General features: G+C 38.6%; 1 protein-coding gene across 5 annotated transcripts; it reads left to right on the forward strand.

Annotated features, from left to right (window-relative positions):
- Positions 1 to 8,114: 8,114 nt before the first annotated feature.
- LOC125268444 (cytochrome c oxidase assembly protein COX19) lies at positions 8,115 to 48,327 on the forward strand. Of its 5 annotated transcripts, XM_048190639.1 has the most exons (6): positions 8,116 to 8,367; positions 11,758 to 11,811; positions 15,906 to 17,011; positions 17,333 to 17,914; positions 18,174 to 18,317; positions 22,919 to 24,265. In XM_048190639.1, exons 4-6 carry the CDS (start codon positions 17,366 to 17,368, stop codon positions 23,147 to 23,149), a joined length of 924 nt encoding a protein of 307 aa, XP_048046596.1. In that variant the 5' UTR covers positions 8,116 to 8,367; positions 11,758 to 11,811; positions 15,906 to 17,011; positions 17,333 to 17,365; the 3' UTR covers positions 23,150 to 24,265. The 5 variants fall into 5 exon arrangements, with proteins under 5 accessions (XP_048046595.1, XP_048046596.1, XP_048046594.1 ...); XM_048190637.1 differs by lacking the exon at positions 11,758 to 11,811; XM_048190640.1 differs by lacking the exon at positions 11,758 to 11,811 and having other exon boundaries at positions 8,119 to 8,367; positions 23,523 to 24,261.
- The last annotated feature ends 23,762 nt before the right edge of the window (positions 48,328 to 72,089 follow it).

Raw genomic sequence — 72,089 nt, forward strand, 5'->3', positions numbered from 1 at the left:
AAGAAGAAGAAGAATAATAATAAATATAGCTGCGAGCAGCGATGGCGGGCCCAAGCCCAGTGGCACCGCCACCCCGGTGGCTTCAGGGCAACTGTGCACAGCGGGCAATAGGCATTTAAAACGGTTAAACATCAAAGGACTATGTCAAATTCACTCCACATTTACTGTACTACAAGGTGCCGCTATAGAGCCCCTCCTCCCTGCCCATTTTCAAAGGATTACATGTGCCAAGTTAACATTATTCTGATGAATTTTGAAGCAAATCAGGTAAAAATAAGAGGGTGATCTCAATGTATGCTGAAAGTGACACATTTTCTGCTTCCAGTTGGTGGCGCTATGACTTTGAATCACAATAGTCACATCCATGTGATCAGCCTTGTACAACGAAGACTAAGCCAAAGTTTCATCAAAATCAATTAATGTATGCAGAAGTTATAACACTTTGTTTCCCTTTTCTTGCCATAAATTCGTTGCCTCGCCACGGCCAAACCGTTTGAGATATCCAAAATCCGTTTGCAATTAAACAACTTCAATGTGTTAGCAACAAGTTAAAAAAAGCTTGGTGTAAATTGGATAAACCCTGTAGGAGTAGTAGTATAAAATTCATAGCCTGTTTTTTCAAAAAATTAACATTCAAACCAAAATAGCTGACTTCCTGTTGGTCGGAGCTAATGAATGTAAATTAGAAAATTGTCCGGCTTGATGAGAACAATATGTGTACCGAGTTTGGTGACTGTAGGAAAAACAAACCCCCCCACTTTTGTCAAAAGGTGGCGCTACTGAGCCCCTCCACCACGCCCATTTCTATGGCTTTGTCCATGTCTACTGGTTGACAATATTGATGTGTGTGTCGAGTTTCATGCAATTTGAAGCATGTTAAGAGCCTCAAAAACACTCAAGAATATTATTACAGTTTGACCTGTTGCCATGGCAACAATATTTCAAATATCAAAAATCCTGTCATAGGTCTACATCTGCTGTGTATTGACATTACACTGATGAAGTTTGAAGCAAATCAGGTAAAAATAAGAGGGTGATCTCAAAACATTTCAAAAAGTGATACACTTCCTGCTGCCAGTTGGTGGCGCTATAACTTTGACTCACAATAGTCACATACCATGTGATCAGACTCCTATAACGAACACACTTGTGAAGTTTCATAAAGATCAATATATGTATGCAGACGTTATAACACATTTCCTGTTTCCTTTTTCTCGCCATAAATTCGTTGCCTCGCCACGGACCAAACCGTTCGAGATATCAAAAATCCCCTGGCAATTTTTAATCATCAGTGTCTTGACTTCATGCTGACCGAGTTTGGTGGCGATCGGATTAATCGTCTAGGAGGAGTATATCAAATTCCAGAGCATGCGTTTTTCAAACAACCCTTAATAGCTGACTTCCTGTTGGCGTGACGTTTAACTTAGAGCACGAAAGTTGTTTGGCCCGATGAGGTCTATATGTGTACCGAGTTTCAGACTAATACGTGCAAGCGTGTTTAATATATGGACCAAATTTTCAGACCTTTTTCAAGGGGGCGCTGTTGAGCCCCCTGCCACGCCCGGGTACCAGCTTCTGCCCGGCGTCCTGTTGGCCGCGGATTCCAATGTGTGTGCCAATTTTCAAGAGTTTTTGAGCATGTTAAGGCCCCCAAAATGCCCCGGAAGACGGAAAAAAAATAAAAATAATAATAATAAAAAAAAAAAAAAATAATAATAAATATAGCTGCGAGCAGCGATGCTCAAGCCCGGTGGCACCGCCACCCCGGTGGCTTCAGGGCAACTGTGCACAGCGGGCAATAGGCACTTAAAACGGTTAAACATCAAAGGACTATGTCAAATTCACTCCACATTTACTGCACTACAAGGTGCCACTATAGAGCCCCTCCTCCCTGCCCATTTTCAAAGGATTACATGTGCCAAGTTTTAACATTATTCTGATGAATTTTGAAGCAAATCAGGTAAAAATAAGAGAGTGATCTCAATGTATGCTGAAAGTGACACATTTTCTGCTTCCAGTTGGTGGCGCTATGACTTTGAATCACAATAGTCACATCCATGTGATCAGCCTTGTACAACGAAGACTAAGCCGAAGTTTCATCAAAATCAATTAATGTATGCAGAAGTTATAACACTTTGTTTCCCTTTTCTTGCCATAAATTCGTTGCCTCGCCACGGCCAAACCGTTTGAGATATCCAAAATCCGTTTGCAATTAAACAACTTCAATGTGTTAGCAACAAGTTAAAAAAAGCTTGGTGTAAATTGGATAAACCCTGTAGGAGTAGTAGTATAAAATTCATAGCCTGTTTTTTCAAAAAATTAACATTCAAACCAAAATAGCTGACTTCCTGTTGGTCGGAGCTAATGAATGTAAATTAGAAAATTGTCCGGCTTGATGAGAACAATATGTGTACCAAGTTTGGTGACTGTAGGAAAAACAAACCCCCCCACTTTTGTCAAAAGGTGGCGCTACTGAGCCCCTCCACCACGCCCATTTCTATGGCTTTGTCCATGTCTACTGGTTGACAATATTGATGTGTGTGTCGAGTTTCATGCAATTTGAAGCATGTTAAGAGCCTCAAAAACACTCAAGAATATTATTACAGTTTGACCTGTTGCCATGGCAACAATATTTCAAATATCAAAAATCCTGTCATAGGTCTACATCTGCTGTGTATTGACATTACACTGATGAAGTTTGAAGCAAATCAGGTAAAAATAAGAGGGTGATCTCAAAACATTTCAAAAAGTGATACACTTCCTGCTGCCAGTTGGTGGCGCTATAACTTTGACTCACAATAGTCACATACATGTGATCAGACTCCTATAACGAACACACTTGTGAAGTTTCATAAAGATCAATATATGTATGCAGACGTTATAACACATTTCCTGTTTCCTTTTTCTCGCCATAAATTCGTTGCCTCGCCACGGACAAACCGTTCGAGATATCAAAAATCCCCTGGCAATTTTTAATCATCAGTGTCTTGACTTCATGCTGACCGAGTTTGGTGGCGATCGGATTAATCGTCTAGGAGGAGTATATCAAATTCCAGAGCATGCGTTTTTCAAACAACCCTTAATAGCTGACTTCCTGTTGGCGTGACGTTTAACTTAGAGCACGAAAGTTGTTCGGCCCGATGAGGTCTATATGTGTACCGAGTTTCAGACTAATACGTGCAAGCGTGTTTAATATATGGACCAAATTTTCAGACCTTTTTCAAGGGGGCGCTGTTGAGCCCCCCTGCCACGCCCGGGTACCAGCTTCTGCCCGGCCCTGTTGGCCGCGGATTCCAATGTGTGTGCCAATTTTCAAGAGTTTTTGAGCATGTTAAGGCCCCCAAAAAGCCCCGGAAGACGGAAAAAAAAAAAAAAAAAAAAAAAAAATAAAAAAAAAAAATAAATATAGCTGCGAGCAGCGATGGCGGGCCCAAGCCCGGTGGCACCGCCACCCCGGTGGCTTCAGGGCAACTGTGCACAGCGGGCAATAGGCACTTAAAACGGTTAAACATCAAAGGACTATGTCAAATTCACTCCACATTTACTGCACTACAAGGTGCCACTATAGAGCCCCTCCTCCCTGCCCATTTTCAAAGGATTACATGTGCCAAGTTTTAACATTATTCTGATGAATTTTGAAGCAAATCAGGTAAAAATAAGAGGGTGATCTCAATGTATGCTGAAAGTGACACATTTTCTGCTTCCAGTTGGTGGCGCTATTACTTTGAATCACAATAGTCACATCCATGTGATCAGCCTTGTACAACGAAGACTAAGCCGAAGTTTCATCAAAATCAATTAATGTATGCAGAAGTTATAACACTTTGTTTCCCTTTTCTTGCCATAAATTCGTTGCCTCGCCACGGCCAAACCGTTTGAGATATCCAAAATCCGTTTGCAATTAAACAACTTCAATGTGTTAGCAACAAGTTAAAAAAAGTTTGGTGTAAATTGGATAAACCCTGTAGGAGCAGTAGTATAAAATTCATAGCCTGTTTTTTCAAAAAATTAACATTCAAACCAAAATAGCTGACTTCCTGTTGGTCGGAGCTAATGAATGTAAATTAGAAAATTGTCCGGCTTGATGAGAACAATATGTGTACCGAGTTTGGTGATTGTAGGAAAAACTAACCCCCCCACTTTTGTCAAAAGGTGGCGCTACTGAGCCCCTCCACCACGCCCATTTCTATGGCTTTGTCCATGTCTACTGGTTGACAATATTGATGTGTGTGTCGAGTTTCATGCAATTTGAAGCATGTTAAGAGCCTCAAAAACACTCAAGAATATTATTACAGTTTGACCTGTTGCCATGGCAACAATATTTCAAATATCAAAAATCCTGTCATAGGTCTACATCTGCTGTGTATTGACATTACACTGATGAAGTTTGAAGCAAATCAGGTAAAAATAAGAGGGTGATCTCAAAACATTTCAAAAAGTGATACACTTCCTGCTGCCAGTTGGTGGCGCTATAACTTTGACTCACAATAGTCACATCCATGTGATCAGACTCCTATAACGAACACACTCGTGAAGTTTCATAAAGATCAATATATGTATGCAGACGTTATAACACATTTCCTGTTTCCTTTTTCTCGCCATAAATTCGTTGCCTCGCCACGGCCAAACCGTTCGAGATATCAAAAATCCCCTGGCAATTTTTAATCATCAGTGTCTTGACTTCATGCTGACCGAGTTTGGTGGCGATCGGATTAATCGTCTAGGAGGAGTATATCAAATTCCAGAGCATGCGTTTTTCAAACAACCCTTAATAGCTGACTTCCTGTTGGCGTGGTGTTTAACTTAGAGCACGAAAGTTGTTCGGCCCGATGAGGTCTATATGTGTACTGAGTTTCATACTAATACGTGCAAGCGTGTTTAATATATGGACCAAATTTTCAGACTTTTTTCAAGGGGGCGCTGTCGAGCCCCCTGCCACGCCCGGGTACCAGCCTCTCCGGCGTCCTAATGGCCGCGGATTCCAATGTGTGTGCCAATTTTCAAGAGTTTTTGAGCATGTTAAGGCCCCCAAAAAGCCCCGGAAGACGGAAAAAAAATAAAAAAAAAAAAAAAAAAAAAAATAATAATAATCCTTAGAAGAACAAGAGGGCCCTGCGCGAATTTTCGCTTGGGCCCTAATAATCCTTAGAAAAACAAGAGGGCCCTGCGCGAATTTTCGCTTGGGCCCTAAAAAAAAAAAAAAAAATAATAATAATCCTTAGAAGAACAAGAGGGCCCTGCGCGAATTTTCGCTTGGGCCCTAATAATAATAATAATAAACGGAGCAATTCCAATAGGGTCCTCACACCATCGGTGCTCGGGCCCTAATAATAATAATAATAATAATAAACGGAGCAATTCCAATAGGGTCCTCACACCATCGGTGCTCGGGCCCTAATAATAATAATAATAATAATAATAATAATAATAAACGGAGCAATTCCAATAGGGTCCTCACACCATCGGTGCTCGGGCCCTAATAATAATAATAATAAACGGAGCAATTCCAATAGGGTTCTCACACCATCGGTGCTCGGGCCCTAATAATAATAATAATAATAATAAACGGAGCAATTCCAATAGGGTCCTCACACCATCGGTGCTCGGGCCCTAATAATAATAATAATAATAATAATAATAATAATAAATGGAGCAATTCCAATAGGGTCCTCACACCATCGGTGCTCGGGCCCTAATAATAATAATAATAATAATAATAATAATAATAATAATAAACGGAGCAATTCCAATAGGGTCCTCACACCATCGGTGCTCGGGCCCTAATAATAATAATAATAATAATAATAATAATAATAAACGGAGCAATTCCAATAGGGTCCTCACACCATCGGTGCTCGGGCCCTAATAATAATAATAATAATAATAATACTAATAATAAACGGAGCAATTCCAATAGGGTCCTCACACCATCGGTGCTCGGGCCCTAATAATAAAGAAAACAATAGGGCCTTCAGCCCCTTGGGCTTTGGCCCTAATAATCCTTAAAGAACAAGAGGGCCCTGCGCGCTAATTCGCTTGGGCCCTAATAATCCTAAAGAAAACAATAGGGCCTTCAGCCCCTTGGGCTTTGGCCCTAATAATAATAATCCAATAGAAAACAAAAGGGCCTTCAGGGCCCTAATAATAATAATAATAATAATAATAATAATAATAAACGGAGCAATTCCAATAGGGTCCTCACACCATCGGTGCTCGGGCCCTAATAATAATAATAATAATAATAATAATAATACGGAGCAATTCCAATAGGGTCCTCACACCATCGGTGCTCGGGCCCTAATAATAATAATAATAATAATAATAATAATAATAATAATAAACGGAGCAATTCCAATAGGGTCCTCACACCATCGGTGCTCGGGCCCTAATAATAATAATAATAATAATAATAATAATAAAAACGGAGCAATTCCAATAGGGTCCTCACACCATCGGTGCTCGGGCCCTAATAATAATAATAATAATAATAATAATAAACGGAGCAATTCCAATAGGGTCCTCACACCATCGGTGCTCGGGCCCTAATAACGGAGCAATTCCAATAGGGTCCTCACACCATCGGTGCTCGGGCCCTAATAATCCTAAAGAAAACAATAGGGCCTTCAGCCCCTTGGGCTTTGGCCCTAATAATCCTTAGAAGAACAAGAGGGCCCTGCGCGCTAATTCGCTTGGGCCCTAATAATCCTAAAGAAAACAATAGGGCCTTCAGCCCCTTGGGCTTTGGCCCTAATAATAATAATCCTAAAGAAAACAAAAGGGCCTTCAGCCCCTTACAGGGCTTTGGCCCTAATAATAATAATAATAATAAATGGAGCAATTCCAATAGGGTCCTCACACCATCGGTGCTCGGGCCCTAATAATAATAATAATAATAATAATAATAATAAACGGAGCAATTCCAATAGGGTCCTCACACCATCGGTGCTCGGGCCCTAATAATCCTTAGAAGAACAAGAGGGCCCTGCGCGCTAATTCGCTTGGGCCCTAATAATAATCCTAAAGAAAACAAAAGGGCCTTCAGCCCCTTACAGGGCTTTGGCCCTAATAAAAAGAAACGGAGCAATTCCAATAGGGTCCTCACACCATCGGTGCTCAGGCCCTAATAATAATAATAATAATAAACGGAGCAATTCCAATAGGGTCTTCACACCATCGGTGCTCGGGCCCTAATAATAATAATAAACGGAGCAATTCCAATAGGGTCCTCACACAATCGGTGCTCGGGCCCTAATAATCCTAAAGAAAACAATAGGGCCTTCAGCCCCTTGGGCTTTGGCCCTAATAATCCTAAAGAAAACAATAGGGCCTTCAGCCCCTTGGGCTTTGGCCCTAATAATAATAATAATCCTAAAGAAAACAATAGGGCCTTCAGCCCCTTGGGCTTTGGCCCTAATAATAATCCTAAAGAAAACAAAAGGGCCTTCAGCCCCTTACAGGTCTTTGGCCCTAATAATAATAATCCTAAAGAAAACAATAGGGCCTTCAGCCCCTTACAGGGCTTTGGCCCTAATAATCCTAAAGAAAACAATAGGGCCTTCAGCCCCTTACAGGGCTTTGGCCCTAATAATTCTAAAGAAAACAATAGGGCCTTCAGCCCCTTACAGGGCTTTGGCCCTAATAATAATAATAAACGGAGCAATTCCAATAGGGTCCTCACACCATCGGTGCTTGGGCCCTAATAATAATAATAAACGGAGCAATTCCAATAGGGTCCTCACACCATCGGTGCTCGGGCCCTAATAAATAAAGTAAAATAAAATAATAATGTGCACAGATAAATCATTTTTAATAAATACTGCAATATTCCATAAAAAACAAGAATGGACAATTTTGATTTCATGGTGACTTTAAAGCAAAAACACAAAATAAATCATGATATAAACCAACATATTATATAAACCAAAATATTTATATAAATTTATAAATATTTATAATATTAATATTTATATAATATGTATATAAACCAACATATAAAACCACAGAAAACTAGCAATTTTGTAATCGGATGTTTGATTAAAAACCTACTAGTGTAATCTTATAGGCTACATATAAACATCTTTGAAGTTGCTAAATATATGTAGCCTAAAAGATTAAGTCCGTTTGTTCCGCGTACCTTTATTTTGAAAACAAAGTCTAGTATTACAGAGGAAGTAAACTGTCAGGTTGTTGCGTAATTCACAGCTTCACGTGAGCGCCCATTAAAACCAAACAGTGCGCCCTCCTTTACCACTAAATGTTGCAGTGAGACCTTATATTAAGAAACAATGTCAACAGCGATGAACTTCGGAACCAAGACGTTCCGACCCCGTCCACCGGACAAAGGAGCATTTCCTTTGGATCATTTCGGTAAGTGATTGTGCGCATGCACCGTTGAGCAACAGCAGTCACAATTGTTGCGTCCCAATTCTACTTATACTATGCCGTAAAAGTACTGTTTTTGTGAAGAAAAAGTACGAGCTTTGGATACTTAGTAGTACTTCATAATTGCGTCTTTAACGGACCACTCGTTAACGTCCTTGCTGTCACCGTTTAAACTACCCCGTCATTGCCACAGTTAAAATCTGCCACATTAAATTTGATTTAATTTCATACCGTACCCACCTTTTTCCTAACGAGCCTATTGCGTTTGAGCATGAGAGGCACTTCCGATTTGGGGAAGTTCCACTCAAAAAGAACAATTTCAAATCATAAGGTAGCGCTACAAATAATCTTTATCTGTCAGATTGACTGAATGGGCTGTAAAATTCTCTTCGTGATCTATTTGTTAGACGTCAGGAGAACGTTACGTTTTTTTTGTTGTTGTTGTTTTTTTTTTTTTATGTTACGTATACAACAGCATCTGGTGAGGGCTCTTTTCAATCGCTATCTTTTCATCCTGTTAAATTTTAAAATAAAAAAAAATCCTTTGTATTCATGTAAATAATATATTTATTGGCTGTTATTAATGACAATAGATAAATGACAAAGATTATTTTTAAATATCACAATGTTCCAGTTAATGAACATTTTTATTAAAGGCACAGTATGTATGTTTCGCTGCTAGAGATCACTTATTCAAAACGATAACAAAGGCAATAACAATAACAAATAATAAACAAATAATAAAGGCATAGATTGATGACCCAGTGAATGAGTGTGGAATCATGGGAGTTGTTGTCTTCACCTCCTCAGCCGATCTAGAAAGCAATTCGAAAGGAGTCAGGCAGAAATCTTTTTCATGGATGAGCTAATGTTTTAAAGACCCCCTGTGGTGAAAATCAAGTTTTTAATGTTATGTCTATGTGGTGTTTTTAATATGCTTTAAGACAAACCATGTGCAAATTCATCAGTCAATAACATTGAGTATTTTCTCCTTCTAACTACAGTTCACCAGTCTCAAAAAATGCATTTTGAAATCGCCTCTGGGGCCTCATTTATAAAACTTTGTTCCTACGCATAAGTTGTGATTTATAAAAACAAACTTGACGGGAAAATTTGCGCACCTCCATGCAAACTCTGACCCATGCGTATGAACATTTTGGAGACAGAGCAGTTTGGCGACACCAATGGTGAGCTGAGGGACTGACAGCATATGAAGGAAATCCACTTTAAATCCTCATTATGAGTCATAATCATAAATACAGTGCATGTTCACAATAACAGTTTAAATAAATAAAAGAATGATTTAAACTCGCTTGGAAACTCATGTTTTAATTTTGATATATACATTTACATTAATATTACACTTTCACTATTGGTGATTAGCACTAAAATTACATTACGCAGTCATTACACAGAAGTTAAACAAAAATTATATGAGTTTAGATAGGTGATTGAAAGTAGCACATCTACTATCTGTTTCCACTAAAATAGCCTTAAAAATAACAAAATAACTTCCTAAAAGATATGTTCACCTTATCAGCAAAACTGCAGAAATTTGAATAGAATTGTTTTAAACTATTTGGCCAGTGGAAATGAATGAATCAAATCTATTCTAAAACCTTTATCTGAAGTATTTTATACAATTTTGTTTTAATGGATATTTTGATATATTTATTCTTCTAAAACATTTTTAAAAGAGGATATTGGATGATTTTTATCAATGTAGTGTATTGCACAAATGGCATTTATAGTCCATATCTAATATTTTTCAATGTCTTGTACCTTTGACAGTGTTAACCATGGTGTCACGTGGATGGGAACATGCATGGAAATGATATGCAGATGAGGATATGCATAGTAAAACTAGGCGTCATAAGCTCCATATATGGTGATTTCAGGGAGGAGACAGGGTTGAGATGCACGTACGCATAATCTTCCGCTGACTGGGATTTATAAAGGGATTTGTGCACAGGTTCTGGCGTACACATGGTTTTATAAATCTGAATTTTTTTGTGCGTACGCAGAATCTAGCTTTTGCATGTACGTACACTTTTATGATGAAATCTTTATAAATGAGGCCCCTGATCTCTCAGCTGCTGAATATATCCGTGTGAGCAATTTCTTTTCTATAGGAAAATATATCTAGATATATAGACAAAATTCCCACCTACCTCAATAAAAAAGCTGCAAATTTTAGTGCGAGCACATACATCACATCTGCTTCATAATACATTAAAATTATATATTTTTATAGGCAAACGTGTTGCCTTCAGCAGTGTAAATGCAGCCTCTGTCCCTCCATTGACAGCTATACAACTACCACTTTGACTTCAAAAAGTTAATAAAGAGATTGTAAGACTCATCCATATGAATTGAGCGGTTTAGTAAACAGAACCTCAAGCATGTTCACTTGATGTGTGAGAACAAATAAGGTTCATTCTTGTGTGTTAGGCAGCATGTTTGAGCCAGAGGGTTTAAGCTTCCACAAGAACCAATGAGGTTTGTTCTTGCTTGTCAAGCAGGTTCGGTTGAGCTTTTGTTTATGTTTGCTGATTAATGTTTGTATGTAAATAAAAGCCTAAATTAAATCTGTTCACCATATAAAGCAATCAAGTTTCTTCAGAAAATTTGAACTAAACCACTCAATTCTTATGGATTAACTAATAATTAAATAATAATATATAATTAATTTAACTTACAGTTGAATGTTTTCCTTGACATCTCGTGATTTCGGGGCATGTGAGTTCCTGAACATAATGCATGATGGGATACGCTTAACCGTGAGATAGTGTGGGTTTAGTGTGCATTAAGGGCACTGCACTTGGGTATTTTTAAGACATGGGACAGTCTTGCGCACTTACTTCCTGTCGCATACACGCACTCACAAGTGGCCAAGACCGCAAGTGTGGGTATTTGGACAAGGCAAAAAACATTATAGTAGAGGTTCTCCTCTAACGAAATCTCAATGTTCAGCATTTTCTCTGTACCAATCTTTTTTATGAACTGTTGAACATGGAATATAAAACATTGCATACATTGTAGTATATGTATTCCTTAAATGGCATAAAAATTTGCAGCACTTTTTACTGTACAAATTTTATTTATTGGCCTTTGAACTTGGCATAAATGTAAAATGCACTTTGAGCTGTATTGAGTTTTCAGCCCATTTTGCGATGCTGTTTCTCACCCGTCACAGAGGGTGCATTAATGTGGACATAAGGACGTTGTAGTAGAGGTGCTCTTCTAACAAAATCTCAATTTTCTGCACTTTTTATTGTACCAATCTTTTTTTTTTTTTTTTTATGAACCATTGAACTTGGCATATAAAACAAAAAATCACTTTGAGCCGTATTGTGCTTTCTGCCCAATTCCCAGCTATGTTTTTTGGCCATCACAGAGGGTTCATTAAAGTGGACATATGGACATAAGGTATTGTTCTAATGAAATCCAAATTTTGAGCATTATCCGCTGATAATCGCTTCAATTACATCAAAAGAAATTAGATCAAATATGTTGTGCACTGCCACAACCTACTGAACTCCTGAACATACATTCAACATTTTGGTAAACTACATTCAACATATTCAAATTCATTTCAAGGAATTTAAAGACTGGCTGAGTATCATGGTCGAGAAGTAACAAAGTACAGTTGAGTTCAAAAGTTTACCCCTTGCACAGTCTGCAAAAATGTAGAAGGATCATGAAAATTGCATGTTATTTTTTTTTATTTAGTTTTGTCCTGAATAAACTATTTCACATAACAGATGTTTACATAAAGCCCGCAAGACAAAAAAAAAAAAAAGCTGAATTTATAAAAATGACCCTGTTCAAAAGTTTACATACCCTTGATTCTTAATACTGTGACGTTACCTGGATGATCCATGACTGTTTGTTTTGTGATGGTTGTTCATGAGTCATGAGTCCCTTGTTTGTCCTGAGCAGTTACACTGAGCTCTGTTCTTCAGAAAAATCCTCCATGTCCTGCAAATTCTTTGACTTTCCAGTAGGGCTGGGTGATATGGCAAAAATGTAATCTCGATAATTTTTTCCCATATCGATTGATAACAATATATATTTCGATATACAAACTGTTAATGCTGCCAGCTTTAAAAGAGTATCCCAACTATGACTGAAGCCACAAAAATTTGAGGGTTCATTAATTACATTTTAATGTATAGTTTATTAACAAAAACAGATTACACATTTGGCCTTAAAAAATTAAGACAACTTACTAACTTGGCGTGTGACTTTTAATTATAAACAAGCCCGAAATACACCAGCACTCTTATTTTGAAATGTCTACACAATTGCGGGCTAATCCTTTGGATTCTTACAAGCGTCTAAAACATTTTATATAAAGGCCATAAAGTAGACACTGTCATAATTCATTAACTCGAGTTCATTAGCATTCGCTTGGCATAAATCTGCGCTTTTCATTAATTGAGAATCACTTTGAAGCAGCCTGAAGCACTGTTGCGTGAGCATGTAGAATGCACAACGGCGCCGCCTTGTGACATTGCAACATGCAGCGCTTTTTGTGAAATTCTGCAGTGCACATGGGAATGTCAGCGGGAGTAAACAGTTCTGACACACACATAACGAGCAGGTATGAAACATGTAGGGCGGGGGAGATTTTCCACTAGTTAATCGATTGTGGATGGTTTCATTATCTTGGGCGGATACAAAAGTATGAGAGGATAAAAATAATAAAAGCACAAATGTGTCTCCAAATATACTTGCGGCCCGCCCAAGTAAAGTCTATGTGTGGGTTGGTTGTGTTGCCAGTCTTGTTTTTCACCGTCCGACGACATATTTTACAGATCGTTTTAATCTGCACCTGGTCGCTTTTCAAATAACCAAACCACTTCCATATAAAAATTCGTGCTACCTTTTTTGTTGACAATTTCATCATTTTTGGATAATAACTCGAGGTTAGTTTCACTTTTGTCACTGCATCCACTCATTTTTGTCGTCCTTGTGTCGAGTTTGCTTTGCAAAGTGCTGTAGGAAATTGACTTTGTTCTTTGACGTGAACGTTTAAAGCTGCACGCTGATTGGTTGTTGTTGCATATTTCTGCTGTATGATTGGCTCTCTTATTAATCCATATCGAGTAAAAATGCCTAGAGCTTATCATCTTTATCGATGTATATTTTATCGCGATTCGATGTGATATCGTTTATCGGCACTACCCTACTTTCCAGCATCTTTTGCATATTTGAACCCTTTTCAGCAGTGACTGTATGATTTTGAGATCCATCTTTTCACACTGAGGACAACTGAGGGACTCAAACACAACTATTAAAAAAGCTGCAAACATTCACTGATGCTCCAGAAGAAAACACAATGCATTAAAAGCCAGGGATGTAAACTTTTTAAACTGGATGAAAAGGATAAATTCTACTTTTTTTTTTTTTTTTTTTTTTTGTCTTCTGGGAAACATGTAAGTATCTTTTGTAGCTTCCAATGGCCAGTACTAAATGGAAAAATATGATCTTTAAACTAAATAAGAAAAACTTACACATCATCTTCTTGTTCAAAAGTTTTCACCCCTGACTCTTATGCATTGTGTTTCCTTTTGGACCATCAGTGAATGTTTGCAGCTTTTTTGTCCTCCGTGTTAAAAGATGGATCTCAAAATCATAGTGTCATTGTTGGAAAGGGTTTAAATATGCAGAAGATGCTGGAAAATCAAAGAATTTGCTGAACATAGAGGTTTTTTCTGAAGAACAGAAGTTTAACTGCTCAGGACAAACAAGGGACTCATGAACATCCATCACAAAAACAAAAAACAGTCATGGATCATCCATGTAATGACACACAGTATTAAGAATCAAGGGTATGTAAACTTTTGAACTTGGTCATTTTTATAAATTCAGCTATTATTTTTGTCTTGTGGACAATTCTCATTTTTGCAGATTCTGCAAGGGGTATGTACACTTTTGAGCTCAACTGTATGTATCCAACTACAACATAAAATTAAAGCTGCAAGTAGCGATGAGGGCCCTCGCACCCGGGCTCACCGCCACCCATTGGCCTTAGGAAAACAGTGAAGAGTGGGCGACATGTAAGCGAGTAAATACAGGAGAAATATGGCAAAGTCATTTCAAAGTGCCACACTTCCTGCTGCCAACAGGTGGCGCTTTGACTGTAGCCATGAAGATGTCCTTAGGCCAGGGGCATATTCTTCGTACGTCGCTAACTCACTTAGCTGGATTTGACTGATGGCGATTTGGCATGATCTTGGATTGTTCGGTTCTTCGACGCTCATCCTGGACTTGCTGTCATAGCAACAGGTCCGTAAGCTCAAACCTGCTCGGGAGCAGGCTTATTTCATGTAAACAGGATTAGATTGCATCTTTTTAAGCGGAGGTAATGCTTAAAGTCTGTCCCAGCCACTGCTACTTTCCCACAAGAGTACCCTAATGTAAACCAGGGACAATAATAATGATTTAAAAATAAATTTGCAAATAATACTATAATGCCGTGTAGTGTCATAATATAGACACCGACAGTTTTACTCTTTGAGAGATTCATTCGTGAGGGAATAATTACGTAATAATTTTTATTGGAGTCTTACACACATGATGTACAGATGTCTATGCCGTACATGCATTTGTGAATTTGAACCGCGACAGATATTATGGGAGTGGCTTGATGAAGCACAGGAGATGCAGATAACTTGATCTTGACCCTTAAGAAACTTTAATTAATGCTGTCAAATATGCTTCAAAGGTAAATTAGTTGCTAATTACAACATTGAAATAAAAAATTGCCTGTACAAATACTAGAAATTGTGAATATAGCCTAAATAATTGGGTAATCATGTAAAAAAAAAAATAGTGCACATTTCATTTATCTATTATAACATTTATGTCGTTCTTCTGTCATTTATTCGCTTGGCTGTTTCCTTATAAATGTCTAGAAATTCGTCAAGTTTTTAGTCAGGTGTGTTTTCTCATTCTATGATGTCATTACGGTGCCATCTTGACTCCAGCCAATCGCTGCATTGCTGATCGTGGTTTCGTTTATCGATACATCTGCCCTTTTCATGGAACATGAGAACACGCAGTAATCTTAGACAACTTAATCCAGATATTTTAATCCAATCTGCAAATTCGTTTGAAGAACCAAATTAGCCAGAGTTCAGTTATCACGATTAGAAGATCTGGCATCTGTCAAATCATCTCAGATGTATTAAGCGAGGTATGAAGAATATGCCCCAGGACTCTAATAAATCATGTGAATTTTGGGGCAGATCGGACATGAGTTACAACAACTTCCTGTTTCATGGCAAAACATCAAAATTTGTCAGGCTGCCACAGACACGCCGTTCAGTGAAAACTCTAGATCTTCGCAATTTAACGTTGCAAAGGCCTTAAGATTACACTGACCAAATATGATGTTGATCTGATTAAAGCTGTAGGAGAAGTGTGTTAAAAGTACAATGTGTGGAAATGGAAAAAACTGCAAAAAATTTGAAGAGAAAACTCAAAATATATCACTTCCTGTTGTTTTTTTTCAGATTTTGGACCCAGGGACTTTTTTTGTAGGTATTGGGCTGTTACACATATACTTCTGCACTTCTGACAGTGTGCAGAGTTCTCTGAGTTTTCAGGCATGTTTAGGCCCTCAAAAAATTGATTCAATTCAGAAAAGAAGAATCAGGGTTTCCGTGGGGTCTTAAAGAGTCTAAAATTCTGAACTTTAAATTTAAGGCCTTAAAACGTCTTAAAAATGGCCAATTTTTCTTCCGAGGACTTAAATTTCATTTAGTCAGGTCTAAAAAAAGGTTTTACCCTCAACGCTGCCCTCAGAACATTGGTTTGGTGTTTTGTAGTTCTTTGGTACGTACGCGGTGATAAAACTACAAATCCCGTGATAAATGCAATACCTGCCCGTGAAATAAGTCTGTCTCCTCAGAATATGTTAGTTAGACTACATGTGGAAAATGGGAAAGTGCACTTTCAATGAGACATGGCTAGATCACAGCGATTTCCGCTGTTGGTTACAAGCGGTACCCAGCCCCAGATACGAGGCTCGCTGCAAACTTTGCAAAAAAAAAAAATTCAATCAGGGACTACGTCACACGCCAGAGCAGAGAAACACAAACTAGCTGCCTTCAGCGGACTCGGCCAATTAGCCAGTTCTGTGCCTCACCCCTGACGTCGTCCACCTCAATGCCTGGTCCCTCCGCTCTCCAGCGCAATAAAACTGCAGCTCCATCGAACGGCCTTCGGTGTACTTTTGGGTCGACTGACACGTCGAAAGCCGAGGTGATTTGGATACTACACACGGTGACTAAACACCACTCATTTAATAGCACAGAGATTAGCGATCTCTTCTAAGTGATGTTCCCTGATCCAGTAATCATGAAGACGTTCTCTTGCGGGCCCAACAAGATCTCTTATTTGGCGAGATTTGGATTGGGGGAGTTTATAAAAAGGGAATTGATTCGTACTGTTACCGGGCCGTATGTCATAATGTTCGACGAAAGCCTAAATCAGACCACCAAGACCAAGCAGCTTGACGTCCACGTTCATTTCTGGAACGATTGCAATTAAGTCGAGGTACCTGGGCTCACAGTTCGTGGGACATGGGACAGCGCTGGACCTACTGAAACATGTCAATGTAAGTAAAAGTTGAATGGGCTATTTTTTACTTATCAATTTTGAGACTAAGGAAATAATACATGAAGAAAGTGGTGTCTGTCTACACATTTAAAACTATAGCATACATAAAACTAACCCAACATTGTATATGGTTTAATTCATCAGTTTAGATTAGATTAGCCTTTATTGTCTCAAACAAAAAGACACAACTAGAGAGATACATGAAGAAAGGCTTGTAGTCAAACATGTAGAAAGTTAAATGTACAATGACTGTGTGTGTGTCATTCCTTTAATGACGTATATCTGTCTTTTAATTTCTTCTTAATTTTCAATACTTAAGGAGTCTTTGGATCAATTGCTCAACAGCAGGCTGATGTCAGTCTCCATGGATGGGCCTAATGTGAACTTCAAGTTTTTAGAGCTTCTCCAGCTGGACCATGCTGAGAACTACAGGGGTGCACAGCTGGTGTCCATAGGCAGCTGTGGGCTCCACATACTGCATAATGCTTTCAAGGCTGGCTTTTCGATGTGGCATGTGGACAAGATATTAAAGGCAATGCACACATTATTCCACCATGTTCCAGCGAGGAGGGAGGACTATGTAAGAATCACCAAATCCACAGTGTTCCCTCAGCCATTCTGCGGCCAGCGGTGGCTGGAAAATCTTCCGGTTATTGAGAGGGCTCTGGCGGTCTGGCCATCTCTCAAGCTATACCTGGACGCTTTGCACAGAAAAGAGCTGCCAAACCCCAAGAAGGCATCATTTGACACCATCGAAACAGCCCACAATGATCCTTTAACAATAGCGAAGATGCACTTCTTCATGACAGTGGCCAGGACCTTTGATCCATTCATGAGGAAGTACCAAACAAATGAACCTGTGATGCCTTCCTTTGGCAAAGACTTGGCTGAGTTGTTTAAGGTAATTATTTACAGTATATTGGTTGTATCACTTGTTGCCATAAACCTCTCAGCGTACATTCTATTTGTTTATTTATTCATCTCCTTCAATTGCTTTTAAGTTAATCAAAGTATTTGTCACATTGTTAGGCCTACATGTGAAGTATTTTAGGGCCAGTCTCCTCTAGAGCAAGTGAACGTTAATTGCTTTGTTAATTGAATGAAACCCTTTCAACTCTGTTATTGTTATTGTTATTGTTACTTCATTTGTCTTCTGACAGAGTCTACTGAGGCGCTTTGTTAAAAGAGAGGTCCTGCAGGACATCACTGCCCTTCAGCTTACCACACTGGACCTGTCTGACAAGAACTTGCTACTCCTCCCACAGATGGCTGACATCGGCTTGGGTGCTGAGGCAGCTCTCAAGGTATTGTCATGATTCTTCTTAAGGTTTTGGAAATAATGATCAATATGCAGGCAGCAAGTGTCATTTCATTTAACATACTCCAAACATGTCAATTGTAAAGTGTACAACAGAAAGAAACTTTGCCATTAGGCTAATACACTAAGAAGTCATGACCTTGTTGGAAATCTCGGAAGCAAAGACCAGGGGTCTCATTTATAAAGCGTGTGTATGCATAAAACGGGGCTGGAAACGTGCGTACGCCAGTTCCCACGCAAAGGTTGTGATCTATAAAAACAAACTTGACGGGAGAATGTGCGCACCTTTAAGCAAACTTTGAGCCGTGCGTACTCACATTCTGGAGACAAAAGTGATATGAATTGAGATCACTTTTCCAGTGACACACTGCTTTAATGAAAGCGAGGAGCGCTGGGAGCACAATAATTCCTCTTTAAACTAAACTGCAGATGTTATGACAAAATATTTTTTCGAGAATGACGATCAGTGATGCACACTTAACTTTGATATTATGGAAGACACTGCTGGATTCGGTGGTCGAACGGTCGGTTGTCCAGTTTGAATAGGTCCAAATTAATATCTTACTGTACAACCACAGCTGCAGGAGGTGTTGATGTCGTGTGAAGGATCTTCAAACAATTACCATTTGAAGGATATAATTTGAGGAAAACGGTAAGATTTGCATGTTTTCTTTTTAAAATACTTTGTCAGTGACGCGCCGAGTCAGACAATTGTATTTACACTGCAATAAATAAGTAGGCCGATCTGTTTCCACTAAAAATAGCCTATAAACTTCCTAAAAGATATGTTCACCTTATCAGCAAAACTGCATAAATTTGATTTGAATTGTTTAAAACTATTAAAATACTATCTGGCCAGTGGAAATGAATGAATCAACTCTCTTCTAAAACCTTTATCTGAAGTATTTTATACAATTTTGTTTTTATGGATATTTTGATATATTTATTCTAAAACATAAAGAGGATATTGGAATGATCTTTATCAATATAATGTGTGGCACAAATTGCATTTATAGTCCATATCTAATATTTTCCAATGTCTTGTACCTTTGACGGTGTTAACCGTTGTGTCACGTGGATGGGAATATGTATGGAAATGATATGCAGATGAGGTTATGCATAGTAATACTAGGCGTCGTAAGCTCCATATATGGTGATTTCGGGGAGGAGACAGGGTGGAGATCCACGTACGCACAATCTTCCGCTGACTGGGATTTATAAAGGGATTTGTGCGCAAGTTCTGGCGTATGCATGGTTTTATAAATCAGATTTTTTTTGTGCGTACGCAGAATCTAGCTTTTGCGCGTACGTACAATTTTAGTAGGGATCCTACGCACAGTTTTATAAATGAGACCCCAGGAGACTTGGATGCATCTTCAGCAGGCTTCTTTATTGAGAACACGTGCTGTCGGTAGCTGCAGTCATCAAGTCTCACTAAGGCAGTGTATACATGATGTTTTATAGGCATTCAGTGGGTAGTCCTTAAAGGTGTTGCCCTTACACACAGCCTTAGAAGTGACCACTAAAACAAAAGCATCTAAAGACAATACAGGAAATTACCCCCGACTGGGTAGATAATAGTACCCCAAATTTTCACCGCAGGGTTGGCCCCCGAGGCCTTTTGCACTTCGGTTCTTCCCTGGGCTCCTCACTGGTCTGTGTGTCCTATTCTCTCCCTGTAGTTAATTTCCAAACTTTAAGGTGCTACATCTCCATCTTCCATTGAAACATCAGTCATAGCAGACATCATAACCCATAGAGGATGGATAAGTGAATGGTGTGTGCTGTAGCATAACATTTAAGGCTGTGAGTGTACTTAACCAGTGTCCCCCAAATAGTGGAAGTGACAGTCAACTTTCATTTGTTCCTAATGAGTCTTTCAGCTTTCTTGTAGATTACTGGGGAAATTAAGCACTCACAGCCCAAATGGTTAGCATGTCAGCAAGCTGTTGCTCCAAGAGTTTGGAGAAGAGGGGAGGGGCAGTTTCAATGTAGCAAGTAGACTGAGTAGGAGCTGAGTAAAGCTGTTCATTTCTTTAAATGTCTTTTTGTTTTTCCTACACTCTTTCATCCAATGTCCAGGTTTACCACAGTAATGACAACTGCCTTCTCTCTTAGGACATTTATGTTTCTGTCGATTCTCTGTGTTGACCTTAAAGGATGCTGCTGCAATCTTTACTCTTGTCTTGACAAGAGCAATGCATTTCTGTATTCTGATGAAAGCCCATCAAACCACATGCAGACCAGTGGTCCATTATCCTCTAACACCTTCTCTGGAGTGTCAGCTATTCGACTGTATGCTGCAGCTGACTGACAAAATCTTTCAGTGTACTCCCTTACAGTTTCATCCTTCTTCTGTACACAACTAGTGATCTTTGACCAGTCTACCTTTGGTCCAACAAGTTTCTGTAACACTCTCAGAACTCCTTCTCTCAATTCGCCTTTGCTGGAATGCTGAAACTCAGAACTATTTACAGCACTTTCAAAATCATTGAATTCTGACTCTTTGAGGATTTGTGACATTATCTGGGTGATTTCAGCTAGGGACATATCATAGAGCTTCATTTTTCTGGACAACTCTGTCCTAAACTCAGAAAAATTTCTATGCACTGATGGCAAATTCTCAGCAATTCTTTCTATGTCTTCAGGACCTATAGTGGTACTGACTACTTGTACCTGCAGTATTGGGGTTACAGATGGAACTGTGTCAACCCATTTTGCCCTACTCTGAGCCTTTTGTCTCGCTTCACACACTTCAACTGCATTTACATCTTTATCCATCAATCCAGTATTGCTGTTGCCCTCTAGTCTACAGAAAGACTGTAAGTCAGGATAGCTTTCATCTGACTGTTCGTCTTTTGAGTCACATTTGGTTAAGTCTTTAAGGCCCAACTTCTGAGTGAGACGAGACACTCGAGTGTGCAACTGTTTGTTCTGCTCTTCTAACTTAGCAATACGTTGAATTTGGTCTTTTGCAATGGATAGAGTAAATTCTCTGTGGCAGCAGATAATGCCCTTCATATTTTTCTTCCGAATACAAGCACCAAGTACCTTTTTGCATTCTTCGATGGACCAAACTTTTTCTGGATGAATCCCAAATCTTTGTCAAATCCAGTCTGACTGACTCAGTCACTATTGAGTCCATGTGCTTTCCTAACAATGATTTGAACTCACTATCTGTCCATAAAGGTAGCTAGTCCACCTTTCTCAGTTGATAGAATTAGTCTAGCATTCTTTCTCAACATTTTGTAATGTCTTTCTGGCACAACAATACACTTCAACACTTCCCTGACAGAGCAGAGGTTAACCTAGTTAATACACATGGTAATGTATTCAACCTTCTCTGGCGAGCAGAGTAGAACCAACTTGCTAGCACACTGTAACAGTTGTAACCTTCCCTGAATTAACAGAGGATGAACTCTCTTCTCTAGCAAAGTAGAGGATGGCTATTCTGTTAACACACCATCTTCCCTGATTAAACAGAGGATACCAATATTAGCACGTAATGCTAAAACTTCCCTGCCTAAACAGAGGTTACCAATATTAGCACTTAATGCTAATCTTCCCTGCCTGAACAGAGGATAAACTTCATCTCTAAAGGAACATTTTTAGAGGATAACTTAGTTAACCAAACCCTACAGCTGTCTGTTAACTCTTCTCTGACGGCGCAGAAGATAACAACTTTGTACTGGTCTTAATGGTTCTTTTGGATAGAGTATCACTCCCCAACCCTTGGGTGTACAGGAAAATTCAGCCTGGATCTTCTTTTGGATCAGATCTTTGTAGTTCTTGAAGTTTCAATCTGGATTGAGGTGAGAAGCTCTATCTGGGTCACGGCACCAAAACTGTTGGAAATCTCAGAAGCATAGACCAGGAGATTTTGGGATATCTTTAAGCAGAAATTACTCTTTATTGAGAAACACGCTGTGCGTCGCTGTGGTCATCCAAAATCTAACTAAGGCAGTGTATACATGATGTTTTATAGGCATTCAGTGGGTAGTCCTTAAAGGTGTTGCCTTTACACACAGCCTTAGAAGTGACCACTAAAACAAAAGCATCTAAAGACAATACAGGAAATTACCCCCGACTGGGTAGATAATAGTACCCCAAATAGTATAAACAGTAGCTGGTCACGAGAACTAAGACTATGTAAACATTCACACATAGTTTGACTTCCAGTAGGAAGATCAAAGCATTCAAATGCATAGGTGCTAACCCAATCAGTCTGACAGTATTGCCCATACATTTATATTATCATAGAGACAAAAGCACAGCTGTATCTTGAGCTTGTCATGCCAAATGGTAAGGAAGTGCAAAAGGTTTGTCACACACCCCTGAGCTGCCTGCCTTGATCTCCTTAGAATGTCATTATCTTTACCTTAACATGCTAAATACAATATACTTCACCTTAGCAATTCATGTGAGGAGATGTCAGTATGTAGGATTAACAGATCTTAAACAGATTATTAAATTTGTAATCCAACAACCTCATTGCATGAAGTCTCATGATTGCCCAATCTTAAATGTAATTTTTTTTTTGATACAACTGACATGTATTTTTTTTTTATTGCACATTCTCCTGTCCAGAACAGTAAAAGTGCTGAGCTAAGGGTCCTTGAGTTTAGGAGGGATTGCATGCAGGGACTCTCAAACATCGTGAGGAAAGTTCAGGAGAAGAGCCCCTTGAAATATTCCACAGTTAGGCAGATGGAGTGTCTGGACCTGTCTCTCATGTTCTGGACCCATCTCTCAAATGAAATGTCTCATACAGACATTTCTGAAGGACAAGCAGCTGACAGGAGGTGTATCTGCTGGTAGGAATAGATCTGGAAAAGGGGTTATGAACCAAAGTTTGAGTACCATGCTCAACTATACTCTGAATTTTTATAAGACTGTGTCTCGAGCATTCTCTCTATGTTGCAGACATTTTGTTCCCCATTTGACCCTTTTCTCTTTTCCTATCAGGTATTGGTGTAGCATGGACATCTTCCTTTTGTTATTCCCTCTTCTAATGGTCCTGCTCCTGTTCTGTGTGCAGTGGCTCATATGTATTGAATAAGTCCCATCATTTTACACAGGCTTTTTTTGTTATTGAAGACATTACATAGGTTAAGAGTTGGTTCGAGTCTTAAGTGATGTGATTTATCTATATGCATATTTGACTTCTCTTTTATCATTCACTTTGTTTTAGGGGATACGATTGTCCAACAGTTTGAGACTTTCCTGTCTGTTGAGGCAAGGAACGAAGAACTTCTCACCTTCCAGCCGTTTGAGAACCGACTAGACACCTTCCTGCACGAGAGGTTAAGCCGTCCCTATCCTGCTGCTTGGGATTTTTGCCAGAGGTTGCTCCTTTTTTCACATGGGCAGGCCTCCATTGAAAGGGGATTTTCATTTAACAAGGATGTGGAGATTGAAAATATGCATGAGGAGACTGTCACAAATAGGCTGATCTGCGACTATGTAGAGATGCATGGGGGTGTGACAAAGGCTCACCAGAGAGCTCCTAACATGTATGGGTGCAGCCCGGTCCAGGTACCACATAGATAGATGCTCTAATTATCTTGAGGTAAGTATCTATCTATCTAACATGGATTATCTGGTATGTGTGTGTGTGTGTGTGTGTGTGTACTACATGGGTTGTTACATGAGTTGGAGTAGCCTGTTCAATCTCTGTTAGGCAATTAATATGCTGTTTTGTAATGAAAATAAATATGAGATTAAATCTATTCTATTTGAGGGCAACTTTGTTTTAGCCTATTTTCATTTTGGGGCTAAGGTTTTGGGCATTTGGCACAGTGTTGTGTGTGGAAGGTTACTAATGTGATTGGTTTATCTGTAAATTAAATTAATGCTTTTTCAATGACTGAATTCATTGAAATAAAATTATTTTTTCAGAATTTCTTTGATTTGTCTTTTTTTTTTTTTTTTTTTTTTGGTAATGCATCATGTAGGTCTTAAATTTCAATATTTGTGGTCTTAAAATGTCTTAAAAAGGTCTTAAAATTGACCAAGCAATTACAATAGGATCCTCACACCATCGGTGCTCGGGCCCTAATTATTTAGGCCAGCGGTCTCAAACTCAAATTGGCGGGGGGCCGTTTCTGTGATTGACACCTCATAGGAGGGCCATATTAACATTCAAGTGCAAGAAAGTGCAACATTTTAGAAAATTTACTTTCCTTTGCATTATTTCTCATTTACTTCAAATTTCATTAGGCCTACAAAAATAATTTTATACCTATACTATAAATATTTTATTTACCATACTAAATGTAAACAGCAGTGTCTCTCTCATTGTTACAGAGTGTAATATAATTATATAATACTATTAATATACTAATAGAATACTACTAATATAATACTATTAATTGCAATAGTCTGGTGCAACTTCTCACATCCAACTGTGCATGGAATAAAAAAATTAGTATTTTAGGAACAAAACCAGCAACACTTGTGGTGTGGAGGGGTCAGAAATAAAAAAAAAAGAAAACTGGAGCTATATATATCAACTTTATTTTGCCAAAAAATAAAAATCTCTCATTGTTACATACATTATTAGTTTTTAACATTTAGTGGAAATATTTTCCCTTACTTTATGTTAGCTCAAATAACATTAAAATCTTGCACTGAACAACACTGTACTGAACAAATACAATCCCTGAATACATTTGTACGCTATTCTGTTTCTTGACAGACACCTGGCAGCGCTTGTGCTCACACAGCTGAGACACATTTGTCCAAGATGCCGTTTGAGCATCTGTAATGTTTAATGGTTGCATCGGACGCGTTTCGGTGGTTTAAATCGACACTTGTGACTTAAAGTCGAGTGCTTTTACTGTAATTTAGGCAAGCGCGCTCGTAATAGAAGCGACACGGTTGAAAAGCGGCTCATGGTTGCATAGCAACGACAGACGCCACTGGAGCGAAAGCGCATTGGAAAGGAGGAGAATGCGGCACGGCCGCTTATGTGACGCGATATGTGAATGCCCCTTAGAACGGCGACTTTTTCTTTGCATATCAGACAAGTAGCAACTAGAGAATAGTAATAATAATGATTTAGCGGGCCGGATAATATTTTTTATTTTTGAGATCAGTTGCGGGCCGGGTAGAGGGGGAGGGCAGGCCGTAAATGGCCCGCGGGCCGGCAGTTTGAGACCACTGATTTAGGCCAACATGGCAAATGCTGATTGAACAGATATCCCACATAAGCATATAAACTACTGTAAACATAATTTGAAGAAGAGTCCATGACCTCAGTTTAGGGACCTGGGGTCCATTTTTCGTACCTTGATACATCTGAGATGATTTGTCAGATGCAAGATCTTCTAATCTTGATAACTGAACTCTGGCTAATTTTCTTCAAACGAATTTGTGGATTGGATTAAAATATCTGTAATAAATTGTCTGGAATTACTGTGCATTCTAGTGTTCCTCGAAAAGGGCAGATGTATCGATACTCAAAACCACGATCAGCAATGCAGCAATTGGCTTGCGTCAAGATGGCAATGTAGTGACATCATATAATTACAAAAAGACACCTGATGAATTTCTGGACCTTTATAAGAAAACAGCCACCAAAACGCAACCAAGCTTTTTGGAGGCCTTAACATGCTCAAAAACTCTTGAAAATTGGCAAAAACATTGGAATCTGCAGCCAAATATTATAAATAAACACATCTTAATTTATTTTTTAATTGCAAGAAGTACGTTAAAATTAGGCAGATAACTGCTCTTTGGTTAAAATAATATTCAGATGTCATATATAGAATGATCTAGGGCTGCAACAACTATTCGATAAAATTGATAATAATCGATAATGAAAATCATCAACAACCATTCAAATTATTGATTAGTCTGGTTTGCCCACCGTGTACGGAAGACCTCCGCCAGTCCGTCAAATTACAGCACTGAATAACGCATTTCTATAGACAAAATGCATCTAAAAATAGTGAAGGAAACAGATTGAGCAGCTGTGGGAAAGGTACGTGATTAAAGCTGATCAAAACATGATAATTCTTCATTTTAAGCTTCATCAGGCGCTTTGACAGATGCATGTGTGTCCTCAGCGCAAACGTTCATGCTACGTTCATGTGTTACAAATGTAGGAACCATGGACGAACCAGACAAATGAATAATTCAGATGATTCTTTCAAAACATAATTCTAATTCAGAATCAAGTTTCGGCTCCAGCTCGTCTGCAGAGAAAACCAGTGCTGATTACTTTTTACGACATCCATGTTTCCTGACAGTGATGAACTTAGCCATTTGTGACACCAAATGGTCACCTAGAAGATAAAGATTCTTTGATCACCAGATCAAAGAAACAGAGAAACAATGCAGACCTTTTGTTTCCTTACTTCACAGAAAAGCCAACGGAGACTGTTCTACAAATAAAACTGCATCAAAATTAGGGCTGGGCGATATATCGCATGCGATTCTCACGCGCATTTCGTCAGTAAAGCCGGTTCCCTGATTACCGCTAAATCGCCATCACCTGCTTTCAAACGGAGCGCCATTTAACAGACAGAGCCGTAGTTCATTTGAAAGCAGGTGATGGCGATTTAGCGGTAATCAGGGAACCGGCTTTACTGACGAAATGCGCGTGAGAATCGCATGCGATATATCGCCCAGCCCTAATCAAAATTGTTCCAAACAATTTTAAATGGACTTATCAAACATCTTTTAACTACATACATTTTGCATTATGTGTTCACAAATAGTACCTGTAACCAGTTACGCTTTAGAACAATTCATGTAAATGTGTTAGCTCTTGACTGAATGACTGAAAGTATGCCTTATTTGGACTTAATTTAATTCTTTTCATCTTTCCTAAATTATGGCTTGAATGAAATCTGTTTAAAATGTATCATATTCCAGTTAATAGAAATCATGGTTAAAATGGCACTCTCTGATAAAGTAGAGAGGGGAATTAACATTTCATGATTGGGGGCAGAGAAAAGCCCTTTTGAAACAGGACGATATCTGATTGGCCAAAACTCCTCTGAGGTGTGACAAACAACTACTTTTAAATAGTCATATTGCAAGAGAAGACTGGTTCAAGACAGAACAAAGACAAGTACCAAGAACCATGGAGTAACAAGAAGAACAGACAAGCAGCTCATTCAAGCCATCCAACTGTCACTCACTTTTCTTTTCTTTTACTTAATTTCTTTTCCGCTGAAAGTCTCATGTTCTAAGTTTTTCCGCAAAGTTCAACCAACGACTTCTGCCGCCTCAGCTTTAACTCCATCGACAAAGAGACTTCCTTTCATTGTTCCACATGGACCTTTAAGACCCTGTGACAAATCATCGACTTGGAAAACCCTTCTCTGCACGCCGACGAGGGAAATTCACATTCAAAGTCAACGCAAGCAAGTACTTCCAGATTAAAACTGAACTGGTGCATTTAAATTAATGATTCATGGTTCGTTCAGGTCTTTGAAGTACGTTGCTTGGAATTATGTTTATATCACACTCTCTCTCTTAAAACTCTTTCTCTCTAATTTCCTTTCTTACTGCAACGCATATGAATGAATATATATGTGTGTGTGTGTGTGTGTGTGTGTGTGTGTGTGTTTGTGTTAGATTAGTTTGTGTTAAAGAAAGTGTCTTGTATTATGTGCTTCTAAAATGTAATGTCTTAAACTTACGATCTTAAGTTACCGTGTTCTAATCAGCGTTTTCACCATTGTTGGATATTCATATCCGCTACAAGAGCTTATTACGGCTCGAGCAAATGAACGCTGGACGACTCAGTTGCTCAGTCGTAAACTTACAACTCTTTGTAATTCCCTATAAATTATTTAATTTGAGCTAATTTTACTTCCTAAGGTGTGTTTTCCCTACACATTCACACGAGCATTTACATTTTGCATAAAGGCTCGTCCTGACAGTCTGCGTTAAACTTCAGACTTTACTGAATGAGAGGGAGACAATTAATATTCAGTGCAAAAATATTCATTTTGCTGAAATGTCTGTTTAAAGTTAAATTTAGAATTAAAAGTCAACATGTCATTCAAGTATTTTATGAGAGTAGTAACTGTAAAGGGATAACAACATGTAATTGAATATTTGGAGGCGATTGTGTCCAGAGTGAATGTGTGTGTGTTCCTACAAAACATTTATCTTGCCTGTTGGTTAACACTGAGTTTGTGTTTTTCTTTATTACTATCTTCATTTGTAATGTAGAGTAGAGATTTAAACTATATTCACTATATACAGTGCTAAAGTTATAGACATCTGATACCCAATGTATGGTTTGTGCCATAGGTCACAACAGCCTAAACTATCAGTATTGGTGCTAAAATCATTTTTCATGTTTTTGTAATGGTAAATCCACCAGTATGTGTAAGTTAATTACAGCAATATTTCTAAAGCTACAATACATTTATTGTTGTTATCCATGGATTTTTGATTTTACTGTTTTACAATAAAGGCAGGAAAAAGTAAATCACTTCATAGTTGTTGGGTTTTTTTTTTGTTTTTTTTTTCCGATGCCCAATTACAGTCAATAAGAACAGAGACAGGGCATGTTTTACACTGAGATTAACTCCTCATAAAGATTTAAACAGAACCACATTACATATGGTCCATCTAATCTTAAGGCCTTAGCAACGTTAAATTGCAAAAATCTTTAGTTTTCATTGAAGGGTGTGTCGTGGCGGCCTGACAAAGTCTGTTTTGCCATGAAAGAGGAAGCTGTTGTAACTCAGGCATACAATGTTCGCTCTGCTCCAAACTTCACATGTTTGATAATAGTCCTGGCCTGAACACATCTACATGGCAATATTCAGTTACAGTCAAAGTGCCACCTGTTGGCAGCAGGAAGCATGGCACTTTGAAATTACTTTTCCATAATTCTCCTGTATACTCGCTTACATGCATGTCAGCCACTATTCACTATTTTCCTGAGGTCAACGGGTAGCGGTGAGCCCGGGCCCTTTCATCGCTGCTTGCAGCTTTAATTTAATTTTACCTTTTTGAAGCAGATTTGCTACGTGACAGCATTAATTAAAGTTTCTTAAGGGTCAAGATAAAGTTATCTGGATCTCCTGCTCGACATCAAGCCACTCCCATAATAGCTGTTGTGGTTCAAATAAATGCATGCACAGCATAGACAGTACATCGTGTGTGAGTAGGGCTGCACAATTAATAAAATTTCTAATCACGATTACGGATGCCACGATTTCGTAATCATTCAAAGGCGCAATTACAAGGAAAAATATCCAATTACGTTACATTATTCTGCATGTTTAAGAGGTGTGTTATGAGCATGTCACATTGTGAGAGGCAAATCACGAGTACTTCGGAATGTAAAAGGTGTAACCCAGCACAAAAAAAGCTACCAGTGACGTAGGTGTACAACATATTAATCATGTACGGTGTACATGATTAATATGTCGAACGCATACGATACACCAGGGGAAAAAAAGTGAAACAGCAGGACCATTTTTAAAAAGCCATGTACACAGCCTAGTGCTGTCTAAAATATTTCGATATGTATCAATACTGAAATATCAGAAAGGATACCAATACTCGTTTCTGAAGTATCGATACACCGATACCAGCTGCACGTTCTTGCTCTCCTCTCTGACGGCGAGTTGAGACGCACACGCCTCCTCTCATTCAATCATCTCATACTTTCCCGTTTAAAGTCTCCCTGTAGTCAATTATTTTTAGGGCCCAAGCCAATGTAATGGCGAAGGACCCTCTTGATCCCCTAAGGATTATTTAGGGCCCAAGCCAATAATTGGTGCGGGGCCCTCTTGATCCCCTAAGGGTTATTATTATTAGGGCCAAAGCCAAAGGCTGAAGGCCCTATTGTTTTCTTTAGGATTATTATTAGGGCCCAAGCCAATAATTGGCACAGGGCCCTCTTGATCCCCTAAGGATTATTATTATTATTAGGGCCAAAGCTGAATGGCTGAAGGCCCTATTGTTTTCTTTAGGATTATTAGGGCCCGAGCACCAAAATGTGAAAACCCTATTGGATTTCCTCCGTTTATTAGGGGCCAAGCACCGAAGGTGCGTAGGCACCTATTGTATCCGTTAGATTTCTTATTATTATTAGGGGCCAAGCACCGTAGGTGCAAAGGCACCTATTGTATCCGTTAGTTTTCTTATTAGGAGCCAAGCACGAAGGTGTTTAGGCACCTATTGTAACTCTTGGCGTTCCGTACTCTTATTTTTATTATTCTTCAGCTTCCGCTCTTGAAGTCTATGGCAGCCCATAGAACCGCTTGCGGGAAAGTTGTGAAATTTGGCACACAGTTAGAGAACAGTCTGACCTTTGTCCATAGCAAATTTGGAGTCTCTAACTCAATCCCTCTAGCGCCACCAGCTGACCAAAGTTGCACTTATGTTTATGCAAATAACTCTTGAACCGTAAGGGCTAGAAACAAAATTCTTTTCCTCTGATTCCTTGGGTCAAGCCGATTCGAATGCACCATATGACGTCATTTTCCGTCATGAAAATTTTTCCGCCATTTTTAATTTATCATTACGAAACTCGGTATGGGTCTTTGGCACCATGCCCTGACAATACTCAACAAGTTTCGTCGCAGCGCCACCTTGTGGTCAAAAGTTATAACAAAATTTACAAAAAATGTTAATAACTTTTGACGATATTAACTGATTGTAATGAAACTCCTCCTAGACCGTTGCTCCAATTTTCACCAAAATTGAAATGTATCATCTTCAGACCATGCCGACAAAAAGTTATGGATTTCAAGTCGATACGTCAAACCGTTTTCGTATACCGGAGCAATGAATTTGAGGCATGTTGTAAAACACACTCTTAAAGCGGTATCTCTGCACTGCTTTATCGTATTCAGACCAAACTTGGTACCTGTCACCACAAGCATGACCTGAGGCATCATGCAGTGTTTCGGCGCAGCGCCACCTACTGGTGCGGAGATATGAAAAATTGATATTTTTGCTTATAACTTCTGATGGGTTTGTCCAAAACTCATAAGTTTGGTCTCGTTGGATTCGGGGAATCATGCCGAGTCGAATGATATGTGCCCCCTTGTGGTCAAAAGTTATGAGAAAATTTACAAAAATGCTAATAACTTTTGACTATTTTAACTCATTGTAATGAACTGGACTCAGATGATTCCTTGGGTCATGCCGAGAACACAGATATCAAATTTGCCATAGTCGACTGAACTTCCTGTTCGCCATTATTATGTTTCTTTAAAAACATACTTTTTCGAACTCCTCCAAACTTTGCAAGTGTCATTGTCACCTCCCTCTGACCATACCACATTCATTTGGTCACAGCGCCACCTATTGGTGGAATGTGATAAACCAGTAAATCCTCATTTTTGATCATTATTCAGCTCTTTTGCCTAAAATGATCTCAATAGGTCTTTAATTACTCACTGTTGCAGGTGGTCTGATGCTCAAAGCCATGTTGGCTGGCTTATTGTGCCGCTTTTGTGCTTGGCCCCGTAATTGCTGCTTGCAGCTATATTTAGGGGCCAAGCACCGAAGGTGCGTAGGCACCTATTGTATCTGTTAGCGTTCTATTTTTTAATTATTATTAGGGGCCAAGCACCGAAGGTGCGTAGACACCTATTGTATCCGTTGGCGTTCTATTTTTTTATTATTATTAGGGGCCAAGCACCGAAGGTGCTTAGGCACCTATTGTAATCGTTGGCGTTCCGTACTCTTATTATTATTATTATTCCGCTTCTTCTTCCGCTCTTGAAGTCTACGGCAGCCCATAGAACCACTTGCGGGAAAGTTGTGAAATTTGACACAGTTAGAGGACAGTCTGACCTTTGTCCCTAGCAAATTTGGAGTCTCTAACTCAATCCCTCTAGCGCCACCAGCTGTCCAAAGTTTCAATTATGTTTATGCTAATAACTTTTGAACCGTAAGGGTTCAAAAGGGTTCGTAGAAACAAAATTCTTTTTTTCCTCTGATTCCTTGGCTCAAGACGAATCAATTGCACCCTATGATGTCATTTCCGCCATTTTGAATTTTCTGAAAAACCTACTTTTTCGAACTCCTCCTAGGCCTTTACTCCGATTTTCACGAAAATTGAACCAGATCATCTTCAGACCATGCCGACAAAAAGTTATGGAATTCAAGTCGATTCCTCCAACCGTTTTCGAAAAACACGCGAACGAATTGTACATAGTGCTTGCGAAAATAGACTTAAGGCTATATCTCCGCAACGCTTTATCGTATTCAGACCAAACTTTGTACATTTCATCACAAGCATGACCTGAGGCATCATGCAGTGTTTCGGCGCAGCGCCACCTACTGGTCTGGAAATATGAAAAATCACTGTTTTTGCTTATAACTTATGATGGGTTTGTCCTAAAATCATAAATTAGGTCTCATTGGATTCGGGGCATCATGCCGAGTCGAATGATATCCAATTTTCCCATATCGGACATTTTGACCGTCGGCCATTTTGAATTTTGTGCTAAAATGCTGTATTTTACGAACGCATTAGCGTATCATTACGAAACTCGGTATGGGTCATCAGGACAATGCCCTGAAGGAGCCTGAGAAGTTTCGGACCAGTGCCACCTTGTGGTCAAAAGTTATAAGAAAATTTACAAAAATGCTAATAACTTTTGACTATATTAACCAATTGTAATGAAACAAGGAAATAGATTCCTTGGGTCATGCTGAGAACATAGATATCAAATTTGCCATAGTTGGCTCTACTTCCTGTCCGCCATATTGGTTTTCTTTAAAAACATACTTTTTCGAACTCCTCCTAGACCGTTGCTCCGATTTGCACCAATATCGAACCATATCATCTCCAGACCATGCCAATAGAAAGTTATGGATTTCAAATCGATACGTCAAAGTGTTTTCGTATACTGGAGCAACGACTTTGAGGCATGATGCAAAATCCAGTCTTGAAGCTGTATCTCTGCAATGCTTTGACATATTGACACCAAACTTTGCAAGTGTCATTGTCACCTCACTCTGACCGTACCACATTAATTTGGTCACAGCGCCACCTATTGGTCGAAAGTGATGAACCAATAAATCCTTACTTTTGACAGTATATATCATTTTTCAGCTCTTTTGCCTAAAATGGTCTTAATAGGTCTTTAATTGCTCACTGTTGCAGTTGGTCTGATGCTCCCAGCCATGTTGGCTGGCTTCTTGTGCCGTTTTTGTGCTTGGCCCCGTAATTGCTGCTTGCAGCTATATTTATTAGGGGCCAAGCACCGAAGGTGCTTAGGCACCTATTGTATCTGTTAGATTTCTTTTTCTTCTTCTTCTTCTTCTTCTTCTTCTTCACTCTTGAAGTCTATGGCAGCCCATAGAACCGCTTGCGGGAAAGTTGTGAAATTTGGCACACAGTTAGAGGACAGTCTGACCTTTGTCCATAGCAAATTTGGAGTCTCTAGCTCAATCCCTCTAGTGCCACCAGCTGTCCAAAGTTTCAATTATGTTTATGCTAATAACTTTTGAACCGTAAGGGAAACTAAATTCTTTTTTCCTCTGATTCCTTGGCTCAAGACGAATCGATTGCAGGCATCATGCAGTGTTTCGGCGCAGCGCCACCTACTGGTCTAGAAATATGAAAAATCACTGTTTTTGCTTATAACTTCTGATGGGTTTGTCCAAAAATCATAAATTAGGTCTCGTTGGATTCGAGGCATCATGTTGAGTCGAATGATAACCAATTTTCCCATATCGGACATTTTGACCGTCGGCCATTTTGAATTTTGTGCTAAAATGCTGTATTTTACGAATGCATTAGCGTATCTTTATGTAACTCGGTATGGGTCATCAGCACAATTCCTTTAAGGAGCCTGAGGAGTTTCGGACCAGCGCCACCTTGTGGTCAAAAGTTATAACAAAATTTACAAAAATGGTAATAACTTTTGACTATTTTAAGTCATTGTAATGAATTCCTTGGGTCATGCCGAGAACACAGATATCAAATTTGTCATAGTCGGCTGAGAATGGCTCTTTTTGCTTATAACTTCTGATGGGTTTCTGGTCTCATTAGATTCGGGGCATCATGTTGAGTCGAATGATATCCAATTTTCCCATATCAGTCATTTTGAATTTTGTGCTAAAACACTGTATTTTACGAACACATTAGCGTACCATTCCGAAACTCGGTGTGGGTCATAAGGACAATGCCCTGAAGGAGCCGGAGAAGTTTCGGACCAGCGCCACCTAGTGTTTTTTTTCATATGCTTATAACTTTTGATCTAGTTGACTTATTTTAATGTTAGTCATATCCTTAGCGAGTGTCATTGTTACCTCACTCTGACCATACCACAATAATTTGGTCACAGCACCACCTATTGGTCAAAAGTGATGAACCAGTAAATCTTTATAATTGACTGTATATATCATTGTTCAGTTCTTTTACCTAAAATGATCTTAATAGGTCTTTAATTGCTCACTGTTGCAGCTGGTCTAATGCTCCGAGCCATGTTGTCTGGCCTGTTGTGCCGCTTTTTGCTTGGCCCCGTAATTGCTGCTTGCAGCTATATTTATCTTTAGGATTATTATTATTTAGGGCCCAAGTGAAAATTCGCGCAGGGCCCTCTTTATCCCCTAAGGATTATTATTAGGGCCCAAGCCAATGAAATGGCGAAGGGCCCTCTTGTTCTTCTAAGGATTATTAGGGCCCGAGCACCGATGGTGTGAGGACCCTATTGGAATTGCTCCGTTTATTATTATTATTATTATTAGGGCCAAAGCCCAAGGGGCTGAAGGCCCTATTGTTTTCTTTAGGATTATTATTATTATTATTATTATTTTTTCTTTAGGATTATTATTATTATTATTATTATTATTTTTCCGACCATTCGGGCATTTTTGGGGCCCTTACCATGCTCGAAAACTCATGAAAATTTGCACATACATTGGAACCCGCGGCCATCAGGACCGGGCAGAAGCTGGTACCCGGGCGTGGCAGGAGGGCTCGACAGCGCCCCCTTGAACAGGGTCCGAAATTTTGGTCTATATATCAAACACGCTTGCACATATAAGTATAAACCTCAGTACACATATAGACATCATCGGGCCAAACAACTTTCGTACTCAAAGTTATACATCACCTCAACAGGAAGTAAGCTATTACGGGTTGTTTGAAAAACGCATGCTCTGGAATTTGATATACTCCTCCTAGGCGATTAATCCGATCGCCACCAAACTCGGTCAGCATGAAGTCAAGACATTGATGATGAAAAATTGCCAGCGGATTTTTGATATCTCTAACGGTTTGGCCGTGGCAAGGCAACGAATTTATGGCGAGAAAAGGGAAACAGGAAGTGTTATAACTTCTGCATACATTGATTGATGTTTATGAAACTTCAGCGGTGTGTTCGATATAGGAGTCTGATCACATGGATTTGACTATTGTGAGTCAAAGTTATAACGCCACCAACTGGCAGCAAGAAGTGTCACTTTCAAAATGCATTGAGTTCACTTTATGTTTACCTGATTTGCTTCAAACTTCATCAGTGCAATGTCAATACACAGCAGATGTAGACCTGTGACAGGATTCTTGATATTTTAAATATTGTTGCCATGGCAACACATCAAACTTTAATAATATTCTTGAGTGTTTTTGAGGCTCTTAACATCCTTCAAATTGCATGAAACTCGATACACACATCAATATTGTCAACCAGTAGACATGGACAAAGCCATTGAAATGGGCGTGGTGGAGGGGCTCAGTAGCGCCACCTTTTGACAAAAGTGGGGGGGTTAGTTTTTCCTGCAGTCACCAAACTCGGTACACATATTGTTCTCATCAAGCCGGACAATTTTCTGATTTACATTCATTAGCGCCAACCAACAGGAAGTCAGCTATTTTGGTTTGAATGTTAATTTTTTGAAAAAACAGGCTTTGAATTTAATACTACTACTCCAACAGGGTTTATACAATTTACACCAAACTTTTTTTACTTGGTGCTAATACATTGAAGTTGTTTAATTGCAAATGGGTTTTGGATATCTCAAATGGTTTGGCCGTGGCGAGGCAACGAATTAATAGCAAGAAAAGGGAAACAAAGTGTTATAACTTCTGCATACATTAATTGATTTTGATGAATCTTCGGCTGTGTCTTCGTTCTACAAGGCTGATCACATAGATGTGACTATTGTGAGTCAAAGTTATAGCGCCACCAACTGGCAGCAGGAAATGTGTTACTTTCAGCATGATTTGAGATCACCATCTTATGTTTACCCTATTTGCTTCAAACTTCATTTAAATAATGTCAAAACATGTCAGATGTAGACCTTTGAAAAGAATTGTGATATCTCAAACACAGTTGCCTTGGCAACGCATCAAACTTTTATATTGGTTTTGAATGCTTTTGAGACTCTTAGCATGCTTCAAATTGTTTGAAACTCCACACACACATTAGGATTGTTAGCCAGTAGACATGGGCAAAGCCTTAGAAACGGGCAGGGAGGAGGGGCTCTATAGCGCAACCTTGTAGTGCAGTAAATGTGGAGTGAATTTGACAGTCCTTTTATGCTTAACTGTTTTAAATGCCCATTGCCCACCATGCACAGTTGCCCTGAAGCCACAGGGGTGGCGGTGCCACCGGGCTTTGGCCCGTCATCGGCCCGTCATCGGCCCGTCATCGCTGCTCGCAGCTATATATATTTTTTTTTTTTCCGACTATTCGGGCATTTTTGGGGCCCTTACCATGCTCGAAAACTCTTGAAAATTTGCACACACATTGGAATCCGCGGCCAACAGGGCCGGGCATTAGCTGGTACCCGGGCGTGGCAGGGGGGCTCGACAGCGCCCCCTTGAATGTGGTCCGAAAACATGGTCTATATATCAAACACGCTTGCACATACAAGTATAAAACTCTGTACACATATAGAACTCATCGGGCCAAACAACTTTCGTACTCTAAGTTAAACGCCACCTCAACAGGAAGTCAGTTATTACGGGTTGTTTGAAAAACGCATGCTCTGGAATTTGATATACTCCTCCTAGGAGATTATTCCGATCACCACCAAACTTGGTCAGCATGAAGTCAAGACATTGATGATGAAAAATTGCCAGCGGATTGTTGATATCTCTAACGGTTTGGCCGTGGCGAAGCAACGAATTTATGGCGAGAAAAGGGAAACACGAAATGTGTTATAACGTCTACATACATTAATTGAAGTTTATGAAACTTCAGCGGTGTGTTCATTATAGGAGTCTGATCACATGGATGTGACTATTGTGAATCAAAGTTATAGCGCCACCAACTGGCAGCAGGAAGTGTGTCACTTTCAAAATGCTTTGAGATCACCCACTTATTTTCACCCGTTTTGCTTCAAACTTCATCACAATAATGTCAAAACATGGCAGATGTAGACCTGTTACTGCATTTGTCATATCTTAAATATTGTTGCCATGGCAACACGTCAAACTTTCATAATATTCTTGGGATTTTTTGAGGCTCTTAACATGCTTCAATTTGGATGAAACTCGACACACACATCAATATTGTCATACAGTAGACATGGGCAAAGCCTTAGAAACGGGCAGAGAGCAGGGCCTATATAGCGCCACCTTTTGACAAAAGTCGGGGGGTTAGTTTAATCTACAGTCACCAAACTCGGCATACATATTGATCTCATCAAGACTGATAACTTTCTATTTTACAGTCATTAGCTCAGACCAACAGGAAGTCAGATATTTTTGTTTGAATGTGGATTTTTCACGCACACACATAGGCATAGGCACTCTCTCTATGTGCAACTCACATTCCCCCCTCCTCTCCCCCTGACACCTCACACCAGTGTGTGTGTGTTTGAATGAGAGAGAGAGAGAGTTTTACATCCCTGATCAGTTATTTAACCTTTTTTTGCAGACTCATTTTATTCTCAGACTCAAACACACCTGAAGCAGCTAATCAAGCCAGTGCATTTGTAGGCCACTGACAACATAGTATTACATTATTAGTTTTATAATTAGGTTAATTAAAACATAAGAACACGCTGCAAATGATAACTTCACACTCATTTGAAATTGAACTATAACACTATATCCCTATTGGTACAGGAATAGTTTTCTAAATAATTTTCTAAAATTATTTTTTAATTAATTATTTATTGATATAATTCAAATTTATTAAAATAAAATTTCACATGATTATAAAAGTGGCTGTTTAAAATAAACTTGCATAAGTGAGCAGGAAAATCTAGACATGTAGCTTACTATTTCCTGAGACTGACATTAAAATTGTCTTTGCAGGTTCTGTGATTTGGTTACATTTATTTATTTATTTATTTATTTATTTATTTTCATTGTATACCACATATATTGAAATTAAATGAAACATGCTTTTGGTGCATAAGATTGGTGCACAAATAACAGCTCAGGGAGGTCAAAAAACACATGAAGAGAAGTGTGAGGATTATACAACTGGTTTGTAAATAATGTAATACTTAATTTTTGAAATGAAAAATTGATCATTAATAAAGTATGAAAATACAATTATTAAACACATTAAAGATATGCTTATAAATCAAGAACAAAGCATTTATAGCTGTATTTATAAACTGCTTACTAATGTCTATCAATGCTTTATAAATGATGAATTGACTATTTACTAATACTTAACTAATGCTTCACAGTGTGCAGTTATTATAAAGTGTTACCAAATTTTTAAATTCATTATTTATTGACATGATTTAAATTTATTAAAAACCCCTGTTTCAGTAAAATTTCACATGATTATAAAAGTTTCTGTTTAAAATAAAACTTGCATAAGTGAGCAGAAAAATCTAGACATGTACCTTATTATTACCTGAGACTGACATTAAAATTGTCTTGGCAGGTTCTGAGATTTGGCTCTATTTATTAATTTTTTTCATTTTATTTTTTATCTTATAGCACACATATTAAAATTAAATTAAAGCATGCTTTTGGTGCATAAGATTGGTGCACAAACAACAGCTAGGGAGGTCAAAAAGCACATGAAGAGAAGAGTGAGGATTATACAACATCAGCAACCACAGACATTCACATTAAGGCTGGATTATTTTTTTCAGACTGCATAATTTTCAAAGTAGTCGGGTCATTGTTCTTTTCACACTGCATGACTATCTTGGCCAGCATTCAGTCGCTGCTGTGTTCAAACTGCACGATGGATCGGAGACAGAAGGTTTCACACTGCATGACTTTACAATAGGAAGAATTGCAGACAACTCTGTCTGGCACGCAAACTATGTTTCACAACCAAACACACGGGAGATGTGGCAAGAAAACAACGTGATATCATGCGTGCAAGAGTTCTCACGTGAGACTGGGTTTATTATTAAAAATGGTAGCCCGCAAGAAGCTTGCAATACGAATTGCCTGTGCACTGATTTGCAGCGAAAACAAGAAAAAGAAAAGACGAATATGGAGGAGGAAAGGGTTGGGGAGACTGTGGATTGTGTGTTCTGCATCGAGAGTTGGAGGTAAATACATAACTTTTCAATGTGCTGCTGTTGCAGATGATCAAGAAAATGTTTGTGCTTTGTTTCTGTTTGATAGAATTGTAATGTTTATGTGTACAAAGCTATGCTTGCTGATATTGTGGTCTATAACTCCCCGCTGCTCTGTATCTTGCTCTCTCATTGGCTGTCAGTCATTGCCGATGTAGTTTTCAGTCAGAATACTTTTCACACAGCAGGATTTTGAATCGCCGACAGGTCCAGATATTTAGCGTGCCAAATATCTCACAGGCGTCAGCGACTCGTTGCCGATTCTCTCAGATCGCGTCTTTGCTCATGAACACTGCGTGATTGTCACTCGCGTGAACAGGCACCGATTTGCCTGTGATTTCACAAAACCTTTAAACGATCTCATGCATGTGATTTGTCATCATAGCAGCATCAGCCGCTGCAGTAAATGTGGTGTGAAATTGACATAGTCCTTTTATGTTTAACCGTTTTAAATGGCCATTGCCCGTCGTGCACAGTTGACCTGAAGCCACCGTGGTGGTGGTGCCACCGGCTTTGGCCCGTCATCGCTGCTCGCAGCTATATTTATTAGGGCCAAAGCCCAAGGGGCTGAAGGCCCTATTGTTTTCTTTAGGATTATTAGGGCCAAAGCCCTGTAAGGGGCTGAAGGCCCTATTGTTTTCTTTAGGATTATTATTCGTTATAGGAGTCTGATAACATGGATGTGACTATTGTGAGTCAAAGTTATAGCGCCACCAACTGGCAGCAAGAAGTGTGTCACTTTCAAAATGCATTGAGTTCACTCTGTTATGTTTACCTGATTTGCTTCAAACTTCATCAGTGTAATGTCAATACACAGCAGATGTAGACCTGTGACAGGATTTTCGATATTTTAAATATTGTTGCCATGGCAACACGTCAAACTTTAATAATATTCTTTAGTGTTTTTGAGGCTCTTAACATGCTTCAAATTGGATGAAACTCGACACAGACATCAATATTGTCATACAGTAGACATGGACAAAGCCATAGAAATGGGCATGGTGGAGGGGCTCAGTAGCGCCACCTTTTGATAAAAGTGGGGGGGATAATTTTTCATACAGTTACCAAACTCAGTACACATATTGTTCTCATCAAGCTGGACAATTTTCTAATTTACATTCATTAGCTCCGACCAACAGGAAGTCAGCTATTTTGGTTTGAATGTTAATTTGATTTTAAAAAACAGGCTATGAGTTTTATACTACTGCTCCTACAGGGTTTATACAATTTACACCAAACTTTTGTAACTTGGTGCTAACACATTGAAGATGTTTAATTGCAAATGGTTTTTGGATATCTCAAACGGTTTGGCTGTAACGAGGCAACAAATTTATAGCAAGAAAAGGGAAACAAAGTGTTATAACTTCTTCATACATTAATTGATTTTGATGAATCTTCGGCTGTGTGTTCGTTGTACAAGGCTGATCACATGGATGTGACTATTGTGATTCAAAATTATAGCGCCACCAACTGGCAGTAGAAAGAGTGTCACTTTCAGCATGATTTGAGATCATCCTTTTATTTTTACCCGATTTGCTTCAGACTTCATCAGAATAATGTTAAAACATGGCACATGTAGTCCTTTGAAAACGGGCAGGGAGGAGGGGCTCTATAGCGCCACCTTGTAGTGCAGTAAATGTGGAGTGAATTTGACATAGTCCTTTGATGTTTAACTGTTTCAAATGCCTATTGCCAGCTGTGCACAGTTGCCCTGAAGCCACCGGGGTGGCGGTGCCACCTGGCTTGGGCCCGCCATCGCTGCTTGCAGCTATATATATATTTTTTTTCCGTCTTCCGGGGCTTTTTGAGGGCCTTAACATGCTCAAAAACTCTTGAAAATTGGCACACACATTGGAATCCGCGTCCATCAGGGCCGGGCAGCAGCTGGTACCCAGTTGTGGCAGGGGGGCTCGACAGCGCCCCCTTGAAAAAAGTCCGAAAGCTTGGTCCATATATTAAACACACTTGAACGTATTAGTATGAAACTCGTTACACGTATAGACCTCATCGGGCGTAACAACTTTCATGCTCTAAGTTAAACGCCACCTCAACAGGAAGTCAACTATTATGGGTTGTTTGAAAAACGCATGCTCTGGAATTTGATATACTCCTCCTAGGTGATTATTCCGATCACCACCAAACTCAGTCAGCATGAAGTCAAGACACTGATGATGAAAAATTGGCAGCAGATTTTTAATATCTCGAACAGTTTGGCTGTGGCGAGGCAACGAATTTATTGCGAGAAAAGAGAAACAGGAAATGTGTTATAATGTCTGCATACATTGATTGATGTTTATGAAACTTCAGCTGTGTGTTCGTTATAGGAGTCTGATCACATGGATGTGACTATTGTGAGTCAAAGTTATAGCGCCACCAACTGGCAGTAAGAAGTGTGTCACTTTAAAAATGCATTGAGATCACCCTCTTATTTTTACCTGATTTGCTTCAAACTTCATCCGAATAATGTTAAAACATGGCAGATGTAGTGCTTTGAAAACAATTGTGATATCTCAAACACTGTTGCTTTGGCAACACATCAAACTTTAAAGGTGCCGTAGAACGTCTTTTTAAAAGATGTAATATAAGCCTAAGGTGTCCCCTGAATGTCTCTGTGAAGTTTCAGCTCAAAACACCCCATAGATTTTTTTTAATTAATTTTTTTAACTGCCTATTTTTGGGCATCATTAAATATGCACCGATTCAGGCTGCACAGCCCCTTTAAATTCTCCTGCTCCCTGCCCCCTGCCCCCGGAGCTCGCGCTTGCCTTAAACAGAATAAACAAAGTCCACACAGCTAATATAACCCTCAAAATGGATCTTTACAAAGTGTTCGTCATGCAACGTCTAATCGCGTAAGTATGGTATTTATTTGGATGTTTACATTTGATTCTGAATGAGTTTGATAGTATGCTCCGTGGCTAAAGCTAACATTACACACTGTTGGAGAGATTTATAAAAAAGTTGTGTTTATGCATTATACAGACTGCAAGTGTTTACAGTCTCCGTGAATACAGTAGGAAACGATGGTAACTTTAACCCTCTGGAGTCTGAGGCTGATTTGGGGCTTGGAGAAGTTTTGACATGCCCTGACATTTGTGCTTTTTTCAGTTGTTCATAAACATATAAATGACAAAAGTGTCATTACACTATATTCAGCACAAACTAGGCTACAATAATATGTGAGGAACATGTATGTACATGTTTATATTTTTGAAGGAATAATGTTTATGCGTGGTTATTGAAAAAACAAAAAACTTAAGTCACTGAAATAAGGCCAAAATAAGTATATTAAATCTGTGTTCACAAGACTTCTGGTTATTGGAGGTTGTAGACTAGAGTTTTTGCTTCAGAATTATGTAAAAATTATGCTGCCTACTCCTTCATATAAAACAATATATTGATTTAGTTTTTGTAAGACACTTTTTGTCAAGAAACACAGTATGCGTGGAGGCGTGAATCTGCATGCATAATGGGCCATTTACACCTGAGAAGACAAAAGAATCACATAATAATGACCTGAAATGACTTGCATATTAATGAGGCCTTTCAGTCAGGTAGGCTGTGAAAAAAACCCTCTGTAATCATGTCTCAGCTCATCATAAACAGCAATACTGTGAAATATTATTACAATTTAAAATAATTGTATTCTATTATATTCTTTAAAATATAATGTATTTCTGTGATGCAAAGTGCCTGAACAATTATGTTACCTCTATGGCATTTCATATAGGCTTTTAGCTTAAAAGCATGCACATTTGGAGAAATATTGATGGATTCTTATATATTTATGTTAGTTTTCTATACTGAGAAGTAATATTTATTGTCATCACTATGAGTGCTGGATACTGTGTTTTTAATTCATACTTGCAGCCGGAGGGCGCTCTCTGTGCACATTTAGTCCACAAATTATTCTAAAGAAGAAGAGAACATTTCAGGAATGGTGTTTTTAATTCATACTTGCAGCCGGAGGGTGCTCTCTGTACACCTTTAGGCCACAAATTCATATAAAGAAGAAAAGGAACCAGGAACTAACGGCATGTCTTCTAGAGATCGCTAACCATGGCTTTACCATCCAAATAAACACTTTTCAAGACAATAAATACACGATTGAGACGATGTATGCATGTATTGCCTCTGAATTTGCCTCTGAATAGCGCTGGCTCCGTGGGCGTGGCCCCATTAGCGGGTTATGAGCTGAATCACAGACTTCTGACATGGCTCTCTTTTCATACAGATTACATAAACACAGAATGTTTGTTTTTGATTTGACTTACACGATTTAAAACCTGACATTTCAACGTTTCTTTAGATGTAAGTGTCATTTTTTTTGTCATTAGTATTCATAAGTTACAGTTAATTTTCTGAGAACTATCAGATTGGACTTCGTTCAGAGGGAGAGGAGAGATCACGCATCATGTTAGTTTTCTTTATTTTACAAAAAGCACAACATTGTGTTTTTACTCTGAGTGTACACAAATAAAAGAAGACATTCTATAGTTTCAATTGATATATTACTTATGTCTCTATGACAAGAAATGACGGAGTATTTTAAGTCTGTTTTGCTGCAATGTGAAAAAAATCCTGCAAAACGCGCCGGCGCGTTTTCAGTAGGGATGTCCAGATCCGATCATGTGATCGGAAATCGGGACCGATCACGTTGTTTCAGACTCGATCGGAATCGGACGTTACCTCCCGATCAGGACTCGGATATATATGTATTAGGGGTGCAACGGTTCTCCACTTACGGTTCGCTACGCACTTGCACCGCGGTCCATCTCGAATGACGACGCATCTATTGGTTAATATGGTTTGTTTAAAATAGCATCGTGGAAAACAGACAGACAGAGTTCAGATAATGTATGTTTCAGTCGATGGATGCACAAAACGTTACAACAACAATAATCAGAAAGCGTGGACAAAACAGTCACTCTTTGTAAACTGTTAACTTCGAGTGCTGTATGCTCTAATGTCCAGTCGCCGTCATCACCCGGGTGTTGATAGCACGCGAGCGCAGGTGAGACCTGAACAGCACACGTTGCTGTCTGTGTTTAAACTAACTCATTTAAGCCTTGCTGATTTAAACCTTCAAGAACAAGACGCGAAAGAGAGCTCGCGCGCTGTGAGAAGATTTGTGTGCGCTCATCCGAAGCGCGCTCACGCTTATTTCAGTCCGCGTGCAAATACTGAGTTCTCTTTCAAGTCTTGCGCTTCGGCGGACAAATTCATACAAAAATTGTCAACATGCCCGTCTTAACGAGTATCCTAGCAAACATAGTCGGTTATGTCTTAAGTGAACGTATATTAGTCGAGAAAGACAGTGCATGTGTAACAGTATATGTACTGGATCGTGTATGTCTTAAAGGGGAAAAAACTATTCCTGGTGCCTGTTTTTAATGTTAAAAAACAAAGAAATCACTTACTGCTCTTGACTGAATAGTTTTTGTAACTTCAATAATGATTAATCTTTATTTATTTTATACAGTAAAGATGCAGTGATATTTTATATTTGATTACTTTATCCATTTTCTGTACTTGAAAACTACTGTTAGATACCTGAAAAACCTGAAAAGCACTGTTCCTGGATCCTGCATCTGTTTTTTCGCTCTTCTTTATTCTTTTTTATGTATTATAAAAGTATCGGATCGGGACTCGGTATCGGTAGATACTCAAAATCAAATGACTCGGACTCGGACTCGAGGGCAAAAAAACGTGATCGGGACATCCCTAGTTTTCAGACCTCAGAGAGTTAACCACATTTAACAGTAGATTAGCAACATGCTAACGAAACATTTAGAAAGACGATTTAGAAATATCACTAAAGATATCATGGATCATGTCAGTTATTATTGCTTCATCTGCCATTTTTCGCTATTGTCCTTGCTTGCTTACCTAGTCTGATGATTCTTCTGTGCACAGATCCAGACGTTAATACTGCCTGCCCTTGTGTAATGCCTTGAACATGAGCTGGCATATGCAAATATTGGGGTCATACATATTAATGATCCCGACTGTTACGTAACAGTCGGTGTTATGTTGAGATTTGCCTGTTCTTCGGAGGTCTTTTAAACAAATGAGATTTATATAAGAAGGAGGAAACAACGGTGTTTGAGACTCACTGTATGTCATTTCCATGTACTGAACTCTTGTTATTTAACTATGCCAAGGTAAATTCAATTTTCAATTCTAGGGCACCTTTAATATTCATTTTGGATGCTTTTGAGACTCTTAGCATGCTTCAAATTGTATTAAACTCGACACACACATCAGGATTGTAATCCAGTAGACATGGGCAAAGCTTTAGAAATGGGCAGGGAGGAGGGGCTCTATTGTGCCACCTTGTAGTGCAGTAAATGTGGAGTGAATTTGACATAGTCCTTTGATGTTTAACCATTTTAAATGCCTATTGCCCACTGTGCACAGTTGCCCTGAAGCCACCGGGGTGGCAGTGCCACCGGGCTTGGGCCCGCCATCAGTGCTCACAGCTATATTATCCCTTAAAACTCATCTTTGATCACCAAAATGACATATTTAAAAAAAAATGTCTTCATGCCTTAAAATAGCTTGAATGTAACTCTACAACCTTGCCTCATTTAATATACACGGATCAATGAATATGCAAATTAGCCCCGCCTCCACTCGCTCACACCAGCTCGGAGAGTCTACTGTTGCTATAGTGATGAGCAATTTGTTGTTTGTGTTGTGGATATTTAAGAAAAAAGCTTGCTTCACTCCTATGCACTCGCACACTTGGCACAGCCCTTGCGTCGGTTCTGTCATTAATTAATATGAATTAATATAATTAGCCTTTTGCTTGACTACATTATCAAACAGCTAATAATGTGTTGCTAATGTTACACACACCATTCCTGTTCTTCATGTCAGTCAGACAGCTGCCTTCTAACAATCAGTATCCTTACAAATGCTTTGAACAACTCAGAACATCAGATGAAAAAGGCATATAGTTCATCATAACATCATAATAGACTCGCTATATTGCTAAATCTACACAATTTTTCATATCAACAGAATATATACCGGGATAACCTGGCTTCTCTCGAGACTTTCCTGCAGTGAATACTGACCGAGGTTGAGACTTTTTCACTGGCATAACTCTTGCACAGAGTTTGCATGTTGCTTCTTGTGTGATATCCATTGGCTCCCCTTCTTGTTTTAAAACGGAAAGATTTCCAATATTATGACGAAGGGATAAAGCTACGCCACTGCCTGTTGGCATACATCTTTACAAATTAAATTTGTGGGTGAATTAAGCCTTTAAATGCTAAATACAATGTACTTCACCTTAATTTTTTTCATGTGATGTTATGTCAAGATGTAGGATCAGCAGATATTAAACAGGTTCTTAAATTTGTAATCCCATAGATTAAAGGGTTAGTTCACCCAAAAATGAAAATTCTGTCACTAATTAACTTACGCTTGTTACTTCTGTGTTTTTTTTTTTTTTTGTTTTTTATCAATACTAATGCACTTGCGGAATTAAGGTAATTACAACATTGCATGAACACAGCTCAAATCTTTCTACTTAACAGTCGGCGTAAACCATCTGCAATGTTTTTAGTTTTTAACTCTCTATTCATGTTTGTAGTTCTAATCGAATCCTCGTTCAACGTGCAGTGGATTGTGGGCAATATTAGCCTTTAGAGTGTGCATGGATCTGCACTTCAAATTCTTACCGGAAAACCATCCAGGTATCTTTTGAATACTCATTTTAACATTCTGTGATTTGGGACACTAATACTAGAAGACGGATAGTACGTAAATTGGGACGCAGCATAAGACTTTGAATTCACATTTATTATTTTCACAATAATACTATTATGAAAATCATACTATATTTTGTCTACATAGGTGAATGTAAATCATTCAAAGAGATATACATGCGATGCCTCAGAGACAACCATTTTGACAACTCATGCTGTCGGATAGAGTCAAAGGAGTATCTGGAGTGTAGGATGGACAGGTGAGTGTTTCCTGACATGATTTAACCTGAAGTTGGAAAATTAAGGTCAAATACATTAGGAACTAATCGTAAACATTTTATTTCCTTCACAGACAGTTAATGGCAAAGGAACCCCTTGAAAAACTTGGCTTTAAGGACTTGAAGGGGGATCAGACTGATGAAAATGAAACAAAATATACTTTGGGCTGATGTTCATGTTTTGTTGTTCAGTTTTATTTTGTCTTTCTCCATATCACCTGGTGTAATATGCGTTGTGCAGATTAACAAACGTGTAAAAAATTCAGGGTGTGTATGTGATTAATCATCATCATTGCTACTGGTCAGACTTTGGAGATTTGGTTTTGTAGAATGATCTGTTAAATAAGTTTTAATCATTTGAAGTTTTACTGGAGCTTTAAATATTTCTCTGGAATAAAGAGTGAGCTTAGTTTTCATCACTGCTATGAACAGCTTTTATCATATAAAATAGATCATTTGTAAATAATAAACTTTCATTGAGATCTTGTCAACTTTGCATTTAAAAGCATTCACTTTTTATTTGGCTCAAATAAATGCACTCTGAACAACACAAATGAAATGTAGCACAAATATTTACAGCACAAAAATATAATGGTGTGAATATATGAAGTTTGATACAAGGGTCAATGACATAATGTGCATATTATTGTGTCCAAGTGCATTATTTATTTTAAAATAATTTGATAATTTCATAACATGTATCATTTTATTCTATAAAACCTATTTAGTTTGAATTAATTTTCAGTACATTCAAATAATAAATATTATTTTATGTTTTGGTATCTTAAATCCCCAAAATGTCAGGTGGTGCAACCATCCACACAAATGAACAAACTAAGAAAAGTATTTAAAATGGTGTTTTAATGATAATAAATTCAAAATAAAATACAATGCCATAATTTTATATTTTAAACCTTTCATCTACAACTATCAGTAGTTTTAAAGCTGTTGAAATAATTGAAAAACTTTTGCATATTCTCATATGTCAGGGTGGCACAACTGCAAACATGGGTCTTTTATTATGAATTGACAAGGTAATAACAGTAAGCATGATAATGCAGCATCCAGAGGACCCCAACTGATTGGGCGAAGGTCCTATTGTTTTCCTTTAGGATTATTAGGGCCCAAGCCCAAAGGGCGAAGGCCCTATTGTTAGGGCCCAAGCCACTAAGGCACAGGGCCCTATTGGTCCCTTAAGGATTATTATTAGGGCCCAAGCCCTAAAAGGGGGAAGGCCCTTTTGTTTTTGTTTTCTTTACGTTTTTTTTTTTTTTTTTCTAAGTTTTTGGGCCCTTAACGTGCTCTAAAACTCTTGGAAATTTGCAAACAGGTCAGAATCCATGGCCATCAGGGCCGGGCAGAAGCTGGTACCCGGGCGTGGCAGGGGGGCTCGACAGCGTCCGAAAAGTAAGAGTAGAGTCTGAAAACTTGGTCCATATATCAAACATACTTGCGCGTATTTGTGTGAAACTCTGTACACATATAGACCTCATTGGGTCGAACAACTTTCATGCTATACATCAGCTCAACAGGAAGTCAGCTATTATGGGTTGTTTGGAAAACACATGCTCTGGATTTTGATATACTCCTCCTAGGCGATTAATCTTATCACCACCAAACTCGGTCAGCTTGAAGTCAAGACATTGATGATGCTAAAGTGCAAGCGGATTTTTGATATCTCGAACGGTTTGGCCGTGGCGAGGCAATGAATTTATGGCGAGAAAAGGGAAACAGGAAATGTGTTATAATGTCTGTATACATTGATTGATTTTTATGAAACTTCACCTGTGTGTTCGTTATAGGAGGCTGATGTACTATTGGATGTGACTATTGTGAGTCAAAGTTATAGCGCCACCAACTGGCAGCAGGAAGTGTCACTTTCAAAAAGCTTTGAGATCACCCTCTTATTTTTACCCGATTTGCTTCAAAATTCATCAGCGTAATGTCAATACACAGCAGATGTAAACCTGAGACAGGATTTTTGATATTTTAAACACTGTTGACATGGCAACGCATCAAACTTTAATATTCATTTTGGATGCTTTTGAGACTCTTAGCATGCTTCAAATTGCATGAAACTCGATACACACGTCAGAGATGTCAACCAGTAGATATACTGATTCAGACGAAACTTTTTTTAAATAGAGGAGAGTTTGTGTTTTGTAGACATGGGCATTACAGAAGGTCATTTGCTGTGTCTGCTCCTCTCTGCCTCACTGCTGAATAGCTGCTGAATAGTTTGCGTCTGTAGCTCCATAAAGCTTTGTAGAGCTTTGTTTTAGAGCTTTGTTTTGAATCTAATTATTATCATTACTTGTCTATTTTATCATCACCATATATCTGATATTGCCTATTAGGGCTGGGCGATAAAACGATAACGATATGTATCGCGGTAGACACGTGATCGATATCAATAAAAAATGTGTTCGATAAAACGTTCGATATTTTTTTATTCTACGTCGGAAGAAAACAGAGGTTTCAAAGCAAGTTTGGTTGCATTAACAAAGGCACTCATTCTCTGGTAACCTAGCAACGTAGGGAGTGACACGCTAACAGCCAATCATGTCAATTTTGGTTGCGTCATATCGTTGTCTCGTGCTGGATTCCTCTTCAGTCACCGGCGACTGATAAGCAGAAAATGAGTGCCGCAGCGAGCGAGGAAATTGTAAATAAAAGAGGAAAAGTGTTAATTTTGACTTTAGACTAGGGTGACCACCTGACTATTGATCTGTTGCAGGATAGTAGATGTGATTTTGCGGGACAATGCGGGACACATGAGACAGATAAATTTACAACTATTACACTATGTATTACACTATGTAAATGTATTGATTTACATTTGTTGGCAAACTTGGCATATGCGCCGATTAATGTTTCTGCCAGTGGGTGCCCACACTATAATGTTGAGCTTATGGCAACATTAAATCCTGGAGAGAAGACAATTCTAGATTCACGGCTGTACATGCAGGAGGACAAAAGTTTGAGCGCGTAGACGTAATATCTGAGCGATAGCGCGCATGCGTCCAGTTTTGTGCAAGGGAATCCGCCTGTGAGCGGAGAGATTGCTCACGCATTTGATGCGCGCTCTACATTTTTCAATATAATAACGCCATAGAACCTGCATTAAATGAAATATTAACGTGAGAAGAAAGTCGTGTCTGAATTTTGCAATTTTGTATTGGTTAAAACAAATGGAGAATATCTCGTTTTTCTGTAGGTGCTCAACCATTTCCGTGTGTGGCGCTTGATCGCCGCCGTTCGTTGGAAATATTTAACATCAGGATGGATGATTACATGCTTTAAATCATCGATTTGGGCAGCTTTGAGCAGCACTTGAGGTTCTTATCCAGTATGGAAGATGAAATCCTTGCTGGTGTAGTTGTGTTTACCGACTTTGATGAGGCCCGCTCTTTGCGCTGTCCACTCAGTTGTCATCAGAGGGAAAACCTCTCTCTATGATTGCATTGGTTGGTTATTTTCACAGCTAGAATATGACGGCTGCACAAATAGATTTTTAAATGCTCACAGTTTTTATTATATTTCTTACTGTGGTATTGTAATTTTAATTACAGATATAAATGAAATGCGGGACACAAAGTCTACTTAAGTCTTGCGGGACAGAGCTCCTAATTTCGGGACTGTCCTGCAAAATGCGGGACGGGTGGTCACCCTACTTTAGACTTATGTTTACATTTTAATTATTTGAGTTTTCCATGGTTGTTGACATTTCTGTCTTAATAACTGAGGGGATTATGATCAGAGGAAGGTTGTTTAAAATAAAAATGTTTAAATGTAATATATATCGATATCGACCGATATGAAACACTAATATCTTGATACAGTTTTCAGCCATATCGCCCAGCCCTATTGGCTATCACATTAATCTGATGTTGCTAGCGTTTAATCTTTTAATCCAAATCTCTATTACAGCGCATTAGCATTTCGTTAGCTTGTTAGCTTGTCATCCTGGCCATGTAATGTCCTTTTCTCTCGCGCGCTCCTTTTTCTACGACTCGAGTCCATCAAACAACTGTGGTAAGTCGGATCAGTCTACAAACACTGTGAGTCATGTCATTCTCTCCTTTTGTTGTTACTTGCACTGCCTGTCACATGCATAGTATAGCTTTCTCTGTCAGCGGTGAAATTTACACATGTGATAAATGCAGGGAGATCGTCAGGCTGACAGAGAGAATCTCAGAATTAGAGACATGCATCCAAAGAGCCCGTGCAGCAGGGCAATTGGTTAACTGTGAGGCGGCCTAGTCGCGAGACAAATCACCACTCTTTCATTCCGATTAGAACATCAAACAGGTTCTCCCCACTCAGTGACGCACCCACTGAGAATCCTGTCGAAAGTGCCCTAGTAATTGGTGATTCTATTGCTCGGAACATGAAAATAGAGACACCAGCCACCATAGTCACATGTTTGCCGGGAGCCAGAGTGCCTGACATCAAAGCAAATTTAAAAGTGCTAATCATAAATACTCTAAGATTATTATTCACGTCGGCACTAATGATGTTCACCAGTCGGAGATCACTAAAATTAACATTAAAGAGTTGTGTGAAATCGCAAGCAACGTCAGAAAAAGTAATTTGCTGTGTCTGTACCCCGAATTAGTAAATACAAAAAACTTTGAAACCCATTGAAGGGTAAAAATGTAATTGATGTTCAACAAATAAAATAATACCGATTAAAAAAAAAATGATAAAGCTTGGTTGCTGACTATTAGATTCCTTTCTTCAAAAGCACTTATTGTGAATGATATTATCACAAACAATAATCTAGATTTGCTGTGTTTGACAGAAACCTGGCTAAAACCGGAGGATTACATTACTTTAAATGAGTTTAGCCCTCAAGGTTACTATTCTCGACACAATCCTCGTCAGAAAGGCAAAGGGGGAGGTGTTGCTGTAATTTATAGTAATATCTTCACTATTACTCAAAAGTCTTTCAAATATAAATGCTTCGAAATTATGGTGCTTTATGTAACGTTATGTAAGTTGACATTTGTGCTGGCTACTGTATACAGGCCACCAGGGCACCATATAGACTTTATCAAAGAATTTGCTGATTTTTCTATCAGAGTTAGTACTGCAGATACAGTCCTTGTTGTTGGTGATTTTAATATCCATGTAGATAATGATAAAAACCCATTGGGATTGGCATTTACAGACATTCTAAACTCTATTGGAGTTAGACAACTCGTGTGAGGACCCACTCATTGTCGTAATCATACTTAAGATCTAATATGTCACATGGAATCGATATTGATGCCATTGAAATTCTGCAGCAGAGCGATGACATCTCAGATCATTATTTTGTCTCGTGTATACTACATTTAGCCAAGGCTGCAAAACCGCCACCCTGCCATAAATATGGTAGAACCATCACTTCTACCACTAAAGATTGCTTTATAAATAATCTTCCTGATCACTTTCATCGCCTTAGCATACCAGATAGCTTAGAAGACTTTGATCCTAGAGAATTAGTCAATTACAGGCCGATCTCGAATCTACCTTTTCTGTCAAAAATACTAGAAGAGGCAGTATCATCGCAACTATGTTCCTTCTTGGAAAGAAATGGTATCTGTGAGGATATCCAGTCAGGATTTAGACCGTACCATAGTACCGAGACTACTCTCCTTAGAGTTACAAATGATTTGCTCTTACCATCCAATCGTGGTTATATCTCTTTATTAGTGTTACTGGATCTTAGTGCTGCTTTTGACAATATCAACCACAATATTCTTTTGAATAGACTCGAAAATTATGTTGGCATTAGTGGAATTGCATTGGCATGGTTCAAATCATACTTACCTGACCGTTATCAGTTTGTAGTAGTAAACAAAGAGATGTCATATCGATCACAAGTTCAATATGGAGTACCGCAAGGCTCAGTACTAGGACCATTGGTTTTTAACTCTGTACATGCTACCCTTGGGAGATATCATTAGGAAGCATGACGTTAGTTTTCACTGTTATGCTGATGATACTCAGCTCTATATTTCTTTGAATCCTAACGAAACTTACCAGTTCACAAAATAAACGGAATACATAGCTGACATAAAAAAATTGGATGACCAGTAATTTCTTGCTACTAAATTCAGAATAAACAGACATTTTAATTTTTGGACCAAAAACCTCTGCACGTAATAACCTAGAATACTGTCTAACACTTGATGGCTGCATCAGTTAGGAATCTGGGAGTGCACTTTGATACAAATCTTTAATTTGAAAGCCATGTTTTTAACATCTGTAAAACCACATTCTTCCATCTTAAAAACATATCTAAACTACGACATATGCTCTCAATGACAAATGTGGAACAGTTAGTTCATGCGTTCATGACCTCAAGGCTAGATTACTCTAATGCTCTACTGGGTGGTTGTTCCGCTCGCCTGTTATACAAACTACAGCTGGTCCAAAACACAGCAGCTAGAGTTCTTACTAGAACCAGGAGGTATGACCATATTAGCCCGGTTCTGTCAACACTGGATTGGCTCCCTATTAACCTCCATATAAACATTGTATAGATTTTAAAATCTTGCTTCATACTTACAAAGCACTAATTGGTTTAGCTCCCCACTACCTGAGCAAGCTCTTAATGCATTATAGTCCTTCATGTCTATTGCGATCTCAGAATTCAGGCCAGTTGATAATACCTAGAATATCAAAATCAACTGCAGGCGGTAGATCCTTTTCCTATTTAGCACCTAAACTTTGGAACAGACACTCTGTCGGTTTAAATCTAGGCTAAAAACACATTTCTTTATCCTAGCATGCACACAACACATTATCTACTTCTATAATTCAAATCATGTTAATTGTTGGGCTGCATAGATTAGGTCAGCTGGAACCAGGAACACTTCCCATAACACCTGATGTACTCTTTACATCATAAGAAGAATGGTGTCTACGCTAATATTAGTCTCTCTCTGTTTATCCCGAGGTTGATGCAGCCTGCCAGATCCAGGCCGTATCCAGATGAGATAAAGGACCTGAATCTGATGATAACATGACATGATGATAACATGACATGATGATAACGCAGCCCTGACGTTTCAACTAAACTATCCCCTGCAAAGGCCTCCTTCCCTATGTATAGATAAAACGTTATCAAAATTATTCAAGTTCGCATAGTTCCGCGGACACAACAAATTTTTCTGTATTATGTGGACCAGACAAGTAATTTGGCAATACCACTGTAATAAGTTCAAGTTCGTAGGGAAGGAAGAGGACATGGTCGACTTTGACTGCTGACTGAGTTTTTATTTCAATAACAAGATGTCCAAACAAAAGTCTGTGCAACGCACAATAAACAATCCACATCCACAGACGGGCTTCACTCCAGTAGTGCTCTCCAGCTCAGTCCCAGTGTCTCTCAGTCAGCAGTCCCTCTCTCTCACACACACTCCTGTTTCTCCTGGCATTTTATCCTGTCTCCGTGCCAATTACTGGAATAAGAAACAGGTGTTCGTGATTTGCATTTTACCCACTCATTTACCACGCATCTCCCGACGCTCTCTCCTGCTGCAGACTTCACTGAACCACGCCCCCCCGCCACATACCCCCACTGCCCGACTCAGGCCGGGGAGCTAAATCACAATTCTTTTCAAAGGTCTACATCTGACATGTTTTGACATTATTTAAATGAAGTTTGAAGCAAACAGGGTAAACATAAGATGGTGATCTCAAAGCATGCTGAAAGTAACACATTTCCTGCTGCCAGTTGGTGGCGCTATAACTTTGACTCACAATAGTCACATCTATGTGATCAGCCTTGTAGAACGAAGACACAGCCGAAGATTCATCAAAATCAATTAATGTATGCAGAAGTTATAACACTTTGTTTCCCTTTTCTTGCTATTAATTCGTTGCCTCGGCACGGCCAAACCATTTGAGATATCCAAAATCCGTTTGCAATTAAACAACTTCAATGTATTAGCACCAAGTAAAAAAAGTTTGGTGTAAATTGTATAAACCCTGTTGGAGTAGTAGTATTAAATTCAAAGCCTGTTTTTTCAAAAAATTAACATTCAAACCAAAATAGCTGACTTCCTGTTGGTTGGAGCTAATGAATGTAAATTAGAAAATTGTCCGGCTTGATGAGAACAATACGTGTACCGAGTTTGGTGACTGTAGGAAAAACTAACCCCCCCACTTTTGTCAAAAGGTGGCGCTACTGAGCCCCTCCACCACGCCCATTTCTATGGCTTTGTCCATGTCTACTGGTTGACAATATTGATGTGTGTATCGAGTTTCATGCAATTTGAAGGATGGTAAGAGCCTCAAAAACACTCAAGAATATTATTAAAGTTTGATGTGTTGCCATGGCAACAATATTTAAAATATCGAGAATCCTGTCACAGGTCTACATCTGCTGTGTATTGACATTACACTGATGAAGTTTGAAGCAAATCAGGTAAACATAACAGAGTGAACTCAATGCATTTTGAAAAAGTGACACACTTCTTGCTGCCAGTTGGTGGCGCTATAACTTTGACTCACAATAGTCACATCCATGTGATCAGACTCCTATAAGGAACACACCGCTGAAGTTTCTTAAACATCAATAAATGTATGCAGAAGTTATAACACACTTTCCTGTTTCCCTTTTCTCGCCATAAATTCGTTGCCTCGCCACAGCCAAACCGTTCGAGATATCAAAAATCCGCTTGCAATTTTTCATCATCAATGTCTTGACTTCATGCTGACCGAGTTTGGTGGTGATCGGATTAATCGCCTAGGAGGAGTATATCAAATTCCAGAGCATGTGTTTTTCAAACAACCCGTAATAGCTTACTTCCTGTTGAGGTGACGTATAACTTAGAGTACGAAAGTTGTTTGGCCCGATGATGTCTATATGTGTACTGAGTTTTATACTAATATGTGCAAGCGTGTTTGAATATATAGGACCAAATTTTCAGGACCCTTTTTCAAGGGGGCGCTGTCGAGCCCCTCTGCCACGCCCGGGTACCAGCCTCTGCGGCGTCCTAATGGCCGCGGATTCCAATGTGTGTGCCAATTTTCAAGAGTTTTTGAGCATGTTAAGGCCCCCAAAAAGCCCCGGAAGACGGAAAAAAAAAAAAAAAAAAAAAAAAATAATAATAATCCTTAGAAGAACAAGAGGGCCCTGCGCGCTTAATTCGCTTGGGCCCTAATAATTAAAGCTGCAAGCAGCATTTACGGGGCCAAGCACTAAAGCGGCACAACAAGCCAGCCAATACGGCCGTGAGCATCAGACCAACTGCAACAGTGAGCAATTAAAGACCCATTGAGATCATTTTAGGCAAAAGAGCTGAAAAATCACAAATACAGTCAATAATAAAGATTTACTGGTTCATCACTTTCCACCAATAGGTGGCGCTGTGACCAAATTCATGCAGTACGAACGCATCAGAGTGAGGTGACTCTAATAAGACAAGTCTCATTACAGTTATATTCAAAAAATAGCAATTATTCATATTTCTGAACCAGTAGGTGGCGCTTCTCAGAAACTCTGCATGATACCTCAGGTCATGCTTGTGATGACATGTACCAAGTTTGGTAAGAATAGGATAAAGCGTTGTGGAGATATAACCTCAAGTCTGATTTCAAGCTTTTCGTTGAATTCATTTGTGCCGTTTTCGAGAACGGATGGATCTATCAAAAAGCTTTTAATAATATTTTGCAAGCATGGTCTGAAGATGATCTGTATCAATTTTTGTGAAAATCGGAGTAACGCCCTAGGAGGAGTTTGAAAAAGCAAGTTTTTCGCAAAATTAAACATGGCGGACAAACCATAAGTCGAAACCTAGCATGTTTAGTATCATTGGACTCAGTAAGGATTCAGGAGTCGAAGAACATGATTCTTTTGAAAATAAGTTGACCACACCCATATTGATAAGCATTTGAATATTTGATTTTAACACTAGGTGGTGCTGGTCCGAAACTTCTCAGGCTCCTTTGGGGCATTGTGCTGATGACCCATACCGAGTTTCGTAACAATACGTCAATGCGTTTGTAAAATACAGCATTTTAGCACAAAATTCAAAATGGCTGACAGCCAAAATGGCTGATATGGTAAAATTGGACATCTTTCGACTCGGCATGATACCCCGAATCCAACGAGACCAAATTTATGCTTTTTGGACAAACCCATCAGAAGATATAAGCAAAAAAAGCCATTTTTCGTATCTCTGGACCAGTAGGTGGCGCTGCTCTGAAACACTGCATGTTACCTCAGATCATGCTTGTGATGACATGTACAAAGTTTGGTCTGAATATGATAAAGCATTGCGGAGATATAGCCTCAAGTCTGATTTGGGGTGCTCTACGTTAAATTTATTTGTGTGTTTTTCAAGAACAGTTACGTTAATCAAAAAGCTTTTAATAACTTTTTGTCTGCATTGTCTGAAGATGATCTGATTACGTACAATTCATTTGTGTGTTTTTCGAAAACGGTTTGAGCAATCGACTTGAATTCCATAACTTTTTGTCAGCATGGTCTGAAGATATCTGGTTCAATTTTCGTGAAAATCGGAGTAACGGCCTAGGAGGAGTTCGAAAAAGTAGGTTTTTCAGAAAATTCAAAATGGCCGAAAAATTTTCATTTTGTTTCTAGCCCTTATGGTTCAAAAGTTATTAACATAAACATAAGGCAACTTTGGCAGCTGGTGGCGCTAGAGGGATTGAGTTAGAGACTCCAAATTTGCTATGGAATAGCTCAGACTGCCTCTATCTGTGTGCCAATTTCACAACTTTCCCGCAAGCGGTCATGGGCTGCCATAGACTTCAAGAGCGGAAGAAGAAACGGAAGAATAATAATAAGCGTACGGAACGCCAACAGATACAATAGGTGCCTACGCATCTTCGGTGCTTGGCCCCTAATAAAATATAGCTGCAAGCAGCAATGGGGCCAAGCACAAAAAGCACAAGAAGCCAGCCAACATGGCTGTGACCAACCAACTGCAACAGTGAGCAATTGACCTATTAAGTAATTTCAGGCAAAAGAGCTGAATATGATAAACTGTTTCATCACTTTCGCAGGTGGCGCTGTGACCAAATTAATGTGGTATGGTCAGAGTGAGGTGACAGCCTTAAAGTTTGGTGTCTTCAAAGCACTAAAGAGATACAGATTCAAGAGTCGTTTTTGCATCATGCCTCAAATTCTTTGCTCTGGTATACGAAAATCCATAACTTTTTGTCGGCATGGTCTGAAGATGACACGTTTCAATTTGTGTGGAGCAACGGTTAGGAGGAGTTCGAAAAAGTAGGTTTTTAAAGAAAACGAAAAGTTTAGCGGTTTGATATCTATGCAGCATGACCCAAGGAATCTACTGAGACCAGTTTCATTACAATTGGTGAATACAGTCAAAAGTTATTAAGATTTTTGTACATTTTGTTATAACTTTTGACCACAAGGTGGCGCAGTCCGAAATTTCTCAGGCTCCTTCAGGGCATTGTCCTGATGACCCATACAGAGTTTCGTAACGATACGCTAATGCGTTTGTAAAATACAGCATTTTAGCACAAAATTCAAAATGGCCGATGGCCAAAATGTCCGATATGGGAAAATTGGATATGATTTGACTCAGCATGATGCCCCGAATCCAGCGAGACCAAATTCATGATTTTTGGACAAACCTATGAGAAGTTATAAGCAAATATAGCCATTTTTCATATCTCCGCACCAGTAGGTGGCGCTGCGCCGAAACAGTGCATAATGCCTCAAGTCATGCTTGTGATGACATGTACCAAGTTTGGTCTGAATATGATAAAGTTTTGCAGAGATACAGCCTTACTTCTATTTTCGCAAGCGCTACGTACAATTCGTTCGTGTGTTTTTCGAAAACGGTTTGAGCAATCGACTTGAATTCCATAACTTTTTGTCAGCATGGTCTGAAGATGATCTGGTTCAATTTTCGTGAAAATCGGAGTAACGGCCTAGGAGGAGTTCGAAAAAGTAGGTTTTTCAGAAAATTCAAAATGGCCGAAAAATTTTCATGACGGAAAATGACGTCATAGGGTGCAATCGATTCGGCTTGAGCCAAGGAATCAGAGGAAAAAAGAATTTTGTTTCTAGCCCTTATGGTTCAAAAGTTATTAACATAAACATAAGTGCAACTTTGGACAGCTGGTGGCGCTAGAGGGATTGAGTTAGAGACTCCAAATTTGCTATGGACATAGCTCAGACTGTCCTCTATCTGTGTGCCAAATTTCACAACTTTCCCGCAAGCGGTTCTATGGGCTGCCATAGACTTCAAGAGCGGAAGAAGAAACGGAAGAATAATAAATATAGCTGCAAGCAGCAATTACGGGGCCAAGCAAAAAAGGCACAGCAAGCCAGCCAAGATGGCTGGGAGCATCAGACTAGCTGCAACAGTAAGCAATTAAAGACCTATTAGGATCATTTTAGGCAAAAGAGCTGAAAAATGATATATACAGTCAATAATAAAGATTTAATGGTTTATCACTTTTGATCAATAGGTGGTGCTGTGACCAAATTAATGTGGTATGGTCAGAGTGAGGTAACAATGACGCTCGCTAAGGATATGACTCCCGTGAAAATAAGTCAACCAGATCAAAAGTTATAAGCATATGAAAAAAAAACCACTAGGTGGCGCTGGTTTGAAACTCCTCAGGCTCCTTCGGGACCTTGTGCTGATGACTCATACCGAGTTTCGTAACAATACGCTAATGCGTTCATAAAATACAGCATTTTTGCACAAAATTCAAAATGGCCAACAGCCAAAATGGCTAATATGGGAAAATTGGATATCATTCGACTCGGCATGATGCCCCTAATCTAACAAGACCAAATTTATGATTTTTGGACAAACATATTTTAAGCTATAAGCAAAAATAATGGCTATTTTGGCTTTTCTGAATCTCCAGACCAGTAGGTGGTGTTGCGACGAAACTCAGCATGTAGGCTCTGGTCTTGCTTGGGATGATTTGTACGAAGTTTGGTGTAAATATGATAAATCATTGCAGAGATACAGCCATGAGTCCAAACTGGGTGCTCTGCGTTAAATTAATTTGCGTGGTTTTTGAGAATGGTTGAGTTTATCAAAAAGCTTTTGATAACTTTTTGCCAGAATGGTCTGAAGATGATCTGGTTCAATTTTCATGATAATCAGACCAACAGCCTAGGACGAGTTCGAAAAAGTAGGTTTTTCGCAAAATTCAAAATGGCGGACAAACCATAAGTCGAAACCTAGCGTGTTAGGTATCGTTAGACTCAGCAGGGATTCAGGAGTCTAAAGTCATGACTCTTTTGAAAATAAGTTGACCACACCCATATTGATAAGCATTTGAATATTTGATTTTACCACTAGGTGGCGCTGGTGCGAAACTCTTCAGGCTTGTTCAGGGCATCGTTCTGATGACCCATACCGAGTTTTGTGATGATATGCTAATGCGTTCGTAAAATACAGCATTTTAGCACACAATTCAAAATGGCTGACGTCCAAAATGGCTGAAATGGTAATAATGGTTATCATTCAACTCGGCATGATACCCTGAATCTGACGTGACCACATTTATGATTTCTGGAAAAACCATTCAGAAGTTATTAGCCAAAATAGCCATTTTTCGTATCTCCGGACCAGTAGGTGGCACTGCACTGAAACACTGCATGTTGGCTTAAGTCATGCTTGTGATGACATGTATGAAGTTTGGTCAGAATACGATAAATTGTTTTGAAGATATAGCCTTAAGTGTGATTTTGCGAGCTTTCTGTCGAATTCTTTTGTGCCCTATTCGAGAACGGATGGATCTATCGAAAAGCTTTTGATAACTTTTTGCAGTCATGGTCTGACGATGATCTGGTTCAATTTTTGTGAAAATCGGAGTAATGCCCTAGGAGGAGTTCGAAAAAGTAGGTTTTTTGGAAAAATCAAAATGGCGGGAAAATTTTCATGACGGAAAATGACGTCCTAGGGTGCATTCGAATCGGCATGAGCCAAGGAATCAGGGGACAAAAGAATTTTGTTTCTAGCCCTTACGGTTCAAAAGTTATTAACATAAACAGAAGTTCAACTTTGCACAGCTGGTGGCGCTAGAGGGATTGAGTTAAAGACACCAAATTAGCTATGGACATAGTTCAGACTGTCCTTTATCAGTGTGCCAAATTACATAACTTAACATACGGTTCTATGGGCTGCCATAGACTCAAGAGCGGAAGAATAATAATAAGAAGAAGAAGATTAAAGCTGCAAGCAGCATTTACTGGGGTTCAAGCATTTAAGGCCTTTAAGCACATACAAAGGTATTATATTTTATTTAGCAAGCATGTAAACATTTAGATCATAAACAGAAAAGACAATTTAGAGCAAATTCAGGCAATTTAGCAAGTGAAAAACATGGTTTATAAAGGTTTTTTGACAGTTACAGCGCCATCTATTGCCTGATTCCCACCATTTTTGCGGGGTGTCCTCAGAATGTGTCCATACATATGTGTGCCAAATTTGGTGAAAATATCTCATTTCATTTTGAAGTTATAGACACTTATATATCAGAGAGCATAAAAAATGACCCATGAAAGACTTTGATTGGATTTTTTTGCCACTTCCTATCAAAATTTTGACATTTGGGCTATAACATTTAGTAAACCAACTTAGGTTTCGTGTTTTCTACGCTGGTTTCGTCTCGATCGGACTAACGGTTTCGAAGATATTCGCAAAAGTTTTTTAAGCGCTAAATCACAACGTAGCACAAACCATAAGGCGAAACCTAACATGTTTGATATCGTTGGACTCGGCAAGGATTCAGGAGTCTAAAGAAGTGACTCCCATGAAAATAAGTCAGACACATCCAAAGTTATATATATTTTCATCTAAAACCATTAGAAACATATGTTTTTTAAAGTTTTTTCACAATTACAGCGCCACCTATTGTCCGATTTACACGAAAATTGGCATGCTTCTTTAGAGTCATATACTTCATGTGCTCACCTATTTTCGTGAAGTTCTGAGCTTTTGTTTAGGTTTTATAGGCTTTTGGGTATATTTAGCCACGCCCATTTTCTAAATGACCCAGTTATAGCGACCCAAAGGGCAAAGTTCAACTTTTTTTTGATAATTATTGATCTAGAGAGTCCATAGAATTGTCCTACACTGGTTTCGTTCCGATCGGGCGAAAAACCTAGGACTAGTTCGCAAAAGTATGGTTTTTCACATATTTGCAAATAATTAATGAACGATTTGATTGACAGCATTGGTTCTTGAGGCAAAGTTGTTCAGGATGAGGAGATCTATCAAATGATATGGATATTGTGTGGTTTTATGAAACACCACATGATTGCTGAGGCATAAAACTCGTTAGCGCCAACTTGTGGCCGATTTCTTTCAAAATTCTTACAGACCTTTAGGACCATGACTCGAACATGCCCATCGAGTTTCGTTCCGATCGACCTCCGTTAACCTTGTCTAATAGGTGCTCAAACTTCATTGGCTGATGGCGGCCATGTTTTTTGAGATACGCCAATGTCCTCATAGACTATCATGCCCCCTTGGACCAAGACACTGCATGCCAAATTTCAAGTCAATCGGACTAACGGTTGCATAGTTACAACTGTTTTTAAGTTTTTTTCAAGTTATAGCGCCACCTAGTGTCCAATCGACGCGATTTTTTTATCGTGACCAAAGATTGAGCCCCTACACATGTCTTCCGAGTTTGGTGCAAATATGTCATTTCCTTCTCGAGTTATAGCCATTTTAGTAAAAGTGGCTCCTCCCATTACATAGATTTTTACGCCCCCTAGCGACCGTGAATCAAAATTTCAAAATTCTCTCGATAATTATTGATCTTAGACTCCAGAGAACATTTCTGCACTGGTTTGGTTCCGATCGGACGAAAAACCTAGGACTAGTTCGCAAAAGTAGGTTTTTGACAAAATTCAAAATGGCGGAAAAATTTTCATACCGGAAATGAAATCGGAGATATACGTTTTGTTCGTCAAGGTCTCAGCTTTCCAATGATATAAGACACTTGAGTCTGTGACACACGGTTTAGGAGTTATGAGCCATTTTGCGCATTTGATCGCTGTAGCGCCACCTATTGGCCGATTTGGGTCATACTTTGTCAACCTCTCCTCGATTTTTGTACTATCATTTGACAAAGTTTCAAGTCTCTAGGCCTTACGGTTTGGGCTGCACGATGCGTTTTACGGCAGAAGAAAAAGAATAATAATAATAATTAAAGCTGCAAGCAGCATTTACCGGGGTTCAAGCATTTAAGGCCTTTAAGCACATAAAGAGTTATTATATCTCATTCAGCAAGCATGTAAACATTTAGATCATAGACGGAAAAGACCATTTACGGCCAATACATGCAATTCAGTAAGGAAAAACATGGTTTTTAAAGGTTTTTTGACAGTTATAGCGCCATCTGTTGCCCGATCTCCACCACTTTTTTGGGTGTCCTCAGAGTGTGCCCATACATATGTGTGCCAAATTTGGTGAAAATATCTCATTTCGTTTTGAAGTTATAGACACTTATATATAAGAGAGCATAAAAAATGACCCATGAAAGACTTTGATTGGATTTTTTTGCCACTTCCTATCAAAATTTTGACATTTGGGCTAAAACATATAGTAAACCAACTTAGGTTCCGTGTTTCCTATGCTGGTTTCGTCTCGATCGGAGTAACGGTTTCGAAGATATTCGCAAAAGTTTTTTTAAGCGCTAAATCACAACGTAGCACAAACCATAAGGCGAAACCTAACATATTTGGTATCGTTGGACTCGGCAAGGATTCAGGAGTCTAAAGAAGTGACTCCCGTGAAAATAAGTCAGACACATCCAAAGTTATATATATTTTCATCTAAAACCATTAAAACCATATGTTTTTTAAAGTTTTTTCACAATTATAGCGCCACCTATTGTCCGATTTACACGAAAATTGGCATGCTTCTTTAGAGTCATAGGTTGCATGTGCTCACCTATTTTGGTGAAGATCTGACTTTTTGTTTAGGTTTTATAGGCTTTTGGGTATATTTAGCCACGCCCATTTTCTAAATGACCCAGTTATAGCGACCCAAAGGGCAAAGTTCAACTTTTTTTTGATAATTATTGATCTAGAGAGTCCATAGAATTGTCCTACACTGGTTTCGTTCCGATCGGGCAAAAAACCTAGGACTAGTTCGCAAAAGTAGGTTTTTCACATATTTGCGAATAATTAATGAACGATTTGATTGACAGCATTGGTTCTTGAGGCAAAGTTGTTCAGCATGAGGAGATCTATCAAATGATATGCATATTGTGTGGTTTTATGAAACACCACGTGATTACCGAGGCGTAAAACTCGTTAGCGCCAACTTGTGGCCGATTTCTTTCAAAATTCTTACAGACCTTTAGGACCATGAGTCGAACATGCCCATCGAGTTTCGTTCCGATCGACCTCCGTTAACCTTGTCTAATAGGTGCTCAAACTTCATTGGCCGATGGCGGCCATGTTTTTTGAGATACGCCAATGTCCTCATAGAATATCATGCCCCCTTGGACCAAGACACTGCATGCCAAATTTCAAGTCAATCGGACTAACGGTTGCATAGTTACAACTTTTATGTTTTTTTCAAGTTATAGCGCCACCTAGTGTCCAATCGACGCGATTTTTTTATCGTGACCAAAGATTGAGCCCCTACACATGTCTTCCAAGTTTGGTGCAAATATCTCATTTGGTTCTCGAGTTATAGCCATTTTAGTAAAAGTGGCTCCGCCCACATTGCATGTTTTGGTTCCTCTTAGCGACTGTGAATCAAAATTTCAAAATTCTCTCGATAATTATTGATCTATAGACTCCAGAGAACATTTCTGCACTGGTTTGGTTCCGATCGGACGAAAAACCTAGGACTAGTTCGCAAAAGTAGGTTTTTGACAAAATTCAAAATGGCGGAAAAATTTTCATACCGGAAATGAAATCGGAGATATACGTTTTGTTCGTCAAGGTCTCAGCTTTCCAATGATATAAGACACTTGAGTCTGTGACACACGGTTTAGGAGTTATGAGCCATTTTGCGCATTTGATCGCTGTAGCGCCACCTATTGGCCGATTTGGGTCATACTTTGTCAACCTCTCCTCGATTTTTGTACTATCATTTGACAAAGTTTCAAGTCTCTAGGCCTTACGGTTTGGGCTGCACGATGCGTTTTACGGCAGAAGAAAAAGAATAATAATAATAATTAAAGCTGCAAGCAGCATTTACCGGGGTTCAAGCATTTAAGGCCTTTAAGCACATAATAAGTTATTATATTTTATTTAGCAAGCATGTAAACATATAGATCATAGACGGAAAAGACCATTTACAGCCAATACAGGCAATTCAGTAAGGAAAAACATGGTTTTTAAAGGTTTTTTGACAGTTATAGCGCCATCTGTTGCCCGATGTCCACCACTTTTTTTGGGTGTCCTCAGAGTGTGCCCATACATATGTGTGCCAAATTTGGTGAAAATATCTCATTTCGTTGTGAAGTTATAGACACTTATATATAAGAGAGCATAAAAAATGACCCATGAAAGACTTTGATTGGATTTTTTTGCCACTTCCCATCAAAATTTTGACATTTGGGCTTTAACACTTAATAAACCAACTTAGGTTCCGTGTTTCCTACGCTGGTTTCGTCTCGATCAGGACTAACGGTTTCGAAGATATTCGCAAAAGTTTTTTAAGCGCTAAATCACAACGTAGCACAAACCATAGGCCGAAACCTGCCATATTTGGTATCGTTAGACTCGGCAAGGATTCAGGAGTCTAAAGAAGTGAGTCCTGTGAAAATAAGTCTGACACATCCAAAGTTATATATATTTTCATCTAAAACCATTAAAACCATATGTTTTTTAAAGTTTTTTCACAATTATAGCGCCACCTATTGTCCGATTTACACGAAAATTGGCATGCCTCTTTAGAGTCATATACTTCATGTGCTCACCTATTTTGGTGAAGATCTGACTTTTTGTTTAGGTTTTATAGGATTTGGGGTATATTTAGCCACGCCCATTTTCTAAATGACCCAGTTATAGCGAACCAAAGGGCAAAGTTCAACTTTTTTTTGATAATTATTGATCTAGAGAGTCCATAGAATTGTCCTACACTGGTTTCGTTCCGATCGGGCGAAAAACCTAGGACTAGTTCGCAAAAGTATGTTTTTCACATATTTGCAAATAATTAATGAACGATTTGATTGACAGCATTGGTTCTTGAGGCAAAGTTGTTCAGCATGAGGAGATCTATCAAATGATATGCATATTGTGTGGTTTTATGAAACACCACGTGATTGCCGAGGCGTAAAACTCGTTAGCGCCAACTTGTGGCCGATTTCTTTCAAAATTCTTACAGACCTTTAGGACCATGAGTCGAACATGCCCATCGAGTTTCGTTCCGATCGACCTCCGTTAACCTTGTCTAATAGGTGCTCAAACTTCATTGGCCGATGGCGGCCATGTTTTTTGAGATACGCCAATGTCCTCATAGACATCATGCCCCCTTGGACCAAGACACTGCATGCCAAATTTCAAGTCAATCGGACTAACGGTTGCATAGTTACAACCATTTTTAAGTTTTTTTCAAGTTATAGCGCCACCTAGTGTCCAATCGACGCAGTTTTTTTATCGTGACCAAAGATTGAGACCTTACACATGTCTTCCAAGTTTGGTGCAAATATGTCATTTCCTTCTGGAGTTATAGCCATTTTAGTAAAAGTGGCTCCTCCCATTACATAGATTTTTACGCCCCCTAGGGACCCTGAATCAAAATTTCAAATTTCTCTCGATAATTATTGATATTCAGACTCCAGAGAATATTTCTGCACTGGTTTGGTTCAGATCGGGCAAAAAACCTAGGACTAGTTCGCAAAAGTAGGTTTTTGACAAAATTCAAAATGGCGGAAAAATTTGCATACCGGAAATGAAATCGGAGATATACGTTTTGTTCGTCAAGGTCTCAGCTTTCCAATGATATAAGACACTTGACTCTGTGACACACGGTTTAGGAGTTATGAGCCATTTCGCGCATTTGATCGCTGTAGCGCCACCTATTGGCCGATTTGGGTCATACTTTGTCAACCTCTCCTCGATTTTTGTACTATCATTTGACAAAGTTTCAAGTCTCTAGGCCTTACGGTTTGGGCTGCACGATGCGTTTTACGGCAGAAGAAAAAGAATAATAATAATAATCCTAACAATTACAATAGGGTTTCAGCACTTCGTGCTTGAACCCCTAATTAAAGCTGCAAGCAGCATTTACCGGGGTTCAAGCATTTAAGGCCTTTAAGCACATAATAAGTTATTATATTTTATTTAGCAAGCATGTAAACATATAGATCATAGACGGAAAAGACCATTTACAGCCAATACAGGCAATTCAGTAAGGAAAAACATGGTTTTTAAAGGTTTTTTGACAGTTATAGCGCCATCTGTTGCCCGATNCGTGCTTGAACCCCTAATTAAAGCTGCAAGCAGCATTTACCGGGGTTCAAGCATTTAAGGCTTTTAATGGATTTTTTTGCCACTTCCTATTAAAATTTTGACGTTTGGGAATGAAGTTGTCATTAATGAACTTAGGTTCTGTGTTTCCTATGCTGGTATTATCTCAACTGTACTAACGGTTTTGTAGATATTTGTAAAAGTGTTAAATCACAATGTTGTACAAACCATAAGGTGAAACCTGGCAAGTGTGGTATTGTTGGAGTCAGCAAGGTTTCACAGAGTAGGGAAATGTTGTGTACATGGGATGTTGTGAATATTTCACAACATCCTGGATTTTCTATTTGGCTTCCATCACATTTGTATGTGTATTATGAGTGGACGCTGTAGTGCAGTATAGGTGGTCAACTGTTGGTCTGCACAGGTTTAGATCTTCATGATTTCTCTCTTTTGTAGAAGCCAAATATTCAAAGTTTTTTGTAGATCTGTTTTGGAAGAAAAATACAAGATGTTATAAAATGGAAAATGTTATTTTATAGACAACTGAAACAAAAGTACCTTCTTTAGCATACATTCTTTTGTCAATATGTAAAAAAAAAAAAAAAAAAAAAAAAAAAAAATTACTGTTATGTTATACATTAATCATTTTCTGCCTTTCAAATATATCTCTTATCTATATGCAAAAAAATTATCTATATGCAAAAATTTTTTTTTTTTTTTGGGATATCATTCCACCTGCAAGTATTTGGTAATTTAAAATGCTGGACATAAAACATTGATTGTAACATTTGAGTTCAGTTTTAAATACAGTTATGAGCAAGATTTTTGTGTACATGTACATATTTTGTGTTGTGATTTCTGTTTGTGATGAGAGTGACAGTTGGAAATGTTGTTTTGACAATCTTTTTGTTGTGCTTTAGACCATCTAAATCACATCAGGATGTATTTGGGATTTCTGAGGTCATTTTGCCTATGTTACTGTGTAACATTGGATATGTGATGTGTCTGTTTGATAACATTAACATATTTGGATAAGTTGAAGATCTAAAAATTGTTTATTATGTTGTCAATCAAAGAGTATGTGCTATATTTTGCAGAATGGCCATGAGAATGTGACCTATGACTGTCAAAAATAGTTTAATTCAAATGTTTAAGCCTAAAAGGTAATATATTAAATTTATTATATTATAAAGTTGTGACTCATTTTTTTAGTTTAATGATATAAACTGAAGTCTAATATTTGTAGTCACTAAATCAGGATTATTATGATTGCCATGTCTTTCAGGTGTTGAATGACTCCTTTTTGGTTATTTGACCATGTGTTCATGATGGTAGTAACTGTGTAGTAGTGCTTGTGGCGTAGGAAGGTGTTGACAGTGATGCTTTGTAGTTTAAACCATTTAAATATGATGATGTTTGTGATGGCTATGTAATCTGAATAGTTGGTAGGCCCAATCAGTAAGATGTTGTAGGATGGTATATTTTGATTTAGTATTGAATGATTTTGCTAAAAATATTTATGCTAATATTTTGCATATAGATAAGAGATATATTTGAAAGGCAGAAAATGATTAATGTGTAATATAAAAATATGAAAGTATATATATAAAAAGTTACAAATTTGTTTTTCTCTCAGAAAATGAGAATTAGTCTCTAACTTGGTTTATTTTTAGAAAAGTTCTGTGTGATTAAAAAAAAATTGTGTTTACCTATGAGAGGTTGTGCAAGTTGCAGACATCAGTTGGCTTTGGTAAACAATGAAGTTGTCAAGAGCACTGAAAAAAAGAAAAACATTGTTTTTGAATTGACATAATTTGGTTATATACATTCTAAAATTGTAAGAAAAAATTGCAAGAATGAGATTTTTGCAGTGTTTTGTCATCAAATTAGTCAGTAGTCATTTTATCTGGAATATATAACATATCTCTTGGTTTGTCTATGTAAACAGATGGTTATTCATTATTATTGTGTAATGACCAGTTTCAACTGTTCTTCGACATGTAGAATAAAAGTTGGTCCAGGTTTATGTGATTGTGTAACAGCATGTGTCAGTGCTTGATATCCCTGTCCAACGTATTGAAACTATAAATAACAAATTTGGCATTAAATGTAAATTTGTTTATTAAATTATGTGTTAAAAATGTAGGTCAAAGGCAGTGTTAGCATTGTATATGCTTGCATCATACAGAAAGATTGTAAAACTTATTTGGTCTAGTATGTTATGTAAATAGATGGTGACATGTACAATTAATTCTAGGTATGAGCAATGTTAATGTGACTGATGAATGTTGTGCAGGTCTGAGGTTACACTGTGGGGCAAAGTGAGGGAAACATGACTGAGGGGCCTTTGGAGAGAAAGCTTTTACCTGTGGGTCAGGCAGCACTGCAGTACTAGCTGTAGATGAATGTTCTTCTTCATTGCTTGCAACGTCTCTGTAATCTGTATAAAGACAATACAAATGACAATATAGAAAGTACATGACAATTAAGAATTTTTTTTAAAAAGAAGGTTAAAGAATATGTTACGTTTTATATTAAATTTGTGTTGTAATTAGTTTTAATTCTTGTAATAATGTTTCAACTGATGGTTTAAAGCAGTGGTCACCAACCTTTTTAAGCCCAAGATCCCTGACCTCGACCTTTATGAAAGACAAGATCTACTTGATAGAAAAAGACAGCCCAGATTATATTTAGTATTTTTTTTCGTGGCCAATTTAGATTCTGATTTATTTATTTATTTTTAAAAGCAAATTGTCCAATTCTCATACTGGTTGCAAATATTTATTATTATTATTATTATTATTATTATAAACAAAAATACATATCCATTTCAAATTAGAGAGAACCACTGCTTTTTAATCACAATCGAAACAAAGATGCTATCACATTGCATGAGCAGTTTTTTTTTTTAATTTGAATTAATTGAGATTTAATTTCAAGATTTAAAGCAAAAATAGAACGGTCTGACTTTATCTTTGTGAAATTATATGCTACTACACAAAAAAAGAACAAAAACAACAGGCTGAATGACACGCAAATTCACTCTCTGACAGCAGGTGGCGCTTATGGAGCAGCAGTGATACAGCGTTTCCTTGGTTACCGCTGTAAACAAAGCTGAAATGCGCTAATAATTAGCTACTTTATTCGGAGGTAAGAGGAAAATAAAATGCAATTACCATCGAATTTTTTCTGAAGACAGTAATTCCTTTTAGAGATGCATTCATATAACCCTTCACCCCTAATTCAATATTTATATTTTCTTCCTATATTTCGAGCATCGTGAACAGTGAGCTGCTCTGCCTGCTACAGAATTTTCTCCTCTTCGCGTCCGTCATCAGCGTCTCTGGCCTTTTGTTAACGGCCGTTTACTGACTCAGACATAGTGTGGGCTATTTACCTTTATCACTGTCCCAGTAGCTCCCGAAAATAACAGAAAAATAAATACAAAAATACAGTATAATGACTGGAGAAATGTAATGTATTTTTGCACTCATATTTCTGTTGTTTTCGCGAGCTACTGGAACAGTGATAAAGATCGACCGGTCGATCGCGATCGACGGGTTGGCGACCACTGGTTTAAAGGGTTAGTTCACCCAAAAATGAAAATTATGTCATTAATGACTCACCCTCATGTCGTTCCACACCCGTAAGGCCTCCTTTCATCTTCGGAACACAAATTAAGATATTTTAGATTTAGTCCGAGAGCTTTCTGTCTCTCCATTGAAAATGTATCTATAGCCCTATTTGGACGGGACTAGTTTTTCAAACGACGTTTGAGTAACAGTTCTTATCAACCTACGTCTCTGATTTTATGTACGGATTCGGACGGGACTAACATCTCCGTGTTTATTACCGAGGTAGGAGTGTCCGTGTTTTACATGTGGGCCTTTCAGAAGATCACGTGTTCA

The sequence above is a fragment of the Megalobrama amblycephala genome, linkage group LG5, assembly GCF_018812025.1.
Source record: "Megalobrama amblycephala isolate DHTTF-2021 linkage group LG5, ASM1881202v1, whole genome shotgun sequence".
In the NCBI taxonomy this organism is placed as follows: domain Eukaryota; kingdom Metazoa; phylum Chordata; class Actinopteri; order Cypriniformes; family Xenocyprididae; genus Megalobrama; species Megalobrama amblycephala.

Coding starts and splice junctions, on each gene's coding strand:
- LOC125268444 (XM_048190638.1), top strand. CDS start 17,366: ATGTCAGTCTCCATGGATGGGCCTAATGTGAACTTCAAGTTTTTAGAG. Junction 17,915..18,173: donor ACTTGGCTGAGTTGTTTAAG/GTAATTATTTAC, acceptor GTCTTCTGACAG/AGTCTACTGAGGCGCTTTGT. Junction 18,318..22,918: donor GTGCTGAGGCAGCTCTCAAG/GTATTGTCATGA, acceptor TCTCCTGTCCAG/AACAGTAAAAGTGCTGAGCT.